At 33.9% G+C, this 72,089-nt stretch overlaps 1 protein-coding gene across 1 annotated transcript; it reads right to left on the bottom strand.

Moving 5' to 3' along the window:
* Window positions 1-12,001: 12,001 nt before the first annotated feature.
* On the bottom strand, window positions 12,002-44,691 carry LOC126883840 (52 kDa repressor of the inhibitor of the protein kinase-like). Its single transcript, XM_050649516.1, has 5 exons — window positions 44,594-44,691; window positions 28,762-28,915; window positions 27,911-28,674; window positions 13,612-13,619; window positions 12,002-12,321 (listed from the first exon to the last, which is right to left on the bottom strand). The coding sequence occupies exons 1-5, from the start codon at window positions 44,689-44,691 to the stop codon at window positions 12,002-12,004; spliced, it is 1,344 nt and encodes a 447-aa protein (XP_050505473.1).
* Between the last annotated feature and the right edge of the window lie 27,398 nt (window positions 44,692-72,089).

Below are 72,089 nucleotides of genomic sequence, written 5' to 3'. Positions count from 1 at the left end.
TTCTGACAAAATAGATGCAGAAATAACATATAGAAAAAATAAATCTACACGATTATACTACACAATTAATACAACAATACTTGTCTGTCCCACTTTGACTTTACAGTACAGTGAACATAGGCAATGCAGTGATTATGAGATTTTGTAGCGCGGTGATGTCGATTTTATCAAAAATAATTTGTAATCGAACATTAGAGAGATTAAATTAAAACTGTTTTAGCAAGACAATCTACAATTTTAAGATTCTTATCCGTTTAAGTTTATTTGATATACTATAGTTATTACACATATGAATCCTAAAATTGTAGATTGCCTTTCTAAAACAGTTTTAATTTAATCTCTCTAATGTTCGATTACAAATTCTTTTTGATAAAATGGGCATCACCGCGCTAAAAACTCTCATAAGGACTGCATTGCCTATATTCCCTATACTTAGGGTTACCATAATTTATTAAGGCCAAATCCGGACAGGGGTAGTACAAGGAGTTGTAGAAAATGTAAAATGTGAATTTGACGGTGAGTGTTGCTACCTCTACATTGTATATGCGAAATGCTTAGTCTGTATTGGACCAAGGGATAGGATGTTCTTCATCTGTTCTTCTTTCTTACTTTTGAGAAGACATAAATTTTCTCAAAAGTGGCTTGTCATTTTTTATTTTCTCATGGAATTCGGAACATGACATTACAGAATTTGCTTTAATATTGAGCAGCTCCTTTACAACAGGCAGAGATAATCTTTCTCTTTCAGCCGTCCATACAAAATTCATCATCGAAAAGATACGTTCAGCATGAGCCGAAGTACCAGACAGACGAATGATGAATTCTACTATTTTAAAAATATTCGTTCAAGGAAACGTTGCTTTTAGAAAATGCTTCAAATATTTCTTGCCATTTGTAGTGAGTGGTTTTGATTTCTTCTTTAGGTAGTAAAGTTCATTTAGGTTTCAGCTTTTTTAGAACTTCAAGAAGTGACGAGCGCTCATCAAATAATTCATCCACATTGACAGAATTCGGTACAACGCTGACTATAGTTAAAGCGCTCTCTTCCATCTCTTTCCAGGTAGCCTTGTAGCCTTAACCATTTGATTTAGCGCAGAATGAAATTTTCCACCGTGGGTTTCCCACCGTTGGGACAAGTAGTTTCTATTTTTTTAGTAACGAAAAAAATCCGGACACATCTCATATCCGGACGCCAATCCGGACATGTCTTTCAAATCCGCACTGTCCGGACGAAATCCGGACGTATGGTAACCCTACCTATACTGTAAAGTCAAGGTGGAACGGACATTAGGAGCCCTCTACAACTTTGCTCTCTAACCATCTTGAAAAAATCCACAGGTTTTATGGATTTAACAAATATTCTATTCCAATAGAAACTTATTTTTCACTGTATAATAATAAATTAGGTATATTTGTATAATCTAGTTAGCACTAAAACCAAGGAAAAAGGTTAATAAAAACGCATCCTATTCTCAATTTTTAGCTTCCTATACGAAATCGGTTAAAGCAGCAAAGAAAAAAGAAGAACTAAAATTCAGAAGTCGTCACTAACCCGGTAAATACACCAGGACATTTTTCAGTGGCGTTATTATTTTATAAACTAAGTACAAATTGCTATACTTATAGCCGATAACAGGGTAAACCATGTTATTTTCAACATATTTGCGACCTTTTCATTATAGACTCACTTTTTTTTTCTTCGAGAATTCAGTAGGTCTGGACAGTCAATAAATTTTCTTAATATATTTCTTCTCCGCCCACATTTTATTAAACCTAAACAGTCAACTTTTAATCGCATTTCATATCTCGGACCTCGAAAACTTGCTGTGGCCACTATATAGATTTCATATCAAATTTATGAGAAGGCACAGGCTTGGAGATTTATTAGATACGTGTCATAGTGTGTCTAATTTAATCTAAAAATGGAATAATTTTCATCTTAAACGTTATTTTATGATAATAATTAGGAGTAATTTTAAATTTTATCTCTCGCATTCTTGGAGCGGTGTTATTGTTTGATAGGTGCTCATTTGATCGCATCTGTCAGTAAGTTGAGTAGATATTTAAGTTATCAAAAGATGTGGTTAACAATAACACGCGAATGAATAGAGAAAATGAAACAGCATCCTCGAAAATAAACAATATTAAATCGATGTTTCCGAGAAACTACTGAAAAATTACATTTCACATTTGATTTTCTTGCTATTACCCTTGGCATGACATTACGATTAAAATTGTCATGATTAGAAGCTACCTCTCAATAAGTAGAAAAAAGATTATGAGCTAATTTTAACATATAAAGCGATACTATACCTATACTATACCACTATAAATCTATCTTCTTCTTCTTTGTGTGCCGTGCTTGTTTTCAAGCGTTCGCTATCGTCGTATTAACAAGCTTTTTTTGGCTTTAAGGTAAAACAAAACCCGCACAGCCAGATACAAATTTTGTAAAAGAGAGTACAAGGATTTAACACAAGGATTACACTCTTCTCGCCCAGGGGCCGATCAGGCATTTTGTAAACGATCAAAGCTAGGCCTGGATAGATAAGGTATATATATATATATATATATATATATATATATATATATAATAGCACTAAAGGCCTTAGAGGCCCATGGCTTGAAAAGTTTGTTCGTTCTTCATTTTTACTTTTCTTTAGGTACCTAGATCTTCTCTGGCTTGGTATGTGATTTTTCTCCATTCCTTCCTGTTATTCATTTTTCTTCTCTGACCTTCTAACCCCATTTTTTCCATATCTTTTTCGACCTCTTGCTTCCATCTATTTTTCGGTCTTCCTTTTCTCTTTTTTGAGGCTATGTTGTAGTTTAGTACCCTTTTTGGAGTCCTCGCGTTCGGCATCCTTTCTATGTGACCTCGCCATCTAAGTCTCTGTGCCTTTATCACTCCTATTATATTAGGTTGATTGTATAATTCCTTTAACTCATTATTTGATCTTCTTAACCATAAACCGTCCCTTATTATTCCTCCATATATCTTCCTCAGGATTTTCCGTTCCCAGATCTCCAGTAAACTTTGTTCATTTTTTGTCATTGTCCATGTCTCACTGCAGTATGTTACTATTGGTTGGATAGTTGTTTTGTATAACTGTATTTTTGCCTTTCTTGATAAAAACTTGCTTTTCAGCATTCCATTAAGCGCATGTACACTTTTGTTGCCTGCCATTATTCGAGCTTGTATTTCTTCTTTAATATTCGGTTTACGTGATATTATTGCTCCTAGGTATGTAAATCTTTCTACCATTTCGAATTCGTATGATGTTCCTTCTTCTACTTCTACTTTAAGCTTTTGTCCATTCCTGAACTGACCATCTGTCCATTCCATACATTTTGTTTTAGTTTCATTTATGTGGAGTCCCATTTTCTTCGCTGCTTTTACTATTCTCTGTACTATTTCCTGTAGCTCTTTTGTTCCTCTTGCAAGCAATACCACATCATCCGCAAATGCCAAAACTTGGTGCCGTTTTTGATATAGGAGTGCTTCTCTATTGATTTTTGCTTCTCGCATTATTTTTTCTAGGCATAAGGTAAAGAGTAATGATGACAAAGGATCGCCCTGCCTTACTCCTTCATTTACTATAAATGTGTCTGATGATTGGTTGTTTATTTTGACTCTATTTTCTGTATTTTCTAACGTAATATTTATCATGTTGAGTAACTTTCTGCTAACTCCCAATTCCTCAAGCGCCTGCTTTAAATTCTTCCTCTTTATTCTATCGTACGCTTGCTGGAAATCGATGAATAGCGCTATCGTTGGTAGGTTGTGTTCATAGCTTTCTGCTTGTAATTCTCTGATTACGAATATTTGGTCCGTTGTGCTTCTTCCTCGTCTAAATCCGCACTGATATTCACCTATTATATTTTCAGCTTCTTTTTCAAGTTTATCTTTTATGGATTTTGATAAGATTTTATATATGGTATTTAGTAATGCTACTCCTCTGTAATTACTACATTCTGTTTTGTCTCCTTTTTTGTGTAATGGGCAAATAATTGCTTCCTTCCAATCTTTTGGTATCCGTTCTATTCTCCATATCTCTTTTATGATCTTGTATATCCACTCATGTAGCAATTTTCCACCATATTTCATCATCTCTGCTGTTATATTATCGCTTCCAGGACATTTGTTATTCTTCAAATCTTTTATGATTTCCTCGATTTGTTCTTTGCTGGGTGAATTATCTTCTATGTCTTCTAAGTTTTCATTTTCTTCTTCTGCTTCCATGTATTCTCTTTGGTTTGACTTATTCTTGCCATTTATTAACTCGTCAAAATACTCTTTCCATCTCTCTACTATTTCTGCTTCACCGCTTATATTATTCCCCGCTTTGTTTTTAACGAATATTGGTTTTTGTTGGTATCCTCTTTTCTCATTTCTGGCACCTTGATACAGGTTTCTTATTTCTTTATTTCTGTAGTTCTCTTCTATTTCTTTTAGCTTATTTTCTACGTGTTTTCTCTTCTTTTCTCTCAGCAATCTCTTTACTTTATTTCTTTGCTCTATATATTTATTCTTCGTCTCTGTCGTTTCTTTCATTATCATTTCCATCCTTAATGATTTTCTTAGTTCTATTTCGTTTTGGCATTCTATGTCGAACCACTCCTTTCTCTTTTTATTCTCCTGTTTATTACACTCTTTTGCTGCTTTGTTCATTACTTGCTTTATGATGTCCCAGTTGTTTTCTGTTCGTTCTTCTATTTGTATCTTTTTTAGTTCTCTTTCCATTGTTTCCCCATACGTTTCTTGCTCTTTCTTTGTTGCTAATCGAATTGGTTTATTTATATATTGCTTTATCTTTATTTTGTTTTTGTTTTCTGGTATCAGTTGTTTCATTTTGATGCCCACCATGTAATGATCGGAGTCGGCATCTGGTCCTCTGTATGTTCTTATCTTCTTTATACATTGCTGTTCTTCTTTTTCAATCAGCACGTGATCTATTTGGTTTTTAGTCTTTCTATCTGGCGATATCCATGTTTCCTTATGTATTTCTTTTCTTTCAAAATATGTGCTCGTTATGATCATATTTTTTTCTCTTGCGAAATCTATGAGAAATTGTCCGTTCTCATTAGTTTCATTGTGTTTGCTATGCTTTCCTATTGTCGGTCTAAACACTTCTTCCTTCCCTATTTTGGCATTAGCGTCGCCTAAAATAATTTTCATATCATATCTGGGTATACGTTCGATTGTTCTGTTTAGTTCACTGTAGAAACATTCTTTAACATCATTATCTTTTTCTTCGGATGGAGCGTGAATATTTATGAGGGTGATTTTTTGGTATTTTCCTTTGATCCTGATAGTACATATGCGGTCTGATACCGGTTTAAACTCTACTATTGCTTCTTTTAGTTCTTTTCGTATCATAAAACCCGTGCCTAATATTCGATTCTTTCCACCGCTGTTAAAAAACAATGTATCTTCTATTTCTAATATATCATTTCCCAGCTGTTTCGTCTCCTGCAAGGCTACTATGTCAAATTTGAACTTTTCGATTTCTCTCGCAAGATGTTTAAGTTTACCTTCGCCATATGTGCCTCTTACATTCCATGTTCCTAAAAGTAAGTATTCTTTTCGACATGTTTTCTTGTTTTTTGGTCCGGTTTTTGTTTTTTTCCTCTTGTTTCCTTTTTTTGTATTATCACTATCCTTTTTCTGTGCTTGTTTCGTCAACGTTATTCCTATGGTACAGTTATTTGTTAGTTTTTTGATGCTGTTTTGATCATTGTGCCCTCTTTGTCGTTCCACTTCCATTCGATGTTATTTACCCATATTTTTTTTACTCCAATTTTGACTTCATTTCCTTTATTTCTTTCTTCCTGGGCAATGTTTCTAATTGTTTTCTGTATATCTCGTTCTTTTATGGTTGTATCTTCGTTGATATATACCTTGTGCTCTTTAATTTCTTTTAGCTTGTACTTTTTTTCCATTAGTTTTCTTTTTTCCTCTTGGTTTTCTAATTCAATTAGACATGTTTTTTCGCCTAGCTTGTGAGCATTTCTTATTTTCACCTCTATTCCTAAGTGGTGTTTGATGAAATTGTTGATTTTTCCTTTTAACCGTGCTTGCTCATATGTGTCTATTGTTAGGCCGCTTATAACTACGTTGTTTATTCGTCGGTGTTTTTCCATAACTTCCATGTTTTTTGTTATTTCTCTGAGTCCCTCCTTGATCTCTTTATTTTCTTCTTTCAGTTCTGCATTTTCTTTTCTCAGCTCTCTGTTTTCCATAATGAGCTTTTCTATTGTTTCCTTACTTTCTTTTTGATTTCTTTTTATTTCCTTAATGTCATCGGTGAGGAGGCTCATCATTATTATTAATTGATCAATTTTTGACCCTCCTTCTGGATGTGTGTCATCACTCTCTAATTTTTCCATTTTCCGGCGCCAAACACTGTCTTCCACCTCAACAGTGCAGAGAAGACAGCGTCTACCGTATTTATTTTGTTTGTTTATTATCCGTTGTTATTTTCTGTGGTTATCCCGAAATTCTACTCACAACGGCAACGTCGCAATTTCAACGGTCAAGGTTTCGTTTCTACGCTTTGATGTTAGACAAGCTTATCAATTGTAGCGATCTTACTTTTTATAGGTCCTTGGTATTATTCCGATGCTATTTCACCGATTTTAAAGTTTTTTCTTATCACTGTCCTTAACTTAATGTCTTATATTATTCACTAGATACTTCCAATAATTTATTTCCCGTTACAACTCTCAGAAATTGAGTTTATTGCAGACGACAAATAAAATATGTGTTTACGTTTTGACTACAGTGTTGCCAAGGTATATATACATTAAGGAAAGACATAAGGTAGCAACAAAAGGTATTGTTAAGTTATTCTGACGAAATATAACAAACAATCGTAAATATCTTATCTGTTTAAAGCAATAAGATACAGTATGTTATATGGGCTTTCAATGTTCAATTGTAGAAGTTTTCTGAACAGCTCATTGGATTGAGTCCTATATTTTTGGCAATCAAAAAAGATGTGGTCCAGGTCACCAATTTTATTACAAACTTCACAAAGATCACTCTCAAGTATTTTGATTTTATGTAAGTGTTGTGGATAACATGCGTGACTAAACTTCATTCTACTAATAGTGGTTATGCTTTTGCGATTGTAATCGTACTGATTGTACCAAGGTTTTTTCCTCAATTTGGTTTCTAGTGTGCTGTAACGTGTTGGATTTGTAAAGGTGTATTCTTGCCACAAGTAGAACCAGTTTCTCATCATTTTATGTTTTGATATGTTTATTTGTTCATCCGTAGTTAATTCACAATTTATCTGTTCCCCCGTTTCTATGCTTTCTTTGGCAATTGTATCTGCAATTTCATTGTTTGGTATTCCTACGTGTGCTTTAACCCAGAAGAATTTTATAAATTTATTTTGATCTTGGAAGTTGAGAATGATACAAATGACAGAACTATGCTACGCAGACGACCTGGTGATCATTGGGGAGTCAGAAAAACAATTACAAGAAAATATAAACATATTGTATGAAGAGCTAAAAATCAGAAACATGAAAATAAACAAAGAAAAATAAAAAACAATGATAATTGGAAGACAAAACGGAAAACACAAAATAGAAGTAGATGGCAAGCAACTTGAACAGGTAGACAGATCTAAGTATTTGGGGGTAATCATAAGCCGGAATGAAAAATTAGAAGATGAGATAAATGAAAGAATTGGAAAGACTGGTAAGCTGTACAATAGTATTAAGAGTAACTTAAAAAAAAAAAAAGAAATACCTAAGAATATAAAAACCGAAATAGTAAAAAATATTGTGAAACCCACTCTAACCTATGCCTGTGAATCTTGGGCATTAACAAAAAGGCAAAAGAATAGACTAATAAGCACAGAAATGAGATTTTTGAGAACAATAGAGGGAAAAACAAGGAAAGATAAAATTAGAAATCAAACCTTTAGACAAAATCTGAAAATACACCCAGTTACAACAACAATCGAACAAGGACAACTTAGATGGCTCGGACATGTACTGAGAAGAGGAGAAGAAAAAATAGTAAGACAGATATATGAAGCGAGAGATATGGGAAGAAAGAAGAGAGGAAGGCCAAGAAAGACGTGTACAGGAGAAGTAAGGGAAGCGGCCGACAAAAGAGGAATAAAATGGGAGGAAACAAAAGCATTGGCCATGGATAGAAGGAAATGGAAGGAAATGTGGAAGAAAACGACAGAGAACCTAACTTCGTAACAACTCACACCGAAAGGTAGACGAGTTCTGGATTAAGTAAGTAAGTAAGTTATTTTGATCTGTAATTTTTTAATAATTGTCTGGATGTTAAAGATAATATCATTTGTTGTGTTTGAGTTGGATTTTAAAATTTTTAGTACTGAAAGTGAATCGGAGAAGATAATGGCATTATGTTGCTCTTCCTGTTGTACATATTCTATGGTACACGACAATTAGACCGAAATCATTAGACCGAAAGCAGTAGACCGAACTCATTAGACCGAAAAGCACTTTACCGAAAGCTCACTAGACCGAACAGCATTCCGAAATGGTAAATAAATTTAAAAAGTTTGCAGTAAATTATGCTAAGATTTTGTATATCTGTCTTTTTGTTTATTGTATTTTTTGTATTATTTTATATATAGACTGTGTCACAGTCTGATATAAAATAATTCTCATCCGTTAAACAAATTATTGAAGGTAAAAATAAATTAAGGGTAGAGTGACGTTAACACCATTTTAACTGTTTATAATAACCATCCAAATAACATTTAGTTGTAATTACATTAGTCTTTCTCTTTTACTGCGACAAGTAAAAAGAACTGCTTTTCGGTCTTCTGCTGTTCGGTCTAGTGAGGTTTCGGTAAAGTGCTTTTCGGTCTAATGAGTTCGGTCTACTGCTTTCGGTCTAATGATTTCGGACTCTTTACAGTAAACCATATTCTAGTGCTTTTAGAATTGCTATTGCCTCAGCTGTGAAGATAGATGTGTTTTTATGTAGCTTATAGTGTTTTTGTATACGTTTAGGTATTTCGAAGGCACAACCTGTGCCGTCAGTGTCTTTTGATCCATCAGTGTATATTGTGCCATCGTTTGGATGTTTGTCTAAAATTTGATTAATAACTATGTTATTAGATAATGCTAATTCAGAGTAATGGTGTATATTCACACCACGTACAACAAAGTGAACAAAGTAATCGATCTCTACCTTTGTTTGTGGTTGTAGGGTCACGTTTCTTAATGCTTCACAAACAGGAGGAGAGTTCTTATGTATCCAAAAAGGCTTAGTTAAGTCGTATTCGTTTAACTTGTATGTGCTACTAATGAATAATGAATTTTTCTTTAGTGATTTAATAATCATTTATTAACAATCAATTATTAACAAGCTGATGAAATGTTTCTCGGTCGGCAGCTATATGAAACAATTCCTCGACCGTTCGACCTGTCCATTGTCTAATGTTACAGAGCCAGGACAGTTGTTTTCTACCAACCCAGCGTTTTCCTTCGATTTTGCCCTGAATGATCAACCGCAGTAAGCGATATTTAGGTCCTTTCATTATATGACCGCAGTATTGAACCTTTCTCATAACATGAATTCCATAAACAATTACGATTTTTTTCAAAATAAAAAAAAATGTTTTATTTTAAACCCAATTTATTTCAAAACTGAGTACTTTAAACCAATGAAACTTATAGATATGTACTATATACAATACATAAGTAAAGTAACTTGTAAAGCGGTAACGATTAATTTTATTTGAGAAGGTAATTAAGGGGTGATTTTCGCCATTTTTTTACCAAAAAATAAAAGGGACCAACAATATTTTGAGCGTAACTCACTTACCTTTAATGTAAGAAGTTTTTTTAAAAAACAAACATAAACCTTTTTTTAAACACTTTAAAAAATTTGTAATGAATTTTCCCCGAAAAGTGCTCCGTTTTTTGGTTATTTCACATGAAATATTCGATTTGGAATTTGACGAAGAAGAACCTACATTTCATTAGCTGCAACTCTGCTTCTACTGAGTCTGCAGACCTCACGCATACACCATTTTTTTTCAATTTTTATTCGCTATAATTTTACTAACAAATATTTTTTTTGCTAAACTACTTATTTTTTGAGTTCTCTCCGAAAAAAACCCTTCAAAAACATTTTTTTTGGTTAAAAATGAACACATTTACTCGCAAGTAACTCGAAAAGTATGGACTTAGTGAAAAAACTCTATAGAACAAAAGTTACTTAGAATTAGCCATTTTATCCAATTCCGGACTTATTTTAAACGTATATTTTTTCACCCTGGAGAAAAAAATTTTTACCCCCTATTTTTCAATTTTTGTAAAATGGAGGGGATATAGAATTGTAAACTTTTTCTTATATAATAATAGACAATTTCAACTTCCTATTCCCAAGTTTTCATCCTTCCTTTATTTTTTTGGAGGTTTTCGTAAAATTTTGCGTTCCCTGATCGGGCTACTTAATAATGTTAATAGTTGAGCAAATATTCTTACGCTTCACGATCACTGAGCTGTAGAAGTGTCATATTTATATTTTATTTAGATCTTGACGTATTCAAACGTCTTTCATGAATCCTGTAAAATCAAATATCGAGTGGACACTCCTTCAACTTTAAATGAAAGTAATATCATCTAACGGTACTTTAAAATCGATTTTGTGTTTTGTGTAGATCGGTTGCGTTGCGGTTTACCAAAAAGGCACCCAATCTCTCGTATAACCTCAAATTACGAGGTTTTTTGGCAGACATCAGAAGCATTAGAAAAGAACCCGATAATCCGATCACGTGACGTGGAGCGGCGCCAAGCGTCCGCTTCAAACGGCCCAACTTACCAAAAATCGGACGCACGAAATGATAGAGCGCATCTTCAGAAACACGGCCCTAAAGGCCCAGGGGCCCGTAGCCGGGCAGACGGACTTAATTATTACTTACCTTTTCGTCTGCACACTCGAACGTGTGTTATTATATATTTTTTATGCCGGAAACCGCCGCTTTTTAATGTTTTTTCTTTAATTTTTTCGAATTCGAATGCTAGCATTGTTTTAGAGTCGTTTCGAGGATTTTACGAGATGTCAAACCGAAGAGGCAGATGTTCCATGGTGTATGAGGGTTGATCTGTCATTTTAGTGTCATCGTGCAACCCCCTATAATTACTAGACTCAGAATTAAAAAAAGTTCTTCGATCTATGTTACAGGGTCAGATTAAATTATTGACTAAGGAGTGCAATCATTTTTTATGTGAAATATGAAGATATATTAGTAGATATATTGCGTGAAGACAATATAAACGACAATGGAAATCAAATTAGGGGAACACGGGGCGGAATGGCACGTCTAATTTTGATGCCTTGGCTAGTCAACAAGTTTTTATTAAAAATTAAAACAAACTGCAGAAATTAATTAATCAATTATTCTAAAAAACAATAAATAGAATAAAACTTTAGAAAAACCAAGATAGTTGACAATTTCACTTGATACGAAAAGTAGTTCACTTTTCCCATTCCGCCCCGTATGCGGGGGCAGAATGGGATTTAATTTTTTTAATAGGTTTTAATGAATACAGTCATAAGAAAAGCATGGAAAAAAGTATAATTAGTGGGAAATAACTTTATTAATATTACGCTTAACATAATTTTTAATGTGCACATAATTCACAGATGAAAACTGATTCATCATCCTCGCTATCTACGTCTGCACAAGAATTATGTGCCCAACTGTTGCACGATGAGCATGCTACCCATCCTTCATTGGAAGTTGAATAGAAGTCCTGGCAGTATAAACACTCGGCATCATCTTCAGTGTCACTGGAATCAGAGTCTCTTGTCTTGTCTTTCAGACCTTTATTTAACAACACCCTCTTCTTTTTAACCACCTTCTCTTTAGTGGCTTTATTCCGTCTTTACTGAAGCTGACTTTTCTTTTTACTCGCTCTACTTTTTTAGCCGCCTTAGTTTTTGTTTCTTCCTTGGCCTTTTTCAACTCTTCGAAGTATGGCGATAAAGTCAGAATTGCTGTTTTTCCTTTTTTCCGAGAAGTTCTTTTTTATTCTGTTCCACTTTCGGTATCGGTAGAACATGTTGAGGAGAAGCAGTCGGAAATGACGTTAGGTTACTTGGAATTTGAACAGGATCTGGCATCCATGAACACTGAGGAAGAATTGGTATGTGTTCACCGTTAGATGCTGGTATTTTAGAGTTTGTTCCGATGAGTTCAGTAGTGACATCATTTTGACTAGTTTGTTCCTCCTCAGTTACTTCATTTGTCGTTGACAAATCATTTGCATTACTGGGCTCCAAATTATCATCTATTTCTATTTGAATATCTGTTGGTGCAGATGGAAGGAAATCGTCTTCAGTAAATGCATTAACATCTAGAGGCCAAATTCCTGTTTCCTTGAAGCCGTTCAGTGCTGTTTTCATTATAGCTGCATTAATAAATGCAGTTCCAAACAAGGATGCAATCTGAAATAAAGTCACTACTTTTCCAGGGTTTGATCTTAACCATCTTCGCACTTCGAACAGAAGTAAAACAGGAGCATCTTTTGTGGCCTTAGAAAAAAATATAAATTTTTTAAACCAACTGACAAACCGTTCGGTTGTAACCCATCCTGAGTCAGAGACTTCTGCGCAACCTCCAGGTGGCAAACTCAACGCAAACTCTTTGCTGCTTCCGTTTCCTGGGGAAAATTAACATCGGGGCCATGTAAGATCCACTGGCAGAAAAACACAACTCCATAGTCATAGTTTCACCTCTCTCAGACGATGTTAGCGTGCCTACCTGCCGTTTCCCTTTCGTTGCTAAGATTTTAGAATGTCCTTTTGTATTCATGCTAATGCCGGTCTCATCACAATTGAAGATACGATCAGAAGTCAGTTTATATATCAATGCATTCTTTTAGAAGAGATTGGAATTGTGCTACAGCTACCCGATTAAAGCCCATCGCACGAGATCCAGAGGTTGTCTCAGGTTTTCTTAAACTTAAATCGGGATGTTTCTTCAAAAAGCCATTAATCCAATCTTTCCACAACAATTCCATTGCGGTGTGCTAACTGATACGCCAGCCTACGTAAATCTTTCATGGATAATCCAAACAATCTTTTTTCCATGTCTTTAACGTAATTAGCAAGTTCTAACTCCTGCTGTTCATTGAAAATACACGTAAATTTTCCTGATTGTTTGTTAATGCGAAATTCCGGACTATTCAGCTTTTTCTTCACATATCTAGCCAATGTTGATTTTGGTACACCAAATTGAAACGAGGCTTTGTCTAAACTTATATTACCGTCAATTACTGCGGATATTGCCTGTTCCATAGAATCCATACAGGCCAACTTTGTCTCTCTGTTTTTCTAACATAGTTTCGCACCATCTGTAACAAGAAAACTTGAAGGTAGTTTTTTCTTAAGCAACAAAAGATAAAGCGGGGCGGAATGAGACACGTCTCATTCTGCCCCGTACCGTTCTGCCCCGAAGTTCGTTATTTTGAATTTCAAAGTTTTGTGAGGTTATACAGCAATATTTTAAAGAACTATGGGTGTCTAAAGCAAGCTAAAATGTCTATTTCAATAGTACGTAATGCTGAATAAGTAATAAGAAAAATTTAGTCACTTACCTTCAAATCTGAAATGGACAGAAAATGCAACAAAACAACTGAAATTCACAAATACGATATAAATACCACCCTTGCTTCGCAGTGAACAATGACGACCACCAGTTACAGAACTACTCATCGGAGCGTAGCTTACTACCAAACACCGTAGATGGCAGCATAATACACACGTCAAAAAATACAAATCTCATTCTGCCCCGCCGGTCCATTCCGCCCCGTATTCCCCTATAACATGCCGCAAAAATATTTTTCTTCTAGTGCCGACTCCACTAATGAAGGTTGGCTACAACCATTGCAAATTCGTCTCTATCTTCTGCTTTTCTGAAAAGCGTCTGTGTGTTTAATCCGGTCCAGTCGCGAATGATTTTCAGCCTGGATATTAGTCATCTACCAGGAACCCTTTTTTCTTCGATTTTACCCTTCATTATCAGTTGGAATAACTTATACATAACACTTCTAAATATGTGCCTCAAATATTCTGTCTTTCTGCTTTTAATGGTGGTCAAAAGTTCTCTGTCGCTTTCCATTCTTACAACAATAATTTGTTCATAGTATGATTGGTATAAGGTATTTCTGACGATATCACAGTTGCACTAAATTCCAATAATTTTTTTCATGTAGTACAAAAAGCAAACTGTCTTGTAAAAAGTATGACTCATTACTGTTTAAATAATGCCCTAATCTTAAATGGATCAAAGACCAATATGGTAACCTTTTCACCTTCTACTATGCAGATGAGTCCATTAGTAAAACTTGACAATGGGTCAGTGGTAAATAGCCACTCCACTAGGTTGTTAGGTGTTTACCTGGATTCTAATTTGTCTTGGAGCTCTCACGTTGATTATGTAGTGGGAAGATTGTCTGTGCACTGTTATGTTCTATGGCAACTCAGGAATTTTGTCTCCCTAGATATCTTAAAACTTTACTATTTTGCTCATGTACAGTCAATTTTGCAATATTGCTTGGTTTGTTGGGGAAATTGTTCGCGAATTAATGAGGTGCTTGTTCTTCAAAAAAAAATTATTCGTACCATGACGTTTAGAAGGCGCTTGGATTCCTGTAGACCAGTTTTTAAACAATTAAATATTTTAACTGTAATTTCACTGTACATTTTCAGTTGTGTTGTTTATGTAAAGTCACATATATGCAATTTTATTAGCAGAAGTGATGTTTCCTTAAAGAGTGGCTACAATTTTCGTTACGGAAATGATTTGGTGACCCCTGCTCGCCACTTGACCGTTGTGGGCAAGGGTCCTTACCCAACATGCATTCGTTTGTATAATAAATTGCCTAATTATGTTAAAGAGTCAAATATTTATGTATTTAAGAGAACAGTTAAGGACTTACTTCTGGTAAACACTTTCTATTCGTTAGAGGAATACTTGCAGGCATCTTTTTAACAATTTGTATGCTTTTGTGTATATTTTATATGTTTTTATGTTAACTGTTTTTATGTACTTATAGTTTTTACTGATAGATTGTATTTGATGCATTTCAATACTTGTAAAAGTCAGATGAAATAAAGATTATTGATTGATTGATTGATTGATTTCCAAAATTCTCCAAAAAAAGCCACATCTCACGAGTTTCCAGGTTTTTCACTAATTCAACATTAACAGTCCAACCTTCGGCATTATAAAGAAGAATATATTGAATATAACATTTTACTATCCGATATCGGATTTGCAGATTGAGTCTTTGGTTACTCAGACATTTCTTCATCTTCAAAAAGGCTCTTGATTGCTCTATTCTTGATCAAATTTCTGATATTGGATTTAGATTTTCAGTAGATTAGATTATGTGAGGTCGTTAAGGCTATGGAGCCTCTCAGCACTTCGACCTATAAAGATCTTTTGTGCATACCTTAATCTAAAACTCTAGGATGCCAATACTTCTGATGAAATTGATTAGCATCCTGGGTAACTTGTTTCCTATGTCAGAGGGCGTTAGGGTGACCTCTTCTAGGAATTTTAGTCGTTTGCAGAACAGTGCTACGCTATTGCATAGTATGTGTTCTGCCGTTTTTTTTTTCGTTGTCACAGAAGCGACAGTTCTCACTATCTGAATTGGCTATTTTTTTGAGATGATATCTCAGAGGGCAGTGACCAGTGAGAAGGCCAGTGACCATTTTCATATCTTTTTTACTCATGTCGAGAAGGCGGTTTGTTGTACTAGGCGACACCTTTATGAGCCTTTTTGCTTGCCTTTGTCCTGGTGTGTTAAACCAGTATAGTTGTAATGGATTGAGTTCCCAGGTCCGTAGTTCCTCTCCGATGTGGCTTTTTGGTAGTCCACAGAAGGGTTCTGGATCTTGGAATGGGGTATAGGCCCCTTCTTTTGCTAGACTATCAGCTTCCTAATTTTCTGCAATTTCGTTTGTGACCTGCACCCACATCAAAGTTACTTTGTTGCGTTCCGCCAGCATCTTAAGGGATTGTTTACATTCCCAAACCAACTTTGACTCACAAGTAAATGACTTTAGAGCCTTTAAGGCAGCTGTCTAATAAAATGAACACTTTTGCACTACGAGTGTTTCGGTTGAGACATTCTTGGGCACTAATATGTATGGCATGTATTTCTGCCTGAAAGATAGTTGGGGCGTTTCCAAGAGATTTGGGTAGCCTGAAATTCGGCTCAGTAACTCCCACTCCTGCCCTTTCATCTATCTTAGATCCATCCGTATACCATACGAGTGAACCGTCCTCCAACTTCGGTTCAACTGTTTCATCCATTTGGTTGTTTTTTATGACCACTTCAAATGGTGTTTCGCAGTCGAATTTTACTGGCATGACGTCTGTCAGCTTATCCTTAGAATTCATAGGAATTTCTTCCAAGATTTTAAGATAGCCCACTAGATCGCCAGGTTTCATTATTTGCGCCTTCCGCAGCTTTAAGGCGGTAGTTACTGCCTCCCTCCTTATGCAGAACTGCAGGGGAGGAAGGTTCAGTATGGCCTCTAATGCTGCCGTGGGGCATGTTGACATTACCCCTGTGATTCCCAGACAAACTAGCCGCTGCACTTTTTGCAGCTGGTTTGCTGCTAGATTTTCAGTAATCCAAACTCCTAATGATTTCATTTTGTCCACTTGTTCAATATTTTCATCTGGATCCTTATTATGACTTTACCCGTCATACTCATAACCATGTTTTTTTTTGTTTTCCTTATATTTAATGTTAAACCAACCTTATCTCCAGTATCAAAAATTGTGTTTAGTACGTGTATGGAGACGCTTTTACTTTTAGCCACAATGACTGTATCTTTAGCTTAACGAATGTTATTTATATTTTCACCATTTATCTTGATCCATTTTGTACAGTTTTCAAGTGCTTGTGTAAATAAATCTTCGGAGTACATATATATTAAATAGTAATGGTAAAAGTAGACTTAAGTGGCTGATGTCAGATTTTTTCCCATCTCAAAAAACAATATCTTAAAATAATTGTTTTCTACTGCTAATACCTTTGCTTAATTAAGTATGACTGTATTTGTTACTTGTTACTATGACAAAGTTACTTGTGGTTAGTAAACAAGACGTCGGCCCTATGCAACTAATTGTCAATGATGAATCAATAACAAAAGTTAACCATTTTAAATACCTAGGATGTTGGATAAACGAGACACTAAATCCGGATGAAGAAATTAAAACTCGTATAGAAATTGCAAGAGGAGCATTTATGAAACTTAGATCTATTCTGAGCAACTCTCAGCTGAACTTACAACTAAGAATCAAGTTCCTAAAATGTTATGTGTATCCTGTATTACTATATGGATGTGAAACCTGGATCATGAAGGTTAACATGATGAACAAATTAGAAGCCTTTGAGATGTGGTCGTATCGTAGAATGCTCAGAATATCTTGGGTTCAACGCATTTCAAACAGAGAAGTCTTAAACAGAGTAGGTCAAGGCGAAGGTGACTTAATGAAGATGATAAAAAAGAGAAAACTTGAATATATATATTAAATATATATATTAAAATATATATTAATATATAAATATATATATTAATATCTATATTAAAAAAGAATTTAATGAAATCAAAATCGACAGTAAGCAGAATTTTAACTTTAAGAGAGCCAACTTTATAGAACTTTATAATGAACTCTATTTATCTGACTGGTCTTTTCTTTCCACTGATCTTGATATCAACAGCAACCTAAATGCCTTTTATCAGTATATTCACAGCATCTTCTCTAAACATATTCCTCTTAAAAAGAAGCAAACTAAACGTTATCCGATTTGGTTCAATGGTGATCTAATTAATCTTCTGAATACTAAAAATAGAGCTTGGAACGCGTACAAAAAATCTCGTAATATTCAAAATTACACTGAATTCAAGAGAATTCGTTCAGAATTCAAATACTTTAATCAAATAATATACAAGCGTTATGTGTCTCAACTAGAACTCAATCTTAAACAAGATCCTCGTAGCTTTTGGTCGTTCATAAACTCCAAGAAAACAAATTGTTCTATTCCTGAAACTATGTCGTATAATAATATAAAGCTAGAGACTTCACAGGATATTGCCTCATCATTTGCCGATTTCTTCTCAAAGTCATACACCGATATTTCTCCTCCCGACCATATCACTCCCAAATTAAATACATATATTGCCGAACAATTGCACATTCCCGCTTTTACAAAATCTGAAATTGAACAGGCCATAAGGAAGATTAAGCCGAACATGACGATGGGACCAGATAATATTCCTGCATTTCTCATAAAAGATTGTGCCCACGTATTTTCAACTCCTCTCGATCTTTCCCACACAATGGAAAGTTTCTAAAATTGTCCCTGTGTTTAAGAAAGAAAATCGAACTTCTATCCAAAACTATAGGCCTATTGCTATCATATCCAACTTTAGTAAAATTTTCGAGATATGTATAAATAAACACCTTTACACCCACATTTCACCATTCATAGTTCCCCAACAGCACGGATTTATCAGTGGTAAATCTACTTTAACAAATCTTGTTAATATCACTCAATTCCTGTGTGAAGCATTAGACAGAAATGCTCAAGTCGACGTCATATACACTGACTTTTCCAAAGCTTTTGACCGCTTAAGTCATAAAATTCTACTGAATAAGCTCAGTTCTATTTCAATCACACCTACGCTGTTACAATTATTTAACTCTTATTTTACAGATCGATGGCAATATACACAAATTAGAGGTTTTAAATCAACCCCTTTTCCTCAGTTATCCGGAGTACCTCAAGGTTCAATTGTAGGGCCGCTATTGTTTGTGATATTCGTTAATGATATTGTTGATGACCTAGATGTTCATTCACTAATTTATGCGGACGATTTAAAATTATTTTTTGAAATTAAGTCACCCTCCGATTGCATTAGACTTCAAGAAAATTTAAATAAAATCAGTATATGGTGTGACACTAATTTTTTGCAGCTAAATGCGTCTAAATGTAATGTTATGTCTTTTTCTAGAAGCCCTTCTCCAACACACTATGATTATCATATACATAATACTTCCATTTGTCGCCCCTGCTCTGTTAAGGACCTGGGGGTCATATTTGACTGCAGACTATCATTTGTTCCACACATCACTAATATCGTTGCGGGTGCGTTTAGTACTCTAGGTTTCATTTTACGAAATGCGAAAGAACTTACCGATATTGACACTTGCAATTTTTTATATTCATCTCTTGTTCTCCCCAAACTCGATTATGCATTGATAGTTTGGTCTCCAATTTATCAAAATCACACAACTGTTTTGGAATCAGTACAGAGGCGGTTTTTAAAAAGTATGCACTTTAAATCCACTGGCATTTATCCTGCTAGGGGATTTTCTGAAGAGCTACTTCTCGATAAATTTAAGATGCAAAGTCTTCAGCGTCGTAGAATAACTCAATCTTTATGCTTTTTATTTAAAATTATTAACAATCAAGTAAATACTCCTGAGTTATTGCAACTTCTTAATCTCCACGTACCACGTGTTGCTTCTCGTACTTCACAAACGTTTTATGTTAACAGAGCCAGATCAAATATTTTGGTGCAGTCACCTCTAGTACAAATGCAAGCTCACTACAATGCGAACTCTGATCTCTTTGACATCTTCAATTCTAATTTACGCATCATTAAGAATACTGCTAACGATATTAGGTTGCAACCAGTCACTTTTTAACATCTTGCTGTTATATTATATATTTATTCTGTATTTTTGTATTTAATTGTTTTACATACTATGTATTTTCTGTTTTTCTTTAATTACTTTATAAGTTTTTGTTCGTCGTTGTTCGTATGTGAGTGTGTTTTTCTCATTTTGAGTTTTTTCACACACTTACATATAAACGGCGTTTATGTAGTCTATGTATTTTATACTGTTTTGTTGTTATGTTTATGATCTGTAAACGGTAAATTTACTAATACGCTTAATACACTAACCCAGATTGTAATTGGTCCAGTGCTGTTATTTGGGTACTAAATAAATAAATAAATAAAAAAATATCTGGGGCATATAATGAGAGGTAGCAGATACATGATGCTGCAGTTAATACTCAATGGAAAGATCGACGGAAAAAGAGGAATTGGTCGAAAGAAATATTCATGGCTCCGAAACCTTCGTCAATGGACTGGCTTATCAGCAGATCAATTGTTACATGCCGCACAAGATCGAGAACGATATCGGCAAATTGTTATGGAAGCTACCCACGCCTAAAAATTTGGGCACGGTACTTAAAGAAGAAGAAGTATTTGTTAACATGGGTAGCTATATCTACAAATATCTGGATGTTTGCTCGAATCACTCTTGCGGGAGGTAATACTGTCCCTTAATCGTCTTAAATAGTGGCCAATGTATTGCATTGGCAACTAGAAATTCCAGAAGATTACGTGCATATCAGTTATAATGGGTACTAGGTGCTCCAAGGGTCGGTTCTTATGTCATATTTGTGTTTAGGAACCCTAAAACCCGTCCGAGTAATCTCTCTGTATCAATTTAGTGCCGAAACACTCGAAACTCCAGTTGACGTGCCTTAGCACTGACCTTGGGCACCAGGTACTCCGGGGGCTGGTTCTGATGACGTATTCATATTCACTGACCTTAAAAACACCCTGAATAACAAAATCTGGCTCTTAATATACTTATTTTAATATATTTATGCACTTTTTGATGCATTTTATGCACTTTGAAGTGCAACTAAGCGTTTCCACTCATTTTTGTATAGTAGACTCTATTCTTAATGTCATTCTGAACACAATACAAAAAGTTACAAGTCTCTATAATAGGTGCTGTATTTAAAAATCGATTTATTACGGTGTTCTTAGTGCTAAATGCCCTGATCTATGTAGCAACTTTTGTTAACCATCTAACGAATATAACTAATTCGAACGTATCTAATAAATTTTTGAATAAAAAATGATTCTATCGATATTCTACCCAAATAATAATGCCTTTTATTTTCTAACAAATGGAATGTTGTTTACACCGTTTCGTAAACTACATCAATACCTACGAAACATTATAATTTTAAAAATCCATTTTTTAACTAGCTGTAGCTACTTCGGTTTCTGTCGGTTTCGGTTAACCGCAGATCCTTCAATGGAAAAAATTAAATTGATTTTTACTGTAAATTTCTATGCACGCTTTTTATCTTCTTCGCCCATCGGCAATTTACAATTTGGTTTTATTTAATTTAAAACTTTAATTGAAATAGCATGTAAGGCAAAAATAGATTTATGTTTTGCTTAAAAAAAGTTTTAAATTCTCATTTTTCGAGTTAATTGGTTAAAGTGAAATAATATGTTTCTAATTCATTCACGAAAACACAGATGTTTTTAGTTTTATTTTAAAAAATATTAGAATATTTGTTCGTTTTTATGGACACATCATGGTATTCGAATAAGTTAGAAACATACAATGTTTTATATAGACAGGAATTTTAATCAATTTTCACTGCGAGGATGGGAGTTCCCACAAATCAATGCCAATAGGATTCGTATTTCTTGCAAAATATTTCTTTTATTTATTCCTAAATTGGAAATAAATTCTTATTCTTCTGGTACATCACGCTTAGGTACAACGTAAGAATCGGTATAGACATTTATTTGTATTTTTCGTTGGTTATATGAAATATTATGGGGTTCTAATGGGGAGTGATTTTAGGTCTGGATCCCGCGTATGAAAAAAAAGTTGATTAATAGCAAGGTGAAAATTTGTTAATAGTTTAAGGGTGTCTAGTCGGATAAACTTTAATATATGGGAACACTGGAACAGGGGCAGTTTTAATTGTGGAACAGGTTAAAAATTTGGAACGGTCACACCACCACGAGAACGGCACATGTATTTTGTCCGACAGAACAGACTTAAACTCTTCGAACAGAGATTAAACTCTCATGCAAAAATCAGTCTGCTATTTATCACCAAATGGGCGTTTTAATGAGTGGAACATGTAGAATATGTCAAATGACATGAATTATGGCAGGTGATAAATAGCAGTCTGATTTTTGTATGAGAGTTTAATCTCTGTTCGGAGAGTTTAAGTCTGTTCTGTCAGACAATATAAATGTGCCGTTTTCGTGGTGTGACCGTTCCAAATTTTTAACCTGTTCCACAATTAAAACTGCCCCTGTTCCAGTGTTCCCATATATCAAAGTTTATCCGACTAGACACCCTTAAGCTATTAACAAATTTTCAGCTTGCTATTAATCAACTTTTTTTTCATACGCGGGATCCAGACCTATTTGTCAATAGTATTGGAGATGTTAAGTCACAATGACGACATCTCGTGGATTTCGGCGGAACTAAAATTGAGGCCATTTTTTATTGCCCTGCTATAATGGGGATTTTTAATGTCAAATCGTTGTTAAAATCGTTGTCAGTATTTTCGAAAATCAATAAAGTGAAAAATTTAGTAGTCCCATCGATTAATCTACCAGCATCAGTAGAATCAAAAAGAACGTGTTCGACCTAAATATACTCCAAATATTCTGCAACACAACATACAAATAAGGATAAATCAAGATCTTCTCCAAATTCTTAAGTCTATAAACGAAAAGTTAAACGTTCCTGTTCTGTCTAATGCTGGTGTAGTTGAGTTTTATACGGATGATAGTGGTTTTTCTTATGTATTCTACATACACTCGTTTGACTGATTTCCAATTGACTCGAAATTTTTCACGTACTAGTATTTGGGTTTTCCGTAACAGAAAGCAGGACATCAAGTTCGTTAACGTCATTAAAAATAAACGGTTTATTTTTATTTAACTTTTCATACCTATGCAACATTACCAGTAGCACGGAATCTATCGAGAAATCTCTCAAAAACGTCCTTTTTTGGGTGTCTTCTATCAGGATACCTTTAAGCGTAAACTTTAGAAGCTAAGAGACAATTTTAAAAATATTCCCCAATGAAAAGTAACATGTCGACTCTTTCATAGATGTCGCTATTATTCATTTTTAGGAACAATTACATTTGAATTTAACTGGCTCTGTCAAAGCCATTTTTAAGCAAAAAAAAGTTTGAATATCATACACCGATGTTTATAGTTTTAATAATTACCAGACCGTACTGTCATAAACTGACAATGTCATACAATGACATTAATTAACTACATCTTTTGTTTTAAAATCGATTTACAGATTAAGAATTTAAATAATTGTAAATTACGCAAAAACTATGACACCTAGGTATAGGACATCCATATACCATTCGAAAGAGGTGAATTCTGCAAGACATCATACAAATAAGAACACTTTTGATAAAAGGTTTGTAAGCTTTTAATTAAATCTTTTGTATTAAAATTTATTAATTATATTGATTTTCGAAGATACTGACAACGATTTGACATTAAAAACCCCCATTATAGCAGGACAATAAAAAGAAAAAAGGCCTCAATTTTAGTTCCGCCGAAATCCACGAGAGGTCGTCATTGTGACTTAACATCTCCAATACGAAGAAAGTTTTTTAACGAAACAAAAACACTAGAAAAAAAGCAGTAAGAGCTGTTTGCAGCAAGCTTTTTTTTTTCTAAAAAGCAGCAGCTGATGAAAAAAAAGCTGCTAAAAAGCAGCGGCTCTAAAAAGCTGATGGCTCTAAGAGATTGTTTCTCTACTCCAAGGTCTATTGCAAATCAAGGTTAATGGAACATGGAAGATCAATTCTTAAAAACTTAAAATATAAACCATAAACAGGTGCTGTAAATTTTTGCCTTTCCCCCGAGATCACCAGATTTATCCCCAATTGAACACGTATAGGACGTGATGGACCGGAGACTTCTTAATTTAGAGCATCCTTCTCAAACTGTGGCAGCACTTCGGGAGGATTAATTAGGGCATAGAACGAGATATCCCAGGACAATATTGTGCGATCCTGATGGAAAGATTTCAACATAGGGTTGGTTCTTTGGTTTTATAAAGGTGGTTTGACACCGTGTCTTTAAACAATTTAAATTAGTGAAAATAACAAATTAATGGAGATAATCTATTCACAAAGAGGTCCACTGACCGTTTAATAGCGGTACTTTCATCCAGACTTCCGAGAGCCCTCGATTTCATTTATCACCAACAATTGCGTAAAGCCCATAAAAAAGAAAACTTTACCAGATAGGTTTTTAAAACACCGGCACACTAGCTAGCCGCTGTCGAGCAACTGATTTCTTGCCTTTTTCAAAAAACACAAGGCTTCACTTTTTGCGCTAATTTGAAAATGAACCTCTTTTACATCGAGATAGTAGGCAACCACGAAAACAAATAGAGTGTTGGACTGGTTGCCTTCCTCGTATGAATAAGTTAAAATTATGGGGACCTACACAGAGGAGAGGAATCGAGATAGGACGACCTTGAAATTTGTGTATAGTATTTTTACTACAAAAACGTTATTACGTAGGTCAAAATTTTTGACGTAAGAGAACTGTCAAAACATTAGAATGTGACTTTTCATTATTGCCGTGTTTATAATAAACATAGCAATAATGAAAAGTCACATTCTAATGTTTTGACAGTTCTCTTACGTCAAAAATTTTGACCTACGTAATAACGTTTTTGTAGTAAAAATACTATACACGATTTTGCCTGTTTGCTTGGTTTCTCGCTAGGGCGGCGGTGGTGGCGTAGAGATAGATGCTAGTTTTGCATTGGAGTGAATGTGAAAATTTCGAAATTAATTTATTATTCGTAGTTAATGTAAGATTACTGTTTTTGGTGGTTAATATTATTTAAGTAGGAGTGCCAAGAAAGCTTAAACTAAAAGAAATTGCTTCGTACCGGGATTTATATCCAGTTATCGTTCCGATAAAAAATTCAAAAGGGAACTTAACGAAGTTAATACAAGACTTTTTATAAAGATTTGTTATGTTATTTATAACGTTCACGGATTATATTCGCTTATATGTTATTTCCTTCAGTGTAAATAAAATTTGTGTCTTACCTATTATTGGTTTTTATTTTAACCTGAAAATTATAATGATAATAGTAAGAGGATCTTGAAAGTTTTTCTGTCGAAACAATGCATTTTTTTAAGACAAAATATTTCACAAAAATTAACACAATTTTATAAAAGCCAGACTGTCGTTTGTAGTTAATTTACATATTTTGTATTTTTATTAACTAAATTTAAACATTTGTATATAAGCTTTCAGAATATAAATGAAATGTACAAAAGAAAAAGCATTTTAAATTTTGATAAAAAGAATAATTCAAAAAAATTTGATCAATAAACTTCAAATAATTTAAATAACTTTTTAAACTTTTTAACTTTTTAAAAACAATTAAGTACAGTTAAGTTCAATTTTTTCAACTAACGAACTTTTTGATATCAATTAATTTGCAGTTTAAATACCATTGGTATTGTCCTTTTCATGAGCATTTTTCAGTGCGTAACAAATGATAGGAAAAAGGGTAAGTCCGTGATAATATACATTTTAGTGACAGTACATTTTACTTAAATCTGACACTTGTCAAGTTTTATTTTCAATTTGGAATAAAAACAAATCAAATGTGTTTCTTGCATTTATTAAATGGTATTTTCTTTGATTTGTATAGTCTTATAAATTATACAGATTATATTTGTAATATTATTATCTAATAAAAAAAATTATTTTTTTATTATGGCGCGTATTATATTATGGCTGTAATCACGGACGTGCCTTTTTTCTGTCACATACAATTTAATGCGTTAGAAAGAAATCGAAAAACTGTGACGCACTGAAAGATGATCATGAGAAAAAGAATATATAAATATGGCAGTTAGATAATAATGGGACAAAATATTTCCGCTTCAAAATAAGCTGTCCCACATTAAAGTAATGACAAATTTAAATTTGATGTCACTTCTCCATCTACAATGGCATAGAAAGAATACACTTTCTACCACACGTCGATATGTTATAAAGTAAAAATAATTTATTTTTGGCAAAAAACATATTCAGCACTAATAAACCAATAAATTAATGTCTAATTACGCTAAAAACATTAATAAAATGAGTTAAATATTAAATAAGTCCATAAGAGCTAATGTATTTGTAGCACCTATTCGAACAATTGTGCCTCTGGCGGCCACTGCTGAAAGCTGAATAAGAGGTTGAAAAGTTAGCCCACAAACGATGCATTGCATTTCCACTCCTTATAGGTCTTCATAGTTAAAATTAATGAAAAATCAATAGATATTGGCCATCTAATTCGAAGCTAGCCCAGGCGCATCAACACATTATTAACTGATTTACCCCTGTAAGTTGTTTCACACATATTGAAATTTTGATTGTTTATTTATTTTACTCCTTGTATAATTATGTAAAATATTTTTAAAACATAATAATATTTATATAATTGGTCTTCTTGGACGGATTTCTTTGTCCTTCACAAAAAAAACTGTATTATAAGTACAATGAAATAATGTTAGATTTTACATCTCGATTTTTTGTGTTTTTTGACAACGTCCAGAAAGCCACTGCGCATCCGCTAGGAAAAATATTCTAATTCGGATTTTTTGCACAGTCTTACTCAAAAAGGACTCCTTTTAACAAATTTGCATGTTGCCAGGACCTAATGGTGGTCAAAACTTTTTTAAACGTTTTTTTTTTGTTTTTTTCCTAAAATTATTTTTTTTGCATGGAAAAAAGTTTTTTTAGGTTTCTTGGATCATTCCAAACAGAAAAGGTCTTTAGTGACCTTTCTCTAAAAATGATAGTTTTTGACATATAAGCGATTAAAAATTGAAAAATTGCGAAATCGGCCATTTTTAACCCTCAAAAACTATGTGAAAAACTGAAAATTTGAATGTTACCAAGGTAGGTAGATATTCTTTAAACATCAATTGATGAAATTCCGAAGAGTTTTTTGCAACACAATATTCAAAACTCCTTTGTGTTTTAATTGCTAATCAAGCGTGAGCGACACTATTTTCCACCGACAGTATGGTGCAAATGAAAGGAATTAATTCGTTATTTCGTAAACCGGCGACTTTAAGGAAAAATCCCGAAACAGGTCGATTTTTATTTTTAAGTTATGATATTGTGGCATATATGGTATACTAGTGACGTCATCCGTCTGGGCGTGATGACGTAATCGATGATTTTTTTAAATGAGGATAGGGGTCGTGCGGTAGCTCATTTGAAAGGTTCTTCAATTCTCTATTCAGTAATTTAAACATTTACATAATTATTTATACGGGGTGTCCTTCTACTTCTTTTTTTGTCAAATAATTTAATTAATTAAAAATTTTTTGGAGACCCTGTATAAATAATTATGTAAATGTTTATATTACTGAATAGAGAATTGAAGAACCTTTCAAATGAGCTAGCACACGACCCCTATTCTTATTTAAAAAAATCATCGATTACGTCATCACGTCCAGATGGATGACGTCACTAGTATACCGTATATGCCACAATATCATAACTTAAAAATAAAAATCGACCTGTTTCGTGATTTTTCCTTAAAGTCGCCAGTTTACGAAATAACGAATTTATTCCTTTAATTTGCACCATACTGTCGGTGGAAAATAGTGTCGCGCACGCTTGATTAGCAATTAAAAAACAAAGGAGTTTTGAATACTGTATTGCAAAAAACTCTTCGGGATTTCATCAATAGAAGTTTAAAGAATATCTACCTGCCTTTGCAACATTCAAATTTTCAGTTTTTCACATAGTTGTTGACAGGCCCGTGCGCAGAATTCGTTTATGGGGGGGGGGGGGGGTTTGACATATGTGTATCATGTTAGGTTATGAAGTTAATAAAAAATAATAAGAAACTTTTCTTATAAATGAAGACATTTTATTGTGTCTTGGTCTTGACTTGATATTCAGTTATTATATAATAAATTAACTCTGCGAGGTGTAGAAAAAAACTTCTCCAAAACTCTTTGCGGATCGACCTCGACATCGCGATGTATATTGAGCGAAGCTAATCCGTTCAGCCGATCTTCAGACATTGTTGACCTGAGGTAAGTCTTAAGGCGACGCAATGTTGAAAAGGAGCGCTCATTCGTTGCTGTCGTTACAGGCAGAACTGCCAAAATGCGAAGCATTTGATGTACATTTGGAAACGCATCTCCATTGCACACATCAAGTGCTTCAAGCGAATTTTTAACGTTCTTTCCGGCGATGCGTTGACGCCAAAGTTTGACTTCGTCTACCCAGATGTCACGGGAATCATCCCGAAAAATTGAAGAGTATGGTTCAAACAGTTGAGCGCAGGATTCTTCATTGAAATTCTTCATTTTGTTGGGGAAGAGGCAAGCAAAGTTTGATAAAATTTTGCGGTGATTCAAAAATCGATCTTGTATATGGGTCAGAAACAAATCAATGTATGGGATGTAAATCGTTATGCGAAAATAATCTTGAACTGAATCAGTTTGTACGTTGGAGCGTTGAGTCTGTTTTGACGCGAGCCTTGGTTTCCGCAGTTCGATGTCGTATTTTGCGCTGATTTCGCTCACGGTTTTGAAAATTCCTCTGAAGTCCTTTTCGGCGTTTTCTCTTCTTTCAAGCAGGACTTGTTTCGCAGCATCAGCCAGTTCGATAGCCTCGCCAAGATCCTGGTTTTCGGACTGAAGTACTCGACTGAGAGACAAAGTCAAAGAATGTACTGAGCTCAAAATATGCATGGAGATCTGGAAATTAAATTCAAAGAATGAAGAATATACAAACATCTTATAATAGAGAGCTGGTAACGTGCTAGTGTGAGTCTTGAATTTTACCTGGAAATTTGCAGTTTTTATTGCTGAAAGAAGTTGGAAAGCTCCAGATGAAGTCGTCGGATCCTTCCAGGTGGTCGAAATCACATCAAGAGCGCGAATTACTGCTGGCTGTAAGTGCAGATAAGTTGCGACAGACTCGTGTTGCTCTACCCATCTGGTTTTGCAAAAATTAACATTAATTTTATAAAAGTCAGACTGTTGGTCTGTAGTTAATTTACATATTATATTTTTATTAACTAAATTTAAACATCAGTTAGCCCACAAACGATGCTTTGCGTTTCCACTCCTTCTTACAGGTCTCCATAATCGATACTATCGATGGTTGCATTCACAATGACACTGATAATAGGAGGTAAAAAAGGCGGGAAAATTCAAAAAAAAACGTGCACAAGATCGAGAAAGTTGAGAATGTCGAAACAAAAATTGACAACAAAATATTTATTATCAAGTCGGTTTGACTTTCGTAGAATAAGGACTATTGCTAGTGGAAAATTATGTGGAACAATTCTCGATGGGGGGGGGTTAGAACCCCCAAAACCCCCCCTGCGCACGGGCCTGGTTGTTGAGGGTTAAAAATTGCCGATTTCGCATTTTTTCAATTTTTAATCGCTGATATGTCAAAAACTATCATTTTTAGAGAAAAGTTACTAAAGACATTTTCTGTTTGGAATGATCCAAAAAACCTAAAAAAACTTTTTTCCATGCAAAAAAAATAATTTTAGGAAAAAAACAAAAAAAAATGTTTAAAAAATTTTTGACCACCTTTTGGTCCTGGCAACATGCAAATTTGTTAAAAGGAGTCCTTTTTGAGTAAGACTGTGCAAAAAATCCGAATTAGAATATTTTTCCTAGCGGATTCGCAGTGGTTTTCTGGACTAACAACCTTACACTAAAATCTATTTTTTTTCCCCTTTGTATAATAAATAATAACTAACTATATCTCAATCTGTTTTAAATGAAATTAAATTTTTTTCATAAGTTTGACGCTTTTACAGGAATTGGGCTACTGTATTGTGGGGTAAGAACTATCTACCTACTCTAACTGATACTAATCTAGCTAATTTCATTTCATGGTTCGGTGATACGAGTAGTTGAGTCTATTATATTCGTTTTCAAGTACCTATAACAGTATAATTTTGGAGTAGATGAGGGAAACTTCCATTTTAAGGGTGACGCACTAATAAAATTCTTTCTTAAATTTATAACAGTATTCTGATGTAAATATTCTAATCTTCTTCTTCTTAGAACCCATCTTCTTATTCTTCTTCTTCTAATCTTTTTCTTCTTCTGTACCGTTAGAGGACCCAAATCCTCTAAATTCCTCCTTCTGATACATTTCATGAATTTGGACTGATGCTAAGCCTTACATTTTAAGTTGACTGTAGTTACAGAATGTAACTATGTTAAGCCCTACATTTCAAGTTAACTGTAGTTACATTCTGTAACTACAGTCAGAGCCTGTAATAATTATTAAATTTTATATTATTTGTTATTTCATTATTTCGAATACTTTCTCTCTCATACACCGATTATAATACTGCACATAGACGCCATCCCCCAGCGGCAACTTTAGAATCTGTGCCCTGTAAATGCTATTATAAATTATTGTAACAATATACACAATGGTAGGGGTGCTCAAGAGGGGATTTTTGCAGTTACTCGGGCGCGTCAGATTATCATATGGGGAGAAACTTGGTACCCTGCAGATGTACCTCTACCAAATATTGGCTCTTAACACAGGGGAGTTCGATAAGGGGGGCCCGAAAAAAAAAATCTATCCTTAAAAATATTCGAAATTGTCAGATTAAGATAAGGTATGTTAAGTACATGCAAAATAGTGTATATTTCAAAAATCTGACGATTTGAGCGGGGCGTAACGAAATGGGCGAGTCAAAAAGTTTCACAAAAAAGCTAATATTGCCGCGATATTTCACAAAATAAACATCAGATCGAAAAACTGCAAAATACACTTATTCTATATTTTTGAAAAATCTATCGAATGGTACTAAACACGACCCCCCACCGAGGTAGGGTGGGGGTTACTATAAAGTCTTAAATAGAAGCCCTAAATTTTTATTGCAGATTTGGATTCTTTATGTAAAAATAAGCAACATTTATTCGAAACATTTTTTCGAATTATGGATAGATGGCGCTATAATGGGAAAAAACGATTGTTGGAAATGGAAAATTAAATTAAAAAATGGCAAGTCCCCACTAAAATGGAACATTTTACTTAACTTTTTTTGGTTTTAGGACCTAATAATCACAACCCAATAGGTCCCCACAGCGCTCGAGTGACTGCACATTTAGCACACTTTGCTCCCCTACCAAACAAAATTTTCCCGTAAGTAGCTTTAAAGATATTTGTCATTTTAGTTTTTACACTATTTTAGACTGTATTTAGGTACACAAAGGTATATGATATCGTCGAACAAATCTAAAAATATTCGCGGTATATTCAAGAACTAGGAACTACACAATAGCAAAAAACAATAATCCAAATTCCCGAATACCACAAAATAGCAATATATTTTAAGAAATCCAACTTGTGTGATGGCTAAATGTCGTGTCAAAGCTGAGTTAGGGCGATGCAAACCGGAAACCGTGACTGTGGTTCCTTTTCCTGCCGCAAGGGCGCGGGAGTGCAGTTTGATCCCGCGATGCGGTCTTTTCGTGGCAATTCTGCTGAAATAACAGTGGAAAGCAGCGATTGGTAATTAAAAATAAAACACAAAGTAGGCAGACATTGGAGTCGAATTTTAGATATATATCATCGTACGAAAAATATCGGTACAAGATTCTCGATTCCTGTGTAATAAAGAACATTGTGAAAATACATATTAACACAAAAGGACTGCTTAAAAATTGATAATATTTTCAAACTAATGTTTAATAAAATATGTAATGCTTGATGCATTTTACAAGGAAAATTGAAGGAAAAAGGGCCCCAGGACGAATAAGAATATCCTGGCTTGCTAACTCCAATAGGAAGACGTTCGGTGGGAAGACCACGAAAACGATGGAACGACAACTTACTAGAGGCACATTGAAAAAACAGACAGTCACAACTATTCCGTATTGTAACCAACAACTTCATCACAGCCAGAACGATCGCCAACGTTCGGAACGGACAGACACCCTAAGAAGAAATGGTTGAATTCATAAACTTTTCTGTCGATATAATCGGTATATTCTTTCGGTACATGATATCTTTTGACAGTGTATGTATCTACTGGCTTTCCTCTATAGCAGTGGCGTGCTGGCCATATAAACGAAACGGTGCAATCACCGAGAGGCTGCGGCCCCTTGAGGCCGGTCAAATAAGTATTTTTCAAAAAAATTTTAGATGTAACAAAAATTTTTTTTAAATTTATAGTCGAATGATATTAACAAAACATTTCAAGAAAATTTAAATCTTTTTTAAATCTAACCAGCTTAAAAACCGGGTTGGAATCATTCTCACCTGGGCAAATTTTTGTTTTGGTGTTAAGCTCACAAACTTAGTTATTTGTGATGCTACAAGTGAAATAATTCTATGGTTCAATTTTTAAATAGGAGGAGTGAACTCAAAAGACAGATTCACGCCCAATAATGTCACTATAAAAATAACCAAATTCATCTTCTTTTTTGGTTGATCATGTCGATCTTCGAAGGTAATCCATAATAAAGCAACTGTTTTTTTTTATATAAAAGCAGACTAAAAATCTAAAAATTAAAGGAATATGGCAGAAAACACAAAAAATCGCCGATATATCTTAATTAACCTATGAATTTTAGATGCCATTAGTGTCAAAATTTCATAAATGTCAATAGTGTTAAAATTTTATAATTTATTGGAGTAAACTTGCTTATGGTTGAACCAAATTACAAACAAGCATTACGGCGCGGTAAATTTGAATCACTGCTCCTATTTAAAAATCGAGGTTTAGTATCAACAATGTTTAGACTAGACTATTAAAAATGTTATTGCTTCTTTTTTTGAGATAGTCATCTGCGAAAGGAAGTTTGGAAAAATAATGCAAAAATAAAAGACTAAATTTAGTAGGAGATACTAAATGGTGGGCTAAAGACCACTCTTCGTAAAATATTTGGAACTTTCGAAAATAATTCAGAAAGTTTATTTGTTAAATTAATTTTAAGTTTAGAAGAGATTTATTAATACCAGTGGTAATGACAACGTTTGTTATTTATCTAAAGCTCACTTGCAAAATATAACGTTCGAAAAAATCCTGATTGCTAAAACCTTTTTGAGGATATTTACTATCACAATTCCAACTGAAATAATCGACGAATTTGCTCAAAAATGTTAATGCGGAAATTATTGACTGACATTTAATTGACAGGCTATTGCGTTGTATTAATATTTAAATATTATTATTAAATTAAAGTACTTTTACTGTACTACTTGTATTTGTACTCTCTTGTATAATTTATTTACTAAAATTCAATTTAAAGCATAATTGAAAAATTCACAAAATTTTATTTTCCTTTTATCTTAATTATACTAAAATCGTATATATTTATTCAGGAAATTATGGTTTCTGCCTTACTGCAAACAATATTGTCATTGTCATACATGTGATAATATTTATTATTTGTAAGATTGCTTATTTTTTAATAAAAAACAGTGCATATTCAAAAAAAATTCATTGAATTCAAAGTTTTATGTTTGATTTAATAATAATTTACATTTTTGTTTTATAAATAATGAATAAAAAATCCTGATAATAGAAGGTAAACTGTGGATGGGAGGCCGCTTTTCTATAAAATCACCGGGCCGCTTGAAAAGTTCCAGCACGCCACTGCTCTATAGCCTCTATTATAATGTCATTCAGGGTATTGACATTTTTGTCTGTGTGTCGAGGTATGTGTAGACTTCTTTAGATATGGTTCCTAGTTTCCATTCGAACTCTGCCATGTCCATCTCCGATGTTGTTTTTGCAGAAGAAGCTGTTCATTTGGAACCATTTTTCCACCAGGAAACTAAATAAAGTTTGATTGTGTCCATTCCTGTTTCATAAACCAAATTTTTCCAGTGATGTTTCTGGCTTATCTGCCTATCTCCCGTTTTGGGTTAAAATCACTTTAATATAAAATATATTTTATAAATATTTATTTTACAAGTTTACCCGAAAATATCTAATGAACGGTTCAATTTAGAACTCGAAAGACGAATGCTAGATGTTTCTAATTATCGTCTTATACAGGGTGATTCATTAAGAATATCCAATCTTTGAGATGTAGATTCTAGACCTCAAAATATTAAGTTTTAACCCAAATCATTTAAATAAAATGTGGGTCGTTACTGAGTTACAGGGTGTTTTATTTAAAAATTTAATAACTATTTTTACCCAGGGCTTTAAAACTATTTGACATATCCTTGTCATACTTGGCAGAAAATATAGGTACTGTATATCCTACTAAATTAAGATAAATAAACTTTTCTGGTTACTACCAGAGACGTACGACAGGGGAAAGTGAATGGTTGACCCTTCCCAAACCCTACGCCACTGCCGAAATTGCTATTTTAGCACAATATTTCGATTTTCCAATACTTTCTATGTAAGTAATATCCTCTTCATTTGTAACGTTAAAGTCATTAGTTTTCGAGACATTTCAAGTTGAAAATGAAACGGCATAGCTATTTTGATTAATGTATGGTGCTCCTTCATTTTTAACTTTAAATATCTCGAAAACTAATGATTTTATCGGTACGGATGAAGAGTATATTATTTGCATAGAAAGTATTGGAGAATCGAAAAATTGCAATAAAATAGTAATTCCGCCAGTAGCGTAGAATGTGGGAAGGGTCAACCATTCACTTTCCCCTGTCGTACGCCTCTGGTACTAGCCAGAAAGTTTTATTTAACATATTTTAGTAGGTCTACACAGTATCTACAATATCTGCTAAGTATGATAAGGATATGTCAAATACTTTTAAAATACTGGATACAAATAGTTAATATTTATGTAATAAGGATGTTTGATTTAAAAATTTAAAAAAAATTTTATACCCAGTGCTTTAAAAGTATTTGAAATTGCCATATAATACTTGCCAAAAAGTCTAGGTACTGCACACCTTACTAATTTATGTTAAATAAACGTTTCTGGCTATTACCAGAGGCGTACAGGGGAAAATGAATGGTCGAACCTTACCAAAATCTACGCCACTGATGAAATTGCCATTTCAGCATAATTTTTAGATTCTACAATACTTTCTATGCAAATAATATACTCTTCATTCGTATCGATAAAATCATTAGTTTTCGAGATATTTGAAGTTAAAAATGAAGGGGCACAATACATTAATCAAAATAACTGTAAAGTTTCATTTTCAACGTCAAATATCTCGAAAACTAATGACCTTAACGTTACGAATGAAGAGTATATTATTTACATATAAAGTATTGGAAAATCGAAATATTGTGCTAAAATAGCAATTTCGCCAGTGGCGTAGAATTTGGGAAGGGTAAACCATGCACTGTCCCCTGTCGTACGCCTCTGGTAGTAGCCAGAAACGTTTGTATATCATAATTTAGTAGGATGTAGGGTAACTACACTTTCTGCAAAGTATGACAAGGATATGTCAAATAGTTTTAAAGTACTGGGTAAAAATGGTTATTAAATTTTTTAATAGAACACCCTGTAACTCACTAACGAGGCATATTTTATATAAGTGATTTGGGTTAAATCTTAATATTTTGAGGTCTAGAATCTACAACTCAGAGATTGGACATTCTTAATGAATCACCCTGTATATGCTACGGTCCTGTATTCTACCATATTCTAGAATCAGCCTTGAATCAGGTTTTCGAGGGAGACAGTCGTCGTTCGAAAGTATTGTCAGCTGCTAGAAAATTCTAAAAATATCCTGACGAACTCTTCGTATTTTCCCAATGATTTTGTTTTAGCCACGAACAATGGGACTGGTTTTAGGAGGCAGGGAGAGAAGCGTAATATTGTCCCCTCCTTAAGAGGTGGTTCCTCCTGGAACCTTGTTGGGACTGAAACTGGACGTTGGTATCGGCAACTGGACCCTCTCCTACAACTCCCAGTTGTAAAAAAGTGACAAAGAACGGTCTTCGCTCCACACCAGTAACCATGCGGATTGTAATAGACTAGTACCTGAACTTCGGTATCTTTAAAGATTTCCTCCACCATATTTTGGGACAACCCCCCATTCTAATTGATGGCACCCTAGCTTTGGCAGCATGGCTAACTTTTTGTAATTTGGACTCCAGTACATGCTCTCTCAATTGAAGTAATTCGTCCCATACATCTTGGTAGGTTAATCTCGTCATGGACAGGGTCTCTTGTTATCAGGTAGTAAAGTAAGGTGATGCACCTTGGAGTCTCAGAGCTTTTTCGGGGGCTGGCAGTTGGCATTAAAGTTCTGCAACTCGACCAAACTTCCTTCAAAAGACGAATGCCAACCCTTGTGCGTCTTTAATACTGGCCGAGATGGTATGGGCAAGTGACTAATCATCTGAAAGTATGAGTAGATCTTGCTTTTCTCGGTTATTGAACTTGGTTTACTTCCACTACTTCATTTAGGTCGTGGTCTCCTCCTTATGGTGCCGAATGCGACGAATGTCATGTCAAAGCTGAGTTAGGGCTATGAAAACTGGAAACCGTGACTGTGGTTCCTTTTCCTTCCGCAAGGGCGTGGGAGTGTAGTTTGATCCCACGATGCGGTCTTTTCGTGGCAATTAAAAGCGGGGACTGGTAATTAAAAATAAAACACAAAGTAGGCAGACATTGGAGTCAAATTTTAGATATATATCATCGCTTTCTATAAGCAGTAGAGCATCATGTTGGTGGAAATAATCCATTGGCATTCACTTTAACCCAAACTATTTTATACTTTCTACTATGTAGTCGAAAAATATAAGTTAACCAGTGTTTGGCATTGTGGCTATTTTGCAAGGACAGGGAGTTCACTGATGACGGACTGATAAGTCCGAAAACGTTTTGAACGTAATCCTTTTGGATTTTTAAAATTTTAAATTTTTACTAAAATATACCAACTACACCAGGGAGTGTTTTACTTCACGTTAAATTTTATTTAACTAGATGGTATACAGCTAACCTTCGGGAATTATCCCGTTTTATTTATTTTTTAAACAAAGTTAATATTGTTAAGAAGATTTAATATTACCTAAGGTTGAGAAATACAAAACTATTGAGGGACTTACATAAAAAACAATAAATATTTTTAATATATCGCACCTTTGGGGAAACAGTGACACAAGTGCAATTTTTTTATAAATTTAGTTATCAACATTACGATATTTTTAATACTCGTCCTTTGCTGGGGACGCAAAAGTCAGAATTGCAACTCTTCCTTTAACTGAAATATATTTATTTTTTATAACTATAAAACAAAGTGAACTTTTTCTACAACCGTGTTAAAAATGCAATTTTTAGCACTCCATACAAGCGTTAAAAATGCTACTTTAAGGCACTAGTGCTTTAAAATTTTTAAGGCACTGCAATTCGTATTGACCGTAAGTTCAACTAAAAGTTTTTGTAGATACTGTCCTGTAATTACGTTTGTAGAAAAAATATTGTATGATATGCGTGTAAAAAGTACATTTTTAAGGCACACATGTGAATTGCAGAACTCGCTTCGCTCATTCTGCAAACTTTCACATGCGTGCCTTAAACGTGTACTTTTAACACTTATATCATAAATAACTATTATTGATTAATAAATGAATTTTTATTGATTTATAAAACCAAAAACACGATAAATTCAAATAATAACCAACAAATGCGCTAATGGCACTGTCATTTAAAATCATAACCGTAAAAATTCAAAGTAAACAAGGTATCAAAGACATGCCATATTGTTTATCCTTGTTTAACTTATTGTGGTTTCTATGGTCAAGCGGCTTAATTTTGCGATACTAATTTCTGTGAGTAAAAGAGAGACCTAGTATAAAAAGTAGTTCGTGAATAATTTAGTGCATGGGAAAAGTTAGAGTGGAAGAACTATATATTCTATTTAATTCGACAAAATTTCTACTACAAGTTTTGTGCATTTCACCTTATTTCATTTAGTACCAACAAGTGGTTCGTAATTTACAAATATTAAAAAAGGTGAAATATCTCAATTCTGTTGGAAATGTCATGTGTCAAGCTTAATAAATGAATAAGGTAATAAATAATTCGGACACGAAGAAAAATGTCTGTGAAATTGCCGTTTATTGCATATTGAAATAAATTATTAACTTTAATAGCATATATTCTTTTATTGCTACATCATTTTTGAGCAAGTTTTAATTTATAGTTGCGTCGGTATCAATGGATTGCGCTCAAACTATTGAATTATTACTGGCCGATAATTATTACTTAACACGCTATATTACACTCACTTATAATTAAACACTTATGAAAATTAATGGTAGAAACGGTTGAGGTGGTTTTTCAAGCAGTGCTCCTCGCAGAAGGGTATAGCCTTCTCAAGGGTACCTTTATTTTGAACTTTTGATCTTGATCTGGCATTGATACTCATATTTAACTAATTTTAGCTTTAAGGCTTAATACAGTAGCAGATGATTTAAAAATTGTTTCCTGTTTTATTTTACCATATATAAATAAAAAATTTGGGATATCGAATATAATATTGAAAAGTACAGCTCTTAAAAAGTGCTGCCGAATATAATCAGAATGCTGATGATTGAAATAAATATTATTTGTAATAAATATTATGACACAGGTGTTACCTTCAGAAAAAGAATAGTGACAGATTTTTGTGGTAAAAAAAACAAATATGGAGGGTTCTAAAACAACAGAAAAATACCATGAGTAAATTCCTTACGTTACGAATCATTAAAACTCATTCAACACTGTTCAAACATTTATTGATGGTATTGAACTGATCTTGGTCGTGATCATGAGATGTAGAGAACACTAGATTAGCTGGTCACAAGATGCTGGCCGATGTCTTGTCCATGGCCCTCGAGTTCGAATCAGCCACGCAGGCCTCTGACAGGTACAATAAAGTTAGAACCATAAAAGAGGAAATAGATGAAAGCCATTACATCCAATGAATGGAGTGAATGGAGTATTGATCAAAAATATACGATATGTTGATGATGGTGTCTTAATTCGTGACAACATAGTCGATCTTCAACAACTTGTAACTATTATAATCGGAGAATACAGTATATGCGAATGGGATTAGAGATTAATACCAAAAAGACCAAATTCATGATTATCTCCAGAAAGAGGGAAAAAAACAGAGAGTTAATGGAAGATGTGATCGTTAACATCCATTAGTGGATTTGCATCTGAAGAAGAAGAAGAAGAAGAATTACATCCAAGAAAACGAAAATGCATGCAAAGATAAGAAGCATAAATTGTTGTAGTTGTGGTGAAAGAGGACACTCATACAGTTCAAGTATGCGTACATATCAAGAAACTAGCCAGCAGAAAATACTAGAACGTGTAGGCCCTAGGGGGCAGCTTCGACCCGGAACTCCCACAAATACCATCTAATACTAATAGCGTATTTGAAGTGTCCAGAAGATAGAAAAGATATAGCTACATTATTGGTGGATACCGGAGCGTCCAGGATCATTATGCGATCGACAGTTATAAACAGCCGTAGAAACTTCTACCAACGAGGATGCGACTACGGACTGCCACAGATAAAAATGCCAATATTCTTGGAGAAATTCAGATACACTTAGAAATTGGGGCAGAAAAGTTCGTCCATACTGTCAGAGTGGCTGACATCGAAGAGGATATTATATCAGGAAAGGACGTGACATAATGCATTTGCATACATTTCAATTGAATTTTAAGAATAGAGTAATCAAATTTGGTAACATAGAGGCATTTCTTCATCCAGCATCATGCAAGCAGCCATTAGAGAAAACACAGTTGTGCTTTCGAGGAGTGAAACGATCGTAGTAGCGCGGTTGCGGAGAATTGTGGAAGGAGGAACACTTGTTATGACGGAGTCTTGATTGGTTCGGAAATGAGACTGGTTTTGTATGGGGCTGAAACGTGGACCCTATCTCAAAATGATGAAAGGCTTCTTGGTATTTTTGAGAGGAAAATTCTTATAAAAGTTTTTGGGGCCATAAATGAAAATAGGCTATGGCGTCGAAGATACAACTTTGAACTATATCAGTGATACACCGATCCAGATATTGTGAAATTCGTTAAAGTGCAGAGACTTAGATGGGCTGGACACATCGCTAGGATGTCAAATTACGAATACACGAAGAGATTAACATTTTCAAAACAAGAAAGCACAAGAAGTAGAGGACGACCACGAAGAAGATGGATTGATGATGTGGAAGAAGATCTAAAGATTCTAAGGGTTAGAAGATTTAGGGAAGTTCCTAGGAATCGACAGGAGTGGCGACATCTTTGAGATCAGGCCAAGATCCATAACGGATTGTCGAGCCACAATATGATGATTATTCATGTTCCCGTAAGGTATCCACTAACATCGGCTTTAACCCTTTTACAATTTTACAATTTATGTTTAAGAATATAAATTGAATTCTACATATAACCACTGTTTGGTTTCGGGGCTATTTAGCAAGTACAAATGTTCACTGATGAAGGACTGATAGGTCAGAAAACGTTCGTTCTAATCACATTTATGTAATACATTTGGATTTTTAAGACTTTCTATTAAATTATACCTACTACTAAGGAGTTTTTACTTCGATGTTGGCGTTTTTAACTACATAGTATACAGCCAAGTCCCGGGAACTTTCCCGTTTTAGTTAAAAGTAGGTACCTACATACCTAGAGTCGGTCTTATATTCCAAGCTGGAATACTTCTGTAACAGTATGAGACACCCTGAAAAATATGATCTTTTACATCTGATAATTCAAGGAAAGATACAAGGTAAACGTGTTCCTGGTAGAAGAAGAACGTCATGGCTAAAAAATCTAAGGCAATGGTATGGAAAATTGACTGCATCGTTATTCAGAGCTGCTATCAATAAAGTCACGATAGCGAATATGTTAGCCAACATGATATCCAACGTTCGATAATGGTCATGGAACTAGAAGAAGAAGAAGAATAAGGCGCGGATCCAAGGGGGGATCAATGGAGTCAATTGTCCCCTCCTTGAGACTTCGCCTGGTGTCTACCGACACTGTTTTTAGGAAAGAGATTACGATTGAACATAAATAGTGAATTTTGTGTCCTGTTGATAACTGAATACTTAATTGAAACATAAATATGGCAGAATTCCTTGAAATCGAAAATTATTAAAAGTCTTTGGAACATAACAAATAAAAAAGTGCCACAATAAATCTATTCACTTGCCATCTATTCAATTCAATGCCAGAGACCAGATAAAAATAGTAATTGCCGGTGCTATGGTAATTTGATCATTTAATAAAACCCCCGAATAAGAGCCGCTTTTAGAAGGATGTCCAAAGTATTATGTAACAGATACCTAAAATTGGCATTAAGGATCCGACTACTTCGCTTCTACGTGTTCTCGGTCTTACTGTATGGTGTCGAGTCTTGGACTGTAAATAAAATCGAACTAAATCGCCTTAAGGCTCTCGAAATGTGGTGCAAGAGAAGAATTTTAAGAGTTTATTGGATGGAGAAGATTCGAAACTACACAATACTAGAATGTCTCAGCAAGACTAAGTACTGCGATTATAAAAAGCATCAAGAAGAGATAGCTGGATTATTTCGGACATTTAATGAGAGGTCCCAAATATAGGTTGCTATAAAATATTATTCAAGTGAAAATAGCAGGCAAACGCAGTCCAGGACGAAGAAGAACTTCATGGTTGATTTAGGGTGGTAATAAATAAAATTAAGATACCTATGATGGTAACCAACGTTCTGAAAGGACGTGGTAGATGAAGAATAAGAAAATAACAGCCCATCCCGAACAAGAATCCTGCGTACGTCAGTCACGAGAAAATTTTTATTTCATTGCCCCCACTTTGCAAGGTTGCTGGATCCGCCGTTGAAAAGAATCGGTATTACAGAGTAATGGGGAAATATATGAAGATGCATGCAGTATAATTAGGGTTGGATAGATGCAGTGAAAGCAAACTAAGGGTGTGTTGTGTAACAGAAAAATTCCAATGAAGCTGAGGGGAAAATTCTATAAAACAGCCATAACGCTATAAGACCGGCTATGACGTACGAAACTTGGGTAGATAAAAAAAAGAGGAACAACGAATGCATATAACAGAAATAAGAATGCTTATATAATATGCTATTGATGTATAGAAGACACTAGAAAAAAGATGAAAATGAGACAAGAACAAAATACTTAACTAGAAAATTGAAATCTAGATATAGCCCGATCAGTCAGACATGCTCGCCAAGAGCGGTTCCAGACCTGTCGGCTGGAGGAAGAGGAGGTGAGTTTAGTCGGTAGGCGGTTCGGCGGCACGGTGAAGCGTAACGGATCGAATCCGACACACCTGGGACACCTTCCCAGACGGTCTTTTGAAGATTCTCACCTCCCAAAAAAAAAAAAAAAAAAAGATATAGCCCGATCAGGGAACACAAAATTTTACGAAAACCTCCAAAAAAATAAATGAAGGATGAAAATTTGGAAATAGGTAGTTAAAATTGTCTATTATTATATAAGAAAAAGTTTACAATTCTACATGCCCTCCATTTTACAAAAATTGAGAAATACGGGGTGAAAAATATTCTCTCGTGAGTGAAAAAATATACGTTCAAAATAGGCCCGGAATTGGATAAAATGGCTAATTCTAAGCAACTTTTGTTTTATAGAGTTTTTCACTCAGTCAATACTTTTCGAGTTATTTCCGAGTGAATATGGTATTTAACAAAAAGTTATGGAGTATTTAACCAAAAAAACATGTTTATGAACGGTTTTTCGCAGATAACTCAAAAAGTAAGTACTGTAGAAAAAAATATTCTTAGTAAAAATATAGCTTATAAAAAATTGAAAAATAAATGGTGTACGCGTGAGGTCTGCAGACCCAGTATAAGCAGAGTTGTAGCTATTGAAAAGTAGGTTCTTCTTCGTCAAATTCCAAATCGAATATTTCAATGTGAAATAACCAAAAAACAGATCACTTCTCGGGGAAAATTCATTACAACTCTTTAAAGTGTTTAAAAAAGGTTTATTTTAGTTTTTAAAAAAAATTGTAACATTAAAAATAAGTGAGTTACGCTCAAAATATTGTTGGTCCCTTTTATTTTTTGGTACAAAAATCGCGAAAATCACCCCCTAATTAGCTTCCCAAATAAAATTAATCGTAACCGCTTCACAAGTTACTTTACTTATGTATTGTTTATATTATCTGTAAGTTTCATTGGTTCAAAGTGCTCAGTTTTGAAAAAAATTGGGTTTAAATTAAAACATTTTTTTTAATTAAAAAAAATGGAATTGTTTATGGAATTAACTTAAAAATTATTAGTAATACCAAAAATTTTAAAGTGTAATAAAATGTACGTTTTGCTTTTCTGAATATTTTTCCTTTTTTGTTTTCTTGTTATACTAAAATTGATTATGCTATGGCTGTTCAAAATTTGCCTAAACTCGTGATTAGTTACTCGTTCAAGCCATTTTAACTACAGCTTTTTCAAAAATAAGCACTTTGAACCGATGAAACTTACAGATCATATAAACAATACGTAAGCAAAGTAACTTGTGAAGTGGTAATCATAAAATTTATTTGTGATGCTAATTAGGGGATGATTGTCGCGATTTTTTCACCAAAAAATAAAAGGGACCAACAATATTTTGAGAGTAACTCGCTTTCTTTTAATGTTACAAGTTTTTTTAAAAAACAAAAATAATCCTTTTTTTAAATACCTACTTTAAAAAAGTTTAAACGAATTTCCCCGAAAAGTGCTCCGTTTTGTGTTATTTAACATTGAAATATTCGATTTGGAATTTTATGAAGAAGAACCTACTTTTCTTTAGCTACAACTCTACTTTTACTGGGTCTACAGACCTCAAGCATACACCATTTTTTTCAGTTTTTTATAAGCTATATTTTTTTCTAAGAATATTTGTTTCGCTGAAATACTTACTTTTTGAGTTATCTCCGAAAAACCGTTCAAAAACATGTTTTTTTCTGTTAAAAATGAACATATTCACTTGCAAATAACTCGAAAAGTATTGACTTAGGGAAAAAACTATAGAACAAAAGTTGCTTAGAATTAGTCATTTTATCCAATTCCGGACTTATTTTGAATGTATATTTTTCGAGAGGGGTGTATTCCCCTCTATTTTTGAAAAATGGAGGGGATGTAGAATTGTAAACTTTTTCTTATATAACAATAGACAATTTCAACTACATATTCCCAAATTTTCATTCTTCCTTTATTTTTTTGGGGTCAAATTTTTCTTTGGTCGGGCTAATAATTTTTGTCAAGAAAGAATAGATACAACAAAAGATATAAAAGATTTGTAAGTAAAACACAAAAACACGCAGACAGAATAACACACAAGTATCTAAAAGTATATCTCTACTAAAACTAAAATATACCTAACTAAAAAATAACAGAAGTTGATTCACAAATAAACAAGCCTGACATAATTTTTTTCGAGGCATTTTTTGAAAAGAATTTCCGGAGTAGCAGTTAAAACGTCAAAAACAAAAAAATATAAAATATAATTTTAATTAGAAACAATAATAATTATTATGGCTTAATCCCATACACATATACCTAATATTTAACTTAGATATGCTACAAGAAATCAGTTTTAAAACCTCTTTCTTAATTAATTTGTTTAAAAACTATAAGCAATATCGAAACTGAGACCCCGCTATGAATACTTAATTATTCGGCAATGGCAACCACGTACCTATAGAAAAATATTTTTGTGTCTGGTCTTACATGGGTGTAACTCTTATGGGCTGGGTCTTGAATATTTCGTGCCCCAAGCATCCAATGGTAGTACTGTGGCACTGAAACATTTGCATAACGTCCTCCATCGTTGTTTTGAATGCTCTTCGGAAGAATTCTTTATTTGGTTTATTTAAGAGATACTCCTTATGTTATTCTGTTACTTCGATACTTGATAATTGTGATTCACGTTTGTTTAAAAACAAAATACGCTATAGCATAATACATAGTACTTACTATCAATTAATTTTAACTAATAGTAGGTACTAAAACTCAGTTTAAAAGTAAAATAAATTCTTACTTATAAATAATTATGTAGAAGAGATTAGTCTAAGAATATTGTACTAAGAACTCATAGTACGAGAAATACCAAAAATCAAGAAGAAATCTAAATAAACTGGTAGATATAACAATATATTAAACGCTAAAAGCTAAGTTAAAAATGCTACAAAGTACAGTTAAAATCAAAAAAGCATAAAGGCCCTATCATCATTATTTTCGTTGCGTATATCACTATGCGGCCTTTATTATTACATTTCCCCATAAGATTAAATCTTGAATGTTAACAATATGACCACCTTTATATATAGGCATACTTAAGATGAGCATCTTCCACCAGTACTTTTATTTCTTTTGACTATTTTATTGTCATTTTGACTAACGATTTTCACCTGTGCTCTCTCAATTCAGCATCAAGTTGTGTCACCCCTAATAATTATCGATCTCTTTTTTTCTATCCCTATGCGGGGTCGGCCTTCCAATAAACCTTCTCCATAAGTTTCTACCTCGATTGAAATAAGTACAGTAGAGCGTCGATAATCCGAACCTTAGTAATCCGAACGTTCGCTAATCTGACCGCAAAAAAAATTTATGAAATTAAAAAATATGATCGCGGACCGAATTTTTGGATTTAATATGACAATATGTACTTTGTATGTATTTTGAACATATGTTCGATAATCCGAACAATTTGATAATCCGAACTACCCCTGTACCAATTGGTTCGGATTATAGACGCTCTACTGTACATTGATCATACCAATATCAATCCTCTTTACGAATTGTCCTGCCCAAGTGTTTTCCTCCCAGGTCTTCTTTGGTCTTTGTCTACTACTTCTTCCAGAAATTAACAGATTGAAATTTCGGAACCATCTCAACCAATACTCTCCATCCCCAAAACGGAAGACACCCTTAGACTTACTTTTTTATTTTTTGTCGCTCCATTATTCACGCTGTCCGATTCCTAAACCCTATTCCTTCCAATTCTGTCACAACCCTTATCACTGAATTTTCTTGCGCTTATCTTCTTGCGGGTATCGGTCATCAAATTAGCTTTTGGTCTTCCTCGCTTCCCATGTTCAGTAGGTTGCCATTCTAGACATTCTTTGGGTGCTTCTGCTGATTCATTCGATTTAGGTGTCAGCACCAGATCAACTGTTACCACCATATGATTTTCAACGTCTTTATTTCGTATTCTATTTCTTCTGGACAATCCTAGTGATCTTCTAATTACCTCGAACTTCGCTTTCTTCCGAACTAATACCTACATGATTAGTTTGTTTCATCGAAATCGGGTGATTGATTAGTAGGATAAAGCTCAATAGCTCCGCTAATAGATAGCAATAAAAGTTAATAACAAAAATTTTAGCCACCTGTGAGCTTCACATTACAAAATTAGTTAGAATGTTACAGGGTGTTCGATAACACAGTGGCAGACCTAACTTATGTTTTTTTTTAAATAGAACACCCTATATTTTATTTTATATTCGAAATTCTGACTGAAGTCATGACTGAATTGACAATTGAAGATTACCGATTATCAATCCGGTAATCAATGTAATACTGTAGCAAATAAAGAAATAAAAAAAAAGAGTGTGTATACTTGTGCACGCACGTAAGAAGTTATACTTCTTTGTCGTCATAAAAAACAGTTTTTTTATATATCTCATACAAAATCGATAATATTTGATATAAGATGGTTATATTTTAGGTTTTAGATCATGCAGAACATTCTATAACTTTTCTTTCGTAAAATTAATAACAAAAGTTATCATAATTGAAATAACAGAAAATAATGTTGATGATATATGCCGAGAAAAATTTTTAATTTCTTTTTCAATTAGAAGGATATAATTGCATATTAGAATATAGTTCTAATTCCAATTAACTGTTCATAATAACAATGTTCAATATTGTAAAAATAAAGCTACTTTTCTCTTGAGTGAAATTCATATTTTTTGACATACCCTGTGTAATACCCATAAAAATTTACTATCTGATGGTTGAATCAGAGATTCTAGATATTGCAGAACCTTTTATGTAGAACAACTATTTTTCGTAAAATGAATAAAAAAGTTTTCCATATTATGGTTCCAACTTACAGGGACATACTGTATATTATGACAAAAATATTTTTAAATCTGTAGGCAAGTCAAAAGTATAAACTCAACCTTAATTTAACAAGAGTTATAGTCGGTTTGCTAAACTCAGACACAACTGGCTAGTGTTTTTAGTAGATATTTTTTTTTTGTTTTTGGCCAATTTTGCGAAAATTGGCAAAATTACCAACTATTTAGTAATTATTTTCTTGCCAACTTTACAAAATTGGCAAAATTACTTACTAAATTCACTAGCCATTTGTAGTAACACTGGTGGTACTCATTATTTTCTTTTAAAATATCATACAATATATTATTTACAAAAGTATATACAAATTCCGTATAATATCCCTACTTTATAGCATTTTCAATATCTTCCGTAAGTCCAAACGGTGAGTTTAAATTTTTTTTTCAAGGCGTCCAACTTTCTTTGAAGCGAAGCTGAATTGTTCAAATATAAAAAAACTCTCCTGCGGTGTTGTCCGTATGAGATGATATGCCAGTCTCTAATGCATCATTGTCCTCTATGTTTACTTTTTGATTTATCTGTATAGCCTACAAAAAAAATTAATCCAATTTAAATTTTAGATCACAACTACAACTGATATGAATAACATTGTAACTCCACTTATAATGTTTTTCAACTATTGCTTAAATGATTTCTATAAAGGACAACTTTCATTTTGATCTAAAAACTTTTATCCTATCTTATGTACCTAAATATAAAGTTTTTAATAAAATAACCTCATTGTAAGTGCAAATTTTGAATCACTCAGTGGAAAAAACTTTGTAACAAGTGTTACAATACTATAAATTTCTATTATTGATGAATATTTTTATAAACACATTGTAACATCTATATAATTTACGAGTAAACTAACTTCCACTGTTATATCTGATGTTCACAGTGGATTACATGTTCAATTACAACAGCGGAAACCCCTTCCTGCATCAAAGGCATTAGTTTTATTATTAGATACGTCTGCTAAGGAAAAATTTCCAAAGAAGAAAAATCTTGGAAAGGAGAGACAAAGAGATCCAAGTGTTTCCAAAATTAATATTTTGAAGAAACTGAGGAACTCTGACCAAGAATACACTAGAAAAACTGTAAAATTAACGTAAATGAGAGAATTGGGACCTCGATGTAACGATAAATGTAACATTAAATGTAAATCGAAATTATATAAAAAAAGAATGACTCAATTCATTTAATAATTTTTGGGCAATACCTGATCATTATAAACAGAGTGATTTATGTAGAGTTTGTAGAGCATACTTATGCAGATATAGTCCGTCCGCTCTAACTTTTCCCATACGGTATGAATCATTTTCAATCAAACTAAATCAAAACATAAATTGAAACGAACGTCGATGTGTATATACATTTTGTATACTGTATACTATATACTACACACATCGGCATACGTTCCACTTCCTGTTTTGACTTAATTTGATTGAAAATGAATCGTACCGCATGGGAAAAGTTGTAGCGGACGGACTATTCTCAAACAATAGAGAAAAGTTAAATGAGTCCACGTAAAACTGGTAAATATGAATATAATTTGCAGTTAGCAGAACACTGACACCAAGTTCGTAAGAAACATTTTTGGATACTTTACCAGATAATATATGGTTAACTACGCTATTCAAAAAAAGTGGCATTGCAGCTCGACTTAAATCAGAACCATTAATGCTAACAACAATGTGATACATGAAAGCGAAAAGCTGAGGAAAAGTTATAAAATATGGATTAAGCAAATTGTAGCTGGAGCATCACATGAGCTAATGGTTTATTGCATATAAGGAGACAGTCTGCAGTTCTGCTGCAAGAAGTTGCAGCTAAATAGAACATGTTCATGCAATTTTTTCTGCAATTGTTATATATAACACATATTATAATTTTCTCAATAATCTAACCTTTTTAATCTAATATCTGATAACTCTACTTAAAAAATCACATTTAATTTATAAAAACAACATAACCTAAAATTTATGGTTAGGTCAAAGTTTCTGTCTATTTCATGTCAGCTTATGCAATTACTTGTACCCTGTAATCATTTTATTGCAGAAATCTAGTTGCAAGTTGCAACTGATTGCAGAAGTTCTTACTGCAAGAACTTGTGCTATAAATTTGTAAAGTGGCTATGTTCAAATGTAGGAACCAAATTTTATCAACTTATTTTTAAAACACTTACCAGTAATCATTGACAGTAATAACTGGATTCTCCGATTCTTTAGTTTTGAATAAGTGAGATCGTAAATAGTTCCGGGTTGATTGATGTTATCCACAACAGTTCTCCACACTCTACCTCTTCGAGCGAATAGGTTTTTATCAGTAATTTTGCGATTGAAAATGGCACTCACACAGTTTGGGCTTCCACAATGACATGCAAGAAGCATGTTAATAAGTCGAAAAATATAATATGAAAACTATTTAAAAAGGCAGTATAACAACCACTCTATATTTATCAATCAACGACATAACCAAAACCGGTCCAAACCACAGCTATGCTACAGCTGCCATATTGGATAATTTTTGACATGTCATTTGAACATCCAATCAGAACAAAGTTATAATGCGCATGCGCCCGGTCGCTAGGTTTTACCATATAAAAAATTCAGCCTCTATCGCCGGTAAAGAAGTATAACTTCAATAATTTATTAGTAATACATTTTACAAACAAAAACACAACCACTACATGCAACATTTTTGAAACAATTAAAAACTATCTTTTTATGTAAATGCAACAAATAAACAAAGAAAATTAATAATAAATTTTACAAAAAAACACACAAACACAAAATACAATATTTTGTGAAGACAATTAAACACTACTTTTGTATGTAAATGTAACAGTGTAACAAATAAAGAACGAAACATAATTTATCAGTAATACATTTTGCAAAAAAAATGTTTGAAAAAATTAGAAGCTACTTTTAATAAAATATTTTTAATATTTAATTACATAAGGTGTTCAAAATTATCTCCTAACACATTTATGTACGCCTAAAAACGATCGTTGAATGAGCTACTTAGGTACTCTACGGAGCATTTGTAAATTAACACATCGAAATACACTTCGTATTCTATTTTTCATCTCATCCCTTGTTGTTGGAGGTATTTTATAAACTTCATTATTAACGTAACCCCAAAAAAATCAGTCCAGTTTATTAAATTCTGGTGATTTGGGTAGCCACGCTACTGGTCCATGGAAAAATGAAAATATCTCGAAAACTAATAAATTTAGATATAGGGAATGTTATCTAAAAATTAAAGTACGATAATGGTACTTTTCAATAGTGATATAGAATACAGGATGTTCCATTTAAAATTACTGAGAAAATAATGTACTTGCGTTTTGACTCACCCTGTATTTGATATAAAGAAAACTAACAATATCGACCATTCTTGAAAATTTTGAGACAATACGTTAAAAAATATGGCATTAATAAACCATTGTTGTTTTGCTTATTTTTATTTATACAGGGAGTTGGACTTGTTACGATTTTCATATAAAATTGGTTATAACTTTGTAAATACCCTGTATAACATAACAAACCTTTATATTTTTGTGATGAAGAAGTTAACAGGATTTCAAATTTAAAATAAAATATAGGGTGTTCCATTTAAAAAAACACAAGTTTGGTCTGCCACTGTGTTATCGAACACCCTGTAACATTCTAACTAATTTTGTAATGTGAAGCTCAAAGGTGGCTAAAATTTTTGTTATTAACTTTTGTTTCTATCTATTACTATAGCGGAGCTATTGAGCTTTACCCTACTAATCAATGACCCTGTATAAGCAAAACTATATCTTTTACTATAAGGAAAAAACAGAAGAAGAAAAAACAACAAAACATTTTTTTAATTAGTGAAAAATTCCCAGGAACCCGATTATAGGAACAGTATTTCAAAATGTTTAATCTGCGCGACGTTATTACAAAATCAAATTAAAACAAATTAGAACAATTTTCAAATGTCATTTTAGAGGGGAGTTAAATTGAAATTTGAATTTATAAATACATTTATCGAAAACATACATAAGAATAATAGTAATGAGATTTTAAACAGGTTTCTATCGTTTTGGTAACAACCGCGTTTTTGCAATTGAAAATATAGTAATATTTGATAAACAAATTAAATATCTCATAAATTATTAAATATTTTTTAACCAATTTTTTTTGCTTAATACTGGTAACATAGCGCAACTTCTCCTATTAAATAGTGTAATTTATAGTGCCTATTTAAAACGCAAAAAATACTTGTTTGCAAATTTGATTTTTAAATTTTATATATATAATTATTTAAATAAATAGGGAGTCAAATTTAATTTAGTAAGTCTTAGATGAAAGATTTGTCCTTGAGATTTGTAGAAAAAACCCTAAAGACCTTTATTAAAAAGGTAAATTACCTCAGCATTTAAAAAAGTAAATATTGTGCAAAAATGACCCCTTTTTAATTATTTAAACAATGATCCCCTCATATGATTTGGATACTTTTTTGAAAATATCTTTTGTACTCACCTAAACATTGATATAAAATTTGTTCCAACCTGTACGAATTTACATTTTGATTTACATGTAGTGTAATCTTATTTTACTAGACTATAATTAATTCACCATGTTTCAAGTATTTCTCGTTTATCAATTGTGACATTTCCTGCATTCCCTATATACTAGAGTCTTTGTCTTATTATACAGGCCAGCCACTTCACGAGCTTTTCTGTGTAGGTATATTGAACATGTCGTGATGTTTCTTTTCTAATTCTTTTTCTGAACATCGATCCGCCATCATCTTTTCTTTAGCCGCTCGTATTTATTATTTTATTTCTTTGTACTTTCTTCTGCATTCATCTGCCTTGTTCTGGTATATGTTCTTGGTTCTAGTGTTTCTTCCGCCACCCATTGTTTCTTAAATCTATTAGTTACACTGTGTTCTTGAGTAGCTAGTTCTAAATCTACCTTGTTCTTCTTTTGCAATTTGACTATGAAAGGATCAGAAAATTGGACCAAGCATTTTCTGATTTAAAACAATGCTCTTAATATTGTTGTTAAATTATTTATAAAATGTCTGTAAAAAAGAGCCAAACTGTATAAACAGAAAAAAGAAAAAGATATATAGATACAATGTAAATCGTAAATTGTGGTGTTGGTGTGCGGCCATACCAAAATCCGAAAGGCGATCGGTCACACATTAATTCTAGTCCAATCGGATACAAAGTTTGTGATTACGTCGGGCCTTATGGTCCCCCATACAATCAGCAATTACAATGGCTGCACCTTACATAACTATAAATCATACCCGGCGTACCCCTTACTTAGCACATCACAACATGATGTAGTGTCTGTATCATGTTTATCGTTAATATCAACTTTATCAAAAGCGGATTGCCCACACAAGCCTACAGAGACGGACTTCATGCAAAATATTTCTTACACTATCACCCTACTTTTTATTTGATATTCACCTATTTATAAAAGTAATAATATATTTAAAATAAGATAGGGTTGAATGCTCCAATATATCAATTTTTCAAATAAAAGGCAGATATCAAGCACAACTAGGAATCAAGTTTTTAAAATGTTATGTGTATCCTGTATTAACATTCGACTCTATAGAAAGAAGAATTATATGGAAATGCTCGCAGAACATGAAAGTACTAATTACACTGATAAAATAATTGAAAGTGTATACAGAGTAGTAAAAGGACGTGTACAGATAGCAGGAGAAAGATCTGAAGAATTAAATTGGGAAAGAGGTATCAAACGAGGAGACAGTCCGCTAGTCCGCTACTATTCATAATAGTCATGAACGAATTTACTAGAAATACTGGAGAAAGAACGAACCAAATACAGACAATAATAGGATACCAAAGGCTACAGCCAATAAAAATAGAAGCCTTATAATTGTATGCAGATGACATAGTCCTTACAGCAGATTCCGTGACAAAAATGCAAAAATTTATAAACATATGGACAGAAGAAATAGAGAAATTAAAAATGGTCATCAGCGAAAAGGAAGAAAATGAAATAAATATAGGAAGCAAAAATACTCAACTGGAAATAGTCACCACATATGATTATCTTGGAAGTATAATTACCAATGATGGGAAAATAGACCTCGAAATAACTAACAGAACTAAAAAATCAAACAAACTGTACTGCGCACTAGCGCCAGTTCTGAGGAAAAAAGAATTGCCCCACGAAACAAAAATTAAAATATATAATCATATAATACGATTGTGATACAGACGATACTGTATACGAGCGAAAATTGGACTTTACAGAAAAAGCATAATAGTAGGATAAATGCAATTGAGATGAGATATCTACGAGCTATAGCCGGAAAGACCAAATGAGATAGAATAAAAAATGAGGCGATAAGAGGGATAACTAAACAGGAACCAATAATGAATAAAATAATAAAGAGACAATTAAACTGGTATGGACATCTGATGAGAAAGAAACCTAGTAGACTAACAGGGAAAATTCACGAAACAAGGAATATTACAAAAAAGAAAAAAGGCAGACCGAGGAAAAAATGGATACATCAAATAGTAGATGCGGGAAAAATTAAACAGAAAACGCTTGAAGAAACGAAACTAATAGCACAAGACAGAAAAGAATGGAAGATATGGGTGAATATGTAGCTAAACTAAACCCAAATCCGACACCTGAAAGGGTATAAGGAAGGGGAGAAAGAAAGAAAGAAAGTTTCCTGTATTACTATATGGATGTGAAACCTGGATCATGAATGTTAATATGTACAGAGCGACAAGCGAAAGGTGGCGGCTGACCTTCTCGTATTCTGCATTTGACGCTGTGTATTTTCACTCAAGGTCACGCACCAGCACTGGCTTGTCGGATAGTATGATGAAAAAATTAGCGGCCTTCGAGATGTGGTCATATCATAGAATGCTCAAAATATAATGGGTTCAACACATTTCAAACAGAGAAGGCCAAGGCCAAGGTGACTTGATGAAGATGATAAAAAAGAGAAAATTTGAATATCTGGGGCATAGATATAATGAGAGTTAGCAGATACTGGATACTGCAGTTAATTCTCGATGGAAAGAGCGACAGAAAAAGAGGAATTCATCATCATCTTTAGGTTTTACTCTTCGTGAGTCTTTGTCGCGTTTCTATTGTCTTCCATTGGTTCCGGTCCTGTGCTACTTTCAGAGGCATTTCGTCAAAAATGTAGGAGGCTATCCAGCACATTCGGGAATATCGTAAACACAAAATCCAAGACAGGACTAGGCTTTTTAACTAGAAGTGAAACTGGAATTTTTTACGAACAAGTGGACATAATCGCTCCCAAATAGATTATTTCATGATAAGAAAAGAAGATATTTATTAATGTAAGGACTTCTTCTTCACGTGCCATCTACGCGACGGAGGTTGGCAATCATCATGGCTATTCTGATCTTAGATGCTGCTGCTCTAAACAGTTCGGTTGATGTGCATCCGTACCATTCCCTCAAGTTACGCAACCACGAAATTCGTCTCCTTCCTACACTTCTCTTGCCCTGGATTTTCCCCTGTATAATCAACTGAAGTATGTTGTATCTCTCATTACGCATAACATGCCCCAGGTACTGCAGCTTTCGTGTCTTGATGGTTTCCAATATTTCCAGTCTTTTGTTGACTCTACTCATGACTTCGTTGTTTGTTATATGCTCGGTCCATGATATCTTCAGGATTCTTCTATACACCCACAGTTCAAATGCTTCCAACTTTTTAGTAGTCGATGCGTTAAGAGTCCATGCTTCTATCCCGTAAAGCAGAGTCGAAAAAATGTAACACCTTGCCAGTCTAACTCTCAAGTCTAATTTCAGTTCTCTTGCACAAAGTACCTTTCTCATTTTATTGAAGTTTGTTCTTGCTTTCTCTATTCGAACTTTGATTTCTTTGGAGTAATCGTTTGTGTGATTAATTATTGTGCCAAGATAGTTATAGTTTTCTACTTGTTCTAAAGTTTTACCTTTAATTGTCAGGCTTTCATCATTATTTTGGGTTTTTGATATCCTCATAAATTTAGTTTTCTTGATGTTTATTGATAATCCATATTTTTCTCCATACTCAACTATCTTGTTCATTAGCTTTTGAAGGTCTTTAAGGTTGTCCGCTATTATGATAGTATCGTCCGCATATCTAATGTTGTTAATTGGCGTTCCATTTACCTTTAGTCCTGCTGTTTCTCCCTCAAGAGCTCTTTTCATAATTTCTTCAGAGTATGCATTGAATAGTAGTGGTGACAATACACACCCCTGTCGCACTCCTCTTTTAATTTCGAACTCTTCTGATCTGTGTTCGTTAATGCTGTGTTCGTAAGGACTGTAAGGACTGCAAGCTCGTTTTCCAAGAGATCGAAATGGAAGAATCATCCGAACATACACAAATAGTTGAGATAACAACCGGAGAGTTAAGCGAGGCCCTCAAAAGATCGAGAAACGGTAAAGTAGCAGGACCTGGAGACATCCCAATTGAGTTGGTAAAGTACGGACCAAAAATATTACATGAGATGTTGGTTCAAGTATCTAATAAGTGCTTAAAAGGACAAAATATCCCTGATGATTGAATTGTTGGATACATCAGCTCAATATACAAGAAAGGGGATAAACGTATATGCTCTAATTACAGAGGAATAACTACTGTTATACCAGCTCTAGAGGGAGGTTTTACGGTCAAATAATAAAAGAAATAATAATCAGAATACGAAGACATGGAAGAACAAAGTGGATTTCGTGCATGAAGATCGTGCACTGCATGATAATATTATATTCGTTCTGCAGCAGGTAATAGAAAAACGGAAGGCAAGGAATCTGTCTACCCACCTATTGTTTGTAGATTTAGAGAAGGCATACGATACGGTACCTTTGAAAAAACTGTTTTAAACGTTGACGAAAGTAGGTATTAGTAGAGAGTATGTGGATGCTATCGCAACTTATATACAATAATGTAAGAAGTGTCGTTAAAAAAGGAAACTTTATACATATCTGAATAATTTCCAATAACAAAGGAGTTTAAATAATAAGGATGTTGTCTGTCTCCGAATTTATTTAAAATATATATTCAATCATCGCTAAAGCAGTGGAGGAAACAAGTATCCGGAATGGGAATAGACATAGGCGGTGGTAAATGTCTAACAACTTTGTTTTTCGCAGATGATCAGGTAGTCGTGGCGAATGATGAAGAAAACATGGACTACATGTTTAGAAAACTAAAAAAAGAATATGAAAAATGGGGCCTCAATATGAATATGTCAAAGACAGAGTATCTTAAAATAGGGGATGATGAAGAAGATACAGATTTAGAAATTAGAACCACAAAAATATGTAAAGAATATAAATATCTAGGATCTATAATATCTAAAGAAGGCACTACCAAAAGAGACATCGAAAACAGAACGCAGCAGGGCAAAAAAGCGGTAAACATTCTAAACTCTCTACTATGGTCTAAAGATATGGTCTAAAGACAAAAAACGAAATTGACAATCTATCGTACCTTAGTAGAGCCTATTATGACTTATGGGGCAGAAGTTTGGCAGATCACGAAGAAAGATCGAACAAGAATAGAAATATTAGAAATGGATTATCTAAGGAGAACGTGTGGTATATCCAAAAAGATATTAGAAGGAGGAAAAATACTGTACATTCTAGTGTAGATAGAATTGAAACGAGACAATTAGTGTGGTATGGTCACGTGAAAAGAATGAATGAAGATAGATGGCAAAAGAAAGCTTTAAATTACATACCACAACAAAGAAAAAGAAGGGCAAGGTCTTCAGTGGCCTGGTAAGAAAATCTACGGTACATCATGCATGAGAGATAGAGCCTTCAAAGAGGACGAATGGATGGAAAGAAAAAGATGGCGGTCGAAATGCGAGAAGCGGCGGAGGCTGTAGAAACCTCGCTTATAGATAGATAGAGGACTGCAAGGTAATAGTTAGTAAACAGTAAGTCAGCAAACAACAACATAAGTTGTTTGACTGTTCGTACTTAACATCGTAGTAAAAAAGCGAAACTAAACTAAAATATCAGAGAGGACCACAAAAAAATCAAGTGGTAGATGTTAAAAAATCCAATCCAGAGGAATAAGGACAAATTATTCATGGCAGGAATAGTAGAAAAAATGTTTGGAAGATAAATGCCTAGTACAATTTGGAGGAAGATGGTCGGTATCATTAGAGATATTTTGTTATCGAAATACTTGGAAAAACGTCAGGAAAGAAGTTTGAGAATAAAGAGACCTGGTTGTGGTCAAACGAAGTTCAAGATAAAATAAAAGAGATGATAACCAGTTATAAACAATCGCAAGAAAATAGGTCTCACACAGAACTTGATACAAATGATATGATCAACTTGATACCAGAGAAGGAGAAATAAAGGTAGGTATACAACATAGCCAAACATAATGCTAATAAGCAAATAATTTGAATCAGATTAGATGTATCCGACATGAAGATAATAAAATAAAAATTCGCGAAGAGGATATCAAAAAGAGATGGAAAAGTACTTTGGCAGTTTACTAAATGAAGAATTTGACAGAAGAACAGTTGAGTTAACGGAGACAATTACAGCAATATTCACGAAAATCACAAACGGGGAAGTGGTTCAAAAACTTCAAAAAATAAATAAAGGAAAAGCAGTTAGACTAGATAATAGATAATATTCTTGGTGAGGTGTGGAAACATTAGAAAAGACAGAAACAAGCCGACTAAAAGGTTTATTTAATATAATTTTCCACCTACCTCTACCGAAAGTATACTTTTCCTGGCGTGATTGTAGGGAGCAAATTCGTACTTTTCCTAGGGAGGGAAAGTACTTTTCCTCCCTAGGGAGGAAAAGTAAAAGTGGCATCATAGTTATGTTATTGATGAAATAACTTATTGACGCCCTATACAATATTCTATTATCTATTACGTAAGTATCTATACATTTTAACGTTTATTTATAGAGCACCCTGTATTTTGCAGAATGGTAAAAACAGTAAATTGTTATTTTGATTTAACAATGTTTACATTAATAATTTGACTTATATTTTACAGTTGACAGTTATACTGTACCTACTTGTTAGTTTTATTGCTCTAATAAATTTTGTTAGTTAGTTACAAAAATAAATTATTTAAAAATGAAAAAATTACTTGATATTTGAGGAAGGTGGAAAAATTATATGTATAACATGGGAGTAAATTGCCTTTTCCTCCTTCGAATGATAACTGCCCTTCGCTACGCGTCGGGCAGTAAACTTCATTCTCGGGAGGAAAAGTAGCACTTTCCTCCCTTATTATACAAATAGCTATATGGAACTCGGACAAATGCCAGACGAACGTAGAAGTAGTATATTAGTACCTATTGAACAGACGCAGATAATGGGCCCCATGGGCCCCATACTGCAACAGAAAGAGTGGGTTTTACAAATAATTTTCCAAAAACATACGACCAATTTAGTCAACAGCAAAATATCCCAGTTGACTCCTACACATATTTGAAGCATGAGATCAGAATAAGTCGAGACAACCCAACAATCGCTAAAAGAAGAATAAATTTATTAATATTTTTAGGCAAAGATTCTATGTCTGAAAAGAAAAGTATTTAATCAGTACATTCTGCCAGTGATTACCTATGGTACAGAAACTCTGACACTCATAAAAACAATAGTTAGTAAACTACAAGTTGTAGAAAGAGCTAGATAAAGAATAAAGGGGTTTCTCTAAGTGATAGAACGATTGTTACTATGTATATGTAAAAGTAAAAGATCAGGAGTAGCAATTTCTTTATTGACAGTATAAAATGTTCTATTGCATTTGATTGGTTACTTGATATCTAAAATAACACCAATTTGTTTTATTTTTGCTTGATTTACGTACAGCTTCTTTCTATTGTTGCTATGCTTTTACCTACTGGTTATAATAACAGGTGAATGGTCAGAGGATAAATCATAACAAGAGTTTGGTTTAAAATATTTATCGTTTATTTCGTATTTTTCACTTAAACCCTATCCTGTGCTTTTAATCCAACGTTGCTCGCATTTTTCCATCCTGACGATACGGTCGAAACCAGAGCTTTTTGATACGAAGCCAAGTCAAAACAAAAGTTCTGCTATACTATATTTTCAGAAACATCGAACCTAATGTAACGTTTTCACGTGTGTTATGATATATGAGGGTAATTTGCTTGATATTAGGTGTAAATTCCCACACAATTGTAATTATAGTAAATATTTGATAAATGATCGAAATAGTTTAGTATAATGATATTCCTTACAAATATCTGAAAGCATGAATCATTTAGAAGGTGGTATTAAATGAGGGTGTCACAATATTTTCTACTTACATTATTTGTGAGTAGTAGAATAAATAACGTAAGTATACGATTTGGACAGAAAAAATTAGTAATTTTTTATATTTTTTATGGAATACATTAGTGTGTATAAAACAATACAGGGTGTAACGAAAATACAGGTCATAAATTAAATCACATATTCTGAGACCAAAAATAGTTCGAATGAACCTAATTTACCTTAGTACAAATATGCACATAAAAAAAGTTACAGCCCTTTGAAGTTGCAAAATGAAAATCGATTTTTTCGAATATATCGAAAACTATTACAGATTTTTTATTGAAAATGGACATGTGGCATTCTTCTGGCAGGAACATCTTAAAAAAGAATTATAGTGAAATTTGTGCACCCCATAAAAATTTTATGGGGGTTTTGTTCCCTTAAACCCCCCCAAACTTTTGTGTACGTTCCAATTAAATTATTTTTGTGGTACCATTAGTTTAATTCAATATTTCTAAAACTTTTTTGCCTCTTAGTATTTTTTCGATAAGGCAGTTTTTATCGAGTTGCGGCTTCTTTTTTAATATGTTAACATAAAAATTGTATGGGGGTTTTGTTCCTTTAAACCCCCCAAATGTTTGTGTATGTTCCAATTAAACTTTTACTGCGTTACCATTACTTAAACACAGTATTTTTAAAACTTTTTGCCTCTTTGTATTTTTTCTAGAAGGCACTTTTTATCGAGATGTGACTTCTTTTTTAAAATGGTTCAAAATATACCTAAAAATGTAAATCATAAATAAATTTTCATATTATTACCAAGTCTCCATAATCGTACTTAGCCATATACAAATATGTGGTGGATTTGACAAATATTCAAAATATCTCGATAAAAACTGACTTTTCGAAAAAGTACTAGGAGGCAAAAAAATTTTTAAAATATTGTGTTTAACTAATGGTACTACAATGATAATTAAATTGGAACGTACACAAAAGTTTGGGGGGGTTTAAAGGAACAAAACCCCCATAAATTTTTTATGGGGTGTCCAAATTTCACTATAATTTTTTCTTAAGATACTACTACCATAAGAATGTCACATGTCTATTTTCAATAAAAGATCTCTAATAGTTTTCGATATATTGGAAAAAATCGATTTTCATTTTGTAACTTCAAAGGGCTGTAACTTTTTTTATGAGCACATTTGTACTAAGGTAAGTTAGGTTCAATCGAACTATTTTTGGTCCCAGAATATGTGATTAAATTTATGACCTGTATTTTTGTTACACCCTGTATATTTATAGAAAATGTTTGAAATATATTTTGTATCAATTGTACCTGTGTGTGTGTGTAGAGGAAAGGGATGGCCTTAGACGTAGTCCATTAGCCACAGAATTTATTTTTATTCATACGCATATTTATATTAGATGTATACAAGATTAAATATCGATATTAGCTTCTTTAACGAAATTTATTATAGCATCGGAAACGTGTTTATTATTGCTAGATAACACGGAACCAATGTTGAGTGGGAGAGGTGTGTTGTATTCCATTAAAGAATTATATAGTTTAGAGATAGCTGTGCTATTCTTTTGACTAGAGATGGCATGATGGAACTGGAGCAGGTACCTCGGAATAGGTTCCAGTCGTCTATTCCACGCGCCAGTGACAAAAATTCGACGGCATCGGTTTCGATTCATACGGCGCCGCATCTACCGCAATCCGCAATTTACAATAAACTCGAACTGGATTCTCGCTCGGAATAGGTTTTAGCTTAGCACAGCCATTTAGACATCGAAAGAGCCACCGTATGGCATGATGCTTAGAGCATGGAAAATTTTTTGAGAAAAAATTTTTCATGCTCTAAGGCATGATGGAACTGGAGCGGGTACGTCGGAATATGTTTCAATCGACTTCACGTATTTTAAGTGAAAAAACTTTGACGGCATCGGTTTTGATTCCAGCGCCGGCCGTAGTTGAGTACACTTTCCGGAACGACCGGGCAAGAGATTTGAAATGAAACTTGAACTGATCTCTCGGAATAGGTACCATAGAGAAACGCATCGGCGGCGTCTGTTTCGATTCCAACATCTCACATCTGTTTAATGTGATGGGTTCAAAAGAATTTCAGGTGTATACGGCTGTAATAGATTTCTAATTTATGGCGGGTATAGTTGTCATTTAAAACTGTTAAAATGTTGACTCTTTCGCATTATGTTTTTATTTATATGACTATAATCCTAATCGATCCTATTTTCTGTAATAACTTAGTGTCTTCATTTTCCATTTGCATAAACGAGTTCTGAATAAACCTTTACGTTAGGTAAATTAAAAACCCATAATTACATGTAAGAAAAATTTGTTTTAATAGTTGTTACAGTCGGTAAACGTTTGTTATTTATAGAAAAAGGCAGCAAATACAAAATAAGTGATCGATGTGATCCTTCATGGGTAGGTATCCTTTCATTTTTCCGACTGTATTTAGATTTACGAATTGTAGGAAAAAATCCTCTAGATTAAAAATACAAAATTATAGGTACCCACTAGTTTGATCGTTTGAAATTGATGCAGCGCAAGACAATAGTGGCACAACTAGGAACAAGCTAGGACGATCGATATATCGTATTTTCACGTCGGAATCAGAAACTCGCATTAGGTTTCTGGAATAGGTACCTATTTGTTTGGAATAGGTTCAGTTCCAACCTATTACCGAAAAATGCTATTCTGTACCATCTCTACTTTTGACACTCCAGGAACATGTGGTTCATGTCACCTATGGACATGTAGTCACAGTCACATAACGGGGAGTTAAGTATCCCTAATTTATGAAGGTGCGCCGGAAAACGGCCGTGATTCAATTTTAAGCGAGTTATAACTGAAGTATATCTTTTTATATACCTAATCAATTGTACCTACTAATTTTATTTTTTATTATTGCGAATACACTAATATTTCTTTCTTTTAACTATTTCCGTTTTTTTGTGTAAAAATCAGTAGTAAGAGACTAGGAGAATCGTAGCGCTGACGCTGAATTCTGGGACCATTATTATTATTTTTAATTAATAACTTTTGAGGTTATCTCTTTTCTTTAGTTAAGCAAGGCGCTTATTATCTTTGGCACTTGATCCTTATGAAACATTTGCAGGGCCTCGTTTAGGTCAGTTGACGCCCTAGGCAATTCTCTAGTAGCCGCCCTTCAAACATGTACCATGTTTGGGAAAAAAGCAGATTTTTTTATTTAAATATGAATACACTAAAAATGGATTTAAACTACGATGTTTATATACATATAACAGAAAAAATTGCCATTCCAGTTCGATTTCTTTCTTGATTTTATTTGGCAAAATCATCTATAATGTCGTTATCATTTATCGCCTTTGTTACGTCACTTTATATGCACAAAATCGACAAAATGTTAAGACATTTTCGAAAATGACCTTTCAGCAAGAATGCACAAATAAATGCGCAAACCAATGTCAAAATTAGGGAAAATATCTTTCAATCCACTCTTCTTTAAATATTTAGATATATCATTTTTTTTATTTAGCTAATGCCTCGACAACTAATGGCCATTGGCATGGTAGGTACGGTGAATTTTTTCAGTTAGGTACCTAGTGTCATGTGTAGTGTGTGTGTTGAGTAAGTGTCTTGTTACTTTGCAAAGTCGACGTCATTGTCTTTGCAAAGAAACGCTAATTGCATCCGAACGTCTGCGATTCCTCCGGTGAGTACCCACAAGGACAGAATCTCACAGTATCCCACAAGGACAGAAACTATTTTCATTTATTAATTTATAATAAACGAAAAATTCGAATAATGACAGGCCGCGAAAATCACTTAAATCAATGGTACATTCCTCTAAAGTCGAAATCCCTGTCGATACCAATGCAGCAGATTTGTGACCTTCAGATGGACTATATTTGGAATATATTTAAAAATCTTTCAGTCGGCATACCATCATCACATCACCAGAAACATACCGAACTAAAAATGCAAGGTGATCACCATGAGACACGTCTGGTGTTGAATCAACTATTTATAGTATTTTTCTTGCTTTAATTCGCCAACAATCGTTCTTCTTATTTTTCTTCCCATCTAAACTATTAGTTCCTCGCATATAGTGTTTGACAGATAATTACAGTTCCCTTGACCAATATTTCTAAATTTAGTAAGGTGCTCGCGTAAAAAAGGATCAAATTCTGCTTTGAGTAATAAGCAACCTAAAAAGTTATCGTTTTGAACTGATCCTTAAGTGAATTATCTCCTCTAATGGCAAGTCCCCTTGTGGCCAATGTGCCAGTATAATTACTGTTGCAACAACACGTTGCAAAACGTTGCGCCAGTATTGTACTTCGCTTCTGAATGTACTTGTTATGGAACAGTCTATTCTGTTTTTTAATTTACCTCGATTGAATAAACTCAAGATATTTGCCGTGTGGTCCTTTGAATCTTCATATACGCCCGGATTCTTCTAGTCATTGAAACCTGTAGTGAAAGAAGTCGGTTGCGCCTGAAATAGACTTCAAGGAATACAAAATACACTCTTTTTAGATGTAGAATAAAGTAGCCAATTCCTGAACTTCATTTAACCGTTCAACATTTTTCTGAAAAAATGATTCCTTGTTAGGGATCTGTTTATTTGTACATTTTGTACATGTGTTGTTAGGGATGTTTTCTAGAAATTAATGCCCACTTCTATTCCATTGATGGATGTACTTAAATGTTATTCGATTTTAATATTTATATACAAATATTTTTTTGTACAGTATTTTTGCCGCCCTCTCATAATTTGCCGCCCTAGGCAACTGCCTATATTGCCTAATGGATAAAGCAGCCTTGAACATTTGTACCAAATTTTATCCATTCATTCTTCTTTGAGTGCTGTAGAAAGAAACATAAAATGAAGTGTCTAGATAATCAAAATGTGTATGAATATACTTAGAGACCAAGAAGAAAAGTTTAGGGTCAGAAATATCATAATATCACATTAACTTGCATTAAGATGACACAGGGAAATAGCTTCAGAACAATATTCTATTATTAAGCATATCAGTCGGGCTGTAAATTTGCATAAAATTGTACAAAGCAACTTATATATCATGTCATCTCTCCAAACTATATCATAGGCTGCTGATAAGTCAATAAATTGCAGCTAAGGTTTTGAGTTTCCTTTGAAAATTGCATTACATTCACCACACGCATTGCCTCCATGCGTGTGGTGACTGATAGGACTTGGTCTGCACAGCTCTTTTTGGGTCGAAACTCAGCGTGCTCAACAGGAATCATCTCGAAGAGACGAGTGCTGATTTTGTTAGAAGGCTAGACATTCTAGTAGCTTTTATGTTCTAGCAGACAGCAGACAGCAGATTGTTCTGTAACTCTTAGGACTCTCGGGTGGTTTACCTGTTTTTATGATAGCACTTAGTTTTGATCTCTTTTTGAGAGCTTTTTCTTTTGACAATTTAAATATTGTTGCTATATGTGAGGTAATGGCGTTTGGATTAACAGTTATAGATTGTCTTCGCGAGGATACAGTGCTTGCCAGTTTTCGTAATGTGATGTCCAAGCTATACCTACTCGTCGATGTTTGGAAATTTAGGCTCCTAACAGTTTCCATCCACATCTCCTGTTTCGCTGCATCTAGGCAGTGGAGTAGCTTGTCCGATATTTCTTGATCAATGGTTTCCAGAAAAGCCTGATTAAACTTTTGGTCGTTATATGTCAATGCATTATTCCTTGTAGTATTCTCTTAGTATGAATGAATTATAAGAGCTTATTACTACACCTGTATTTTTTTTACTTTTTGATAGTGGAAGATGGAAGATGTACATCTTAAGCATTTATATAGTTCTATGGATATTCTGGTTCAATTGGCTTTTTTGACATTCCATTTTTGTCGTGGAACCGAAGTAATTATTTGTTTTATGTACCTGCCTGCCTCAACTATAACTGGGCGATGCTGACTAGGGGGTAATCAGAAAGGATTTTCATGAAACTGCTAGGGATCGGCCCTTTCTATCATTCGAAACGAAACACAAATTAGAATTGTATTCCTGTTTCCAGGCTGTTGATTTAAAAACGATTTTTGGCCCCAAAATTAAGTGAGAGGCATTAGAGCAGCTGTCTGTCACTTTTTGGCAATTTTGTGCCGCTTCAGGTTTTTGCAACTCTTTAAAATTAAGAATAAAATACTGGACACTTGTGTTTTCTGTTTTCTTTTCAAGTGATATATTTTTACTCTGCATCAAAACTTTATAGTTTTTAACTGAATAAGTTGAGGAGGGCAGAGCTATTTGTCTCAAGTTAGTCAGTCATTCAGAATTATATCTGTATTTTTTAATTTATTAATTTTCATAGATTCCAATAAAGATAGATTTAGGCCTTTAGGTGAATATGAACAATTTGAAATTTGTCATTAAAAAAATGATTAAGATCTAGAATATGAAGACCGTACCTACGTGAAATCTGTTTTTCTCTTACTAAGATCCTTTTTGTGTTCTTCTATACGTTTGTTGAAGATTATACCAGTTTGATTGATGTAAGTTTTTGGGCGGTACGACATATTAAGTTTGTATAAACCACTGTGTAAGAGTTTTTGCTTCTGGCTCTTGTTGTTCTTATCTTAATATATTTGCCTAAGTTATTGTTTGATGTAAAAGCTGGTGTTATTTCTTTCTTTTTATGTCTTTGGCTATTTTTGTTTATATCTTGCCTGTATATCGAACAGAAGATACTGGGTTTACTCTCTGGTGAAGGAAAGACTAACTTCAGGGCTTTTTAATGCAGTTTCTTGTTTACAATTTTGTTTATTTTTTGTTCTTTGTACTCAGTGTTTACTGCTATTTGCTTAATGATATCGTTATTTATGAGTGATTCCAGGTTTTATTTATTTTCAATTCTCATGGCATATATTAGCCAATATAGGTTTGTTTGTATTTTAACCTCGGTTCTTCATGCTCTCAAACTGTAGTTTTCAGTTTAGGGTCCAGCGTGAAGTCCAGCTATTTAGCAATATTTACAAGGTAAGTAAGTTCCATCCTATATTTATATCATCTAAATGCTCTTACATTGCCCTTTTCTCAATTTTAACAATAAATTAATTGAACAAAACTTAAACTCAAAAGTGAAAATTAGTAAACAAAAACTACCTTGAAAATAATTCACTCCCTTGCCAGAATTTCTTTCTTGAAAAAAAAAAGAAAAAGAATAAAATACCTTCCGGCACATCAACCTATGAACAGGGCACAATAAAATATTTTGACACGTGATGAATTTATTACAGCGCTTCCAATTAAAAATCATATCAAAATAGCCCGATGTTTCATATGAGACTATAATTTGTGGTTTGATGTCTGTAGCTGTCTATCGAACCAATCGAACATTCAATCTAAAGCTGCATAAATCTATTGAGGAATGTACAATATTCAGCGGTGTACTGCATAAAATTTTTTGGGTTTCATACTGCAATGGAATTACATTGGAATAAATTATATTGTGCTGGCGAAATAAAAGATGCCAATATGATTGCAAGTATCTATAAAGAAAGAAAACGTAGTTTTTAATATACCATCACAACCAGCGGTGTCATGGTGCGGGAACGCCGTGCGGGAACGCCGTTCACTGGTTAAGAAAAGAAAAAAAAATAGAGAATTTAGGTTTTGTAAACAAAAATTAGCAGTGCGTTCCGGCACTGCGTTCCGGCACTGCTAATTTTGCCATGACACCACTGATCACAACAAAAGAAACTCTAACGGCCGGTTTCACGAAGTAAAGTTAACTTGTGGTTAAGAGATAACCAGAAGTTACCCCAAAATATGCGTTTCAGTTTCATAATTGTTACCCTTCTAAGTATACCCATAAGGGTAACCCACTCCAACCTCTGGAAAAATTCTCTCAGTTAACCACAACTTCGCCGTTGACCTTAAACTAAAACACATATTTTGGGGTAACCTCTGGTTATCTCTTAACCACAAGTTAACCTTACCTTGTGAAACCGGCCGTAAAAGTATAAAGTAAAATCAGAATACAAAACGAAACAATTGATGTCAAAAAGGGACTCCTCAGGGAGACTCTGTATCATACATTTTGTTTACATCATGTTCGAAAAAATTATATTACACGTAACAATCAATACTTGAGGAACAATAATAATTATTAATAAAAGTTGGCAAATATTAGCGTTGGCAGATAATATTGAAATAACCGCAAGGTTAATAAGAGAAATAACAAATGGTAGAGGCATTCAAACACATAGCGTTTGTTGAAGCGTTTTACATGTCTGCTCTAATGGGATCAAGGATCATCATCATCAACCCGTACGCGTCCACTGCTGGATATAGGTCTCCCTCAGCTCTTTCCATCTTTCTCTGTTTTGTGCGGCTTGCATCCAGTTGCCGACAATACGTTTCAGATCGTCAGCCCATCTGGTTGGTGGTCGTCCTCTGCTCCGTAGTGCTTCTTCTCGTGGCGTCCACTCGACAATACGTTTTGTCCATCGGTTGTCTGACAATCTGGCGACGTGTCCTGCCCAATTCCACTTAAGCGACGCGATTCTTTCGACGGCGTCCGCTGTTTTTGTTCTACGACGTATTTCTTCCTTTGGGATTCGGTCCCTCAGGGAGACACCCAACATCTGGCGCTCCATAGCCCTTTGAGTTATGCGAATCTTGTTCACTACCTTTTCTGTGAGTGTTAATGTTTCCGCTCCATAAGTGAGTACAGGCAATACACACTGGTCAAAGATTGTCCTTTTCAGGCATATGGGTAAGTCCGATTTAAATGCATAGCTCAGTTTACCAAACGCTTCTTCTTCTTCTTGTAGTGCCTATCCGTTTCGGATGTTGGCGACCATCATGGCAATCTGCACTTTGCACACTGTTGTTTGTTACCAAACGCTGCCCAGGCTAATCCTATGCGACGTGGGAGCTCGCACGTCTGGTTATCTCTTCCCAATCGAATTTCATGTCCCAAATACTTATAAGATGCAGTCTGCCCAATATTCATTCCATCAAGAACAATATTACGATTTAGCACCAGATTAGTCATTATTTGCGTCTTGTTGATGTTAATCTTTAGTCCGACCTCTAAGGAAGCGTGATGTAACTTGTTCAACATTATTATTGCATCATCCATACGATCGGCTATAAGGACGAAGTCATCTGCGAATCTCAAATGACTGAGCTTCTCTCCATTTATGTTGATACCATATTCGTTTAGATCTGCCTTCTTAAAAGTGTGTTCTAAAAGGGTTGTGAACAGCTTTGGTGAGATGGTGTCTCCTTGCCGTACTCCTCGCTGTATATAGAATTTATTTGTTTGTTGATCAGATAGTCTTACGCTAGCCGTTGCGTTGTGGTAGATATATTTTATCATGTTAGTATAGCGATAATCTATTCGGCATTCTGTCAATGCTTTTAACATTTTCTGCTGGTTTATGGTATCGAACGCTTTCTCGTAGTCCACGAATATCAGTGCCAATGGTTTGTTGTATTCGGCAGACTTCTCGATCAAGTTTTTTATTACCAGTAAGTGGTCGTTAGTGCTGTATCCGGATCTGAAGCCAGCTTGTTCTCTAGGCTGATAGAAGTCTAACTTAGCCTCCAGTCTCTTTTTGATAATTTTTGTGAAAAGTTTATATATGTGTGATAACAGACTGATAGGACGGTAGTTTTTTAGATCTGTTATGTCACCTTTCTTGTGCAATAAAACAATGACTGCATTGCTCCATTGAGAAGGCGTTTTTCCTTGGTAAATGCATTCGGTGAAAAGTTTGGCCAAAACCTGGATAATTTTATTTCCACCTTGTTTGATTGCCTCGATCACTACTCCGTCATCGCCAGGGGATTTATTATTTTTCATTTCTGAAAGTGTCTTTTTAACTTCGTATGGTGTTACTTCTGGCATTAATTCTGATCCCTGGTTTGTGATTTTGGACAGGAGCTGATCTTGCCTTGCGTTGGTGCTCTCATACATTTCGCGATAAAACGATTCGACAACCTTAAGGATTTCGGTTCTATCCGTAGCAATGCTGTTGTCTTTATTTCTTATTCTGTACATATTTTTGTTGCCAATGTTATTCGTATTTCGCCGCAAAACTTTTAAACTTTTGTTTTCTTGAATTATTTGAGTTATTTCTCTTGTATTGTTTTCTCTTATGTCTTTTCGGATTGACTGGTGGATATCTTTATTTAATTTCTTCAGTGTTGTGTAGTTGGAGTAGAGATGCATCAAGTCAAACTAGTTTGATTTTTTTCAACAAACTTGACTTGACTTGAAAACCAAACTTTTTTTGTAAAAAAGTTTGACTTGACTTGATTTCGATATCTTTAGGTTTGACTTGAAATCAAACTTCTTCAAACAGTTTGAAGTTTGAATATCATATTGTGCAACGTGTTTATTTTTAATTCTACTTGACAGCATACCGCCTTTTGTTTTGACTTATTTGGACAGATCTGAACCTGTACTCTTCTTCTTCTTGTGCCACTCCTATCAGAGATTGGAAATCATCAAGGCTACCCTGACTTTGTTTACAGCTGACCTAAAAAGTTCATTAGTGGTGCAGCCAAACCACTCTCTCAAATTCCGCATCCATGACATTCTTCTACGGCCTGGATTCCGTTTTCCTTCTATTTTTCCTTGCATTATATTTTGAAGTAATGCGCATTTATGACCTCTCATCAGGTGACCCAAATACTCGAGTTTTCATCGTTTTATCGTTAACAAAATTTCTGGGTCTCTTCCTAACCTTCGTATTACTTCAAGATGTGATTCTTTCAACCCAACTTATCTTCAGCATTTGACGGTAGCACCACATCTCGAAAGTTTCAATATTTTTTATGTTGTTCTGTTTGAGAGTCCAGGCCTCTACACCGTATAATAGCATGTTAAATACGTAGCCTCTTAGCATTCTTAATCGTAGAGGGATGCTTATATCTCTGTTGCAGAAGAATTTTCTCATCTTTATGAAGGTGGCCCTGGCAATTTCGATACGTCTTTTTATTTTATTGTTTTGGTCTCCAGTTTCGTTTATTAAAGTTCCCAAGTATTTGTAACTTGATACTTTTTCAATTTGAATGCCGCTTATACTAATATATGCTGGTTGTGTCATGATTTTACTGAAGACCATATACTTGGTATTTTTGATATTAATGTTTATGCCATAATTGTTGCAAGTAATATTTATGTTTGTAAGTAATCGTTGTAATTCTTCTACTGTTCTTGCAACTAGTACAGTGTCGTCTGCGTATCCAATATTATTTACAACCTCTCCATTGATTACGATTCCTTCATTTGCTTACAAAAGGGCTTCTTGACAGATGCTTTCACTATATACATTAAATAGTAGTGGTGACAAATTGCATCCCTGTCTTACTCCTCTACGTATTTCTATTGCTTTTGATATCTCATTTTCTATTTTGATGTTAGCTTTCTGATTCCAATATAAGTTGAAAATTATTCGCAGATCTTTATTATCTATGTCTTTTCTTTCAAGAATGTCTCTTAGCCTATCGTGGCGTACTCTGTCAAACGCTTTTTCAAAATCGATAAAACATGCATCTACTTCTTGATTAACGTCTAGGCATCTTTGTGTCAGAACATTCAAACCGAAGAGAGCTTCTCGAGTACCTAGTCCTTTTCTGAACCCCATCTGTGTATTACTAATATCTGACTCCAACTTTTGATAAACTAGGTTGTGGATGATTTTTAGAAATATCTTTAGTAGATGGCTCATTAAAGATATTGTTCGATGTTCTGAACATTCTTTTGCATTGGATTTTTTTGGCAGTGTAACGAATGTAGACAGCAGCCACTCTTGAGGTATAATACCAGTATTGTATACTGTGTTAAATAAGTGCAATATTATACCTATTGATTCATTATTCAAGAGCTTTAGTAATTCAGTAGGAACCCCATCGGGTCCATTTGCCTTTCCAGTTTTGTAATTTCTAAGTGCCATTTCTACTTCACATGTTAGGATTTCAGGTCCCGTTACACCATTTACCTGGACAATGTTATTTATGTTGTCCTCAAACAATTCTCTTATGTATTCACTCCATCTATTAATTTTTTCTGTTAAGTCTAGAATAATATTTCCGTCTTTGTCCTTAAGCAAACTTATTTCATGTCTTCTTTGGGTTCCTGTAAGTCGTGTAAGTTCTTTTACTTTTTTATGTATATTGAATGTGTCATACTTTTTTCACAGTCTTCCATTTCTACACATTGTTCTATAATCCATGATTCTTTGGCCTTCTTTATTATTTGCTTTATGTTCTTATCAACCTCTCTCTATTTTTCTGAATTATTCTTCAATTTGCGTTTTTCATCCATTAGTTCTAGTATGTCTGGTGTCATCCACACCTTAGGTTTCTTTGTAGATTTGGTTAGGTGTTTCTTTCCCGTAGTTCTTATTATAGTGTTTATATACTTCAATTTTTCATCTATGTTGTCTGTTCTGCGGATTTGGTTTTCTGCTACACTGCTACCTGTACTCTGCTAGTCCGCAAATTAGTTATATTGGTTATAGGTTATATTCATATTTAGAAGCATATGCTTTGCTTGTTTGTTGTAATACGTTAGTTTTGAAAGGTGTGCTTTGTGCAATAATGTCTGAACCTGAACTTTTTTCCGCTCAGAATACGTACCAGAACAAACTGAGTATGATTTTGGAAATTTCCCCACTGCAACAATTAAGAGAAAAAAATCTGTAGAGGAAGGAGAATTAATTAACAAGAAAAATAAATATGTAGGTATACTGATTTATTTAATATTTTGGCAGGCGATTCCAAAACAATGAAAATTGCAAAGTGCACATTATGTAAAAATAAAA

Source organism: Diabrotica virgifera, chromosome 4 (genome assembly GCF_917563875.1).
Source record: "Diabrotica virgifera virgifera chromosome 4, PGI_DIABVI_V3a".
Lineage (NCBI taxonomy): Eukaryota > Metazoa > Arthropoda > Insecta > Coleoptera > Chrysomelidae > Diabrotica > Diabrotica virgifera.
Note: the sequence above shows the minus strand (reverse complement) of the source record. Positions and strands in the feature narration are given on the sequence as shown.

Coding starts and splice junctions, on each gene's coding strand:
- LOC126883840 (XM_050649516.1), bottom strand. CDS start 44,691: ATGGAGGACGTTATGCAAATGTTTCAGTGCCACAGTACTACCATTGGA. Junction 28,916..44,593: donor CCCATAAGAGTTACACCCAT/GTAAGACCAGAC, acceptor TTGCAAAACCAG/ATGGGTAGAGCAACACGAGT. Junction 28,675..28,761: donor TAAAAACTGCAAATTTCCAG/GTAAAATTCAAG, acceptor TTTAATTTCCAG/ATCTCCATGCATATTTTGAG.